This window comes from Bidens hawaiensis, unplaced genomic scaffold, assembly GCF_021521415.1.
Source record: "Bidens hawaiensis isolate Kalapana, Puna unplaced genomic scaffold, B.hawaiensis_p1.1 tig00032093_1, whole genome shotgun sequence".
NCBI classification, from domain to species: domain Eukaryota; kingdom Viridiplantae; phylum Streptophyta; class Magnoliopsida; order Asterales; family Asteraceae; genus Bidens; species Bidens hawaiensis.
Window position 1 is genome coordinate 166492 of NW_027495441.1, and position 72089 is coordinate 238580.

A 72089-nucleotide genomic window follows, 5' to 3' on the forward strand; every position below is an offset into this window, starting at 1 on the left:
ATACATCAATTTGCAAGTGCTTTTCGTCATGATGTGCAAACTTTGGATGAAGATTAATCCGAGGATGAGGAGCCGCATCAAAGAGGTGCTCGGCGTTGGTTGGCCGATGAGGAGGTCGCCTTGACCAAGGCTTATTTACATTGCTCCGAATCAAAAAAACGCTCTTACCAACAAAAAAAAAGATGCGTTATGGAAACGTATTAAAGAACATTTCTCGCAACTTCCCGGCGCAACCGAACGAAACAAGGATCAAATGATTAGCAAGTGGGGAGATTTGAATCGAAAAATGTCAAAATTTAATGTTTGTTACGTCAAAGAGGTAACTATTTTAGTTTATTTATTTTATAATCTAGTACTTTATTTTTACAATTTGTTATAAATATATTTTTTCTAAATGTTTTGTAGTCCCGAACTCCACAAAGCGGAGCGAGCGAGGTGACTATGATAACGAACGCTTTGCGTGAATATGTCTCAGTTTACAAATGTAAGGATTTTCCCCACTTGGATGCGTGGCAGATTGCGAGACGTCACGCGAAGTGGGTACCGATTCCGTTGGTCGATTTGAACGGACCAACGGCTCCAAGGAAGAAAGGATCTTGTTCAAAAAGATCAAAAACTTCCGAGTCCGGGGACTACACGACGTCTACCGGCGGCTTGTCATGCAACATGCCGAACATGAACTTGAACGAAGAACCCGAAGACAATCCCGACGAAGACATACCCACACCCACACGGCCGAATCGCAAGAAAAGTGGGGAACCGTCAAGACTTGGAAAGGAAGTGTTGGCTGAAAACTTCGCCGAATACAAGTCGGCTAGGATGGGGGAAATAGCCGAGAAGAAGGAGTTTAGGAAAGAGGCTCATATGTTAAAAATGAAACGTGAGGAGACGTATATCAATTATTTGAATGAAAAACAAAAAAACGCCGATCTAACTTTCCTTCTACAACCGCACGACCATCTTGATGAACCCTTTAAATCGCTCCTACTTCAACGAAAACGCGAGATATGCGACAAGTGGGGTTGGGAAGGGCCGTAGGTTTTTTTTTTGTCGGTTTTTTTTTTAATTTAGTTGTCTTTGTTTAATGTAATCTTGTTTTATTTATTAGTTAATGTAAAATATTGTTTTCTTTTTATTTAATTTAGTATTTAGTAAAAAAAACCATCACACACCATCACACCACACCACCACCCCTAGTAAAAAATCATCCCATTTGATGGATTTGGGGTTGGTGATGTGGCACCATCTGATTAGGTGGGATGTGTGATGAGTGATCTCACCACATCCACCCCCCTACTAGAATTCTAGATCTGTCATCTGGTTTAACGGCCATTATTAGATTATTTTTACATATCTTCTTTATTATATGAATGACCGATGTAGTTGGATTTTCTTATACCAGGAGCTCTATAGTGGTTTTCCAAGGAATCAAGCATTAATTTTTAAGGAATCTTAGTTTATTATATAAATGCATTAATCTTGTTCTTAAATTGATGTCCTTAATTACAAGTGTTAGAACGTGTCTCTAGATGACCAATCACATAGAATGAGTTGTTAAGTTCTGATCGATAAACAAACACGAATTAAACAAATAATTCTCGTATATATTAATCGAAAAATATAACTCAAAACTGACTATAATCTCTTAAATCCTAACTCAATTTAACATTTGATGAACCTTACCTCGATTGCATCTAGATGAACCTTAACTCGGTTACATCTCGTGTGTGTCTTTATATGAACCCTAATTCAGTTGCATCTCACATGCTCGATAATGTCAATCCATTACACGGTTTATATAAACTAAGCTAACTTATTAGCAAAGACATTACCAATTATAATTACATTACAATTAGGAAACACAACCAACTATTGGTCCTTCAAGTTCACCAACTTATGACTTGGAGTCCGAAACTACATCCAATAAGTTGTGGTTCCATATGATCAACCAGATCCCACGGAGAATGAGCTAGCTAGGCTCTGGTTTCATATACCATGCATATACATATGGAGAATGATTTGACTTTGAAAAGGTTTATCATCTTCATCTGCTGGCAATTTGAATTTTGGATCAAAGCATAAATATCGATCATACCAAATGGACATCTGCGCGCCTTCATACATTATTCTTTATCTTCTATGACCTGTGTTAAAAGATTACTCGAAGCACCTAAAGCGACACCCGAAATGTACATCAGGGCGGTTCATCTTTCTAGCGAGGTGCTCAAAGATTCTTGATTGCAATTTGTTGTATTATTAACTGGCTTTTCATATAGTTTCTAATTACTACAACATTGCATATATTAAGCAAATTAAGTTTATTCATTGGCAGTATAAAACATGAGTAAAGATCATGATTATGATCTTTGCTTGCAAGAAACTTAATACAACAATACATCAACAAACATAAAAAAGATTGATTAATATGAAACATTTCTTGCAGCCTTGTTTATTTATATGGCGGTTTGCAGACGTTAAACATCGCATAGAAGTTCACAAGTGCCTCGTCGTTTGGTGTCGCGTTCATAAGCGCTTCATGTGACGATATGTTCTTTTCCCATTTTGCAAGTTCCGGGACTCTAACGTCATCAAAGGTATTGAAATCTGATAGAGTTGGTATAGAATGATCGGTGATCCCATTATTCACAATATCCCATATATATCAATACAAAGAGATCTCCTATTTTAGAGATAATATTCTAGCTGTCAATGCTAATTACATGGCATATAAATTGACTAAATATAATATTCTATTACTCCCCGCAGTCTTAGCCGGAGGGGAACGGAGACTAAGACTGGACCGAAAATCTTCAAATAATGCACGCGGAAGACCCTTTGTGAAGATGTCTGCCTGATATGAGGAGGGAACATGAAGGACCCGGACCTGGCCTCGTTGAACCTGCTCACGAACAAAGTGAATTTCGAGCTCGATATGTTTCGTCCGCTGATGCTGTACCGGGTTTCCGGATAAGTAAATGGCACTGACGTTGTCACAATAAACAATAGTGGCTCGTATGAGTGGTCGATGAAGCTCTAAAAGAAGATTTCATAACCAACATATTTCAGCAACAACATTCGCAACGCCGCGATATTCTGCCTCAGCACTAGAATGAGATATTGTCGGTTGGCGCTTAGACGACCATGAAATTAAGTTGGAGCCATAGTACACACAGTAACCGGATGTGCTTCGACGAGTGTCCAGACAACCCGCCCAGTCGGCATCGGTGTAAGCGAGAAGAGCCAGGTTTGCATGACTGCCTAACGTGAGACCAAGATTTATAGTCCCTTTAATATATCGAATGATCCATTTAAGGGCGTCCCAGTGATCCGTCATAGGAGCATGCATGTACATACATACCTGTTGAACCGCATAACTGATAACTGGCCTGGTGAATGTCAAGTATTGCAATGCTCCAGCCATGCTACGGTAAAGTGTTGGGTTGGCAAACGGCGTGCCAGAACAAATTCCGAGTTTCCCATTTGTGTCAACAGGTGTAGTCGCGGGTTTGCAAGAGTCCATACCGGCTCGATGAATAATATCACGAGCGTAATTTTGTTAGGAAAGAAACAGACTATCACCGGTCCGAGTGACCGAAATACCAAGAAAATAGCTTAGAGGCCCCAAATCTTTCATTGCGAATTCAAATGCCAAAGAAGACATGAGGTGCTGACGAAGACCTATGGATGAGGTGGTGAGAAGGATGTCGTCAACATATAGTAGCAAGTATGTAGAGTCTCGACCGCGATTTAATATGAAGAGAGAGTTATCACACTGACTCTGTTTGAAACCCAAATGTAGGACATAATCCGTGAATCGTTGATACCAAGCACGTGGTGCTTGTTTGAGCCCATACAACGATTTTTTAAGTAAGAAAACGTGATCCGGATAGTCTTTGTGTCGAAATCCCATAGGTTGGTACATGTATACGGTTTCGTTTAACTTGCCATGTAAAAATGCGTTTGTAACATCTAATTGATGAACGGGCCAAGAACGTGATAATGCTATAGATAAAACAGTACGTATCGTTGCCGGTTTAACTACCAGACTAAATGTTTCCCCGCAATCAATGCCAACCTGTTGGGACGACCATCACAAACTAGTCGAGCTTTATACCGCTCTAGGGTGCCATCTGATTTAAACTTATGCTTAAACAACCACATACTACGCACAATATTCATTTGGGAGTGACGTGGAACAAGTTCCCAAGTCTCATTATTAATAAGGGCATTAAATTCATCGGTCATGGCATTCCGCCATTCCGGTGTGGACAAGGCAAGGGCAGGATTTTTTGGAATAGGTATAATGGCGTTAGCCGAAAGGTTAAAAATTTTCTTGGGCTTAAGGATGCCGTCCATGCCTCGAGTTCGCATGGTACGGGTATTAGATTGTTGGAGAGGTGGTTGATGGAGTTGTTGAGGTTGTGTAGGATATGTGGTGTTTGATGAGGTGGGTACAATGGATGTGGTGTGAAGAGTCGGTGGGGATTTTTGGGTGTGGGTTGGAGTATTTAAGATAAGGGGCTGTGGGAAAGTATTATTTATAGTATTTGTTGGAGATTGAGTTTGGGTTGTGGAGGTAGTGATGCTAGGAGTATGTGAAGATGGGTCCAAGGGTGGTATTAAGGGTTGGGATGTGGGAGTGGGAGTAGGGTGGCACGGTTCGACATGCGACCATAGGTGTGGGTGAGGTGGGGTGTCAAGGAAGGTATATGATGGTGTAGGTGGGGGAGAGTTTGCAAAAGGGAAAAGAGTTTCGTCAAAGACGACATGGAGAGAGATCGTTATTTGATGTGAGATAAGGTCTAGGCATTTGTACCCGCGATGGTGAGTGGGGTATCCAAGAAAAACACATGGGTTAGGAGCGAGGAGTTAGTTTGTGGGTAAGAGTTGAGGGGCGAAGTGGATAACAAAGAGAGCCGAAAACTCGGAGGTGGTCATAGGTAGGATACCGTTTGTATAGGAGCTCGGTGGGTGTTTTAAAATTGTGTGTTTTAATAGGTAAAATATTGAGCAAATATGTGGCCATCTCGAGGGCATGATGCCAAAAGGTGGGAGAAAGGGAAGCATGGGCAAGAAGGGTTCGTATGATATTATTAATGGAACGGATTTTACGTTCCGCCTTTCCATTTTGAGATGATGTATGGGGACATGATAACCGAAATATCATACCATGTTGGTTGCAAAATTGTTTGAAGGATTCATTGATATATTCGGTTTTGTTATCACATTGAAAGGTTTTTATTTGTTTTTCGAATTGAGTTTCCATTTGTTTTGAAAAGGTAGAAAAGATAGAGAAAACTTGAGATTTTTTAGCAAGAGGATAGGTCCACAAGAAATTTGTTAAGTCATCCAAAATAATATGTAATAACGGTGTCTCCCGGTACTTACCACAGGAGATGTCCAAAGGTTGCTATGAATTATATCAAAAGGTAAAAAAGTGCATGTATTAGAAGGCATAAAAGGTAATTTTACACTTTTTCCAAGAACACAAGACTGACAAAGCTTTTTATTCGATTTATTAAACGAGATAACATTGGAATGTTTTAAAGATGCTAACAAATTCGGGCCAGGATGACCGAGCCGTTGATGCCAAAGTTGATTGGAGATAGCAGCAAAAGTTGAAGGTGAAGTAAACTGAGTAGACTCCGGTGGAAGAAGCGGATAAAGATCACCGCTGCTGTTGCATCGAAGGATAGGGATCCGGGTCTTGAAATCCTTCACAAGAAAAACAAATGGATCAAATTCAATGGAGACCCAATTATCAATGGTAAAACGCCGAACAGAAATAAGGTTTTTAATTAGTTTAGGAGCATATAAGACATTGTTTAATTTTAGGGGAGGGTATGGTGGTGGTAGGTTTTGATTGCCTTGTCCATGGACCGGAATGGTTGTTCCATTTCCGACAATAATATTATTAAAAATGCCATTATTGAAATGAGGTTGAAAATTACCCGGGTTGTTGGTCATATGCGAGGTTGCACCGGTGTCCATGTGCCATTGATCAGGTGGATTGAGCGACATGGTGTAGAGGGATTGCTCAATATTAGTATAGGCAGTATGATATGATTGAGCAGGTCTTGGGCCGAGCAGTCCCGCCCTGGGCTGGTTGGGCCTGGGTGCCGTTGGGTAAGGACATGGAGGGGAAGCCCAAGAGTGTTGAGATGATGCTAATGGATTATGTTGGACAGCCCACTGTGAATGAGGTGGGTTCCATTGTTGAAAATTATTTTGAGGTCCTGATTGTGTATAGCCGTGGGTGGGGTGACCAGACCCATAAGTTGGGGACCCAAAATTACCATTGTACACTTGACCAACTCTTCCACGTCCCCACGTGTGCCGACCACGACCACGACTAAGACCCCGATCTGCTGAAGTGTCCGACCTGCTGTATTCTGATCTGCCATATTCCGAGGGTGGATTTTGATCGCTTCTACCGGTTGTAGCATGAAGGGCGATGCCGGCAGCCTTAGCGGCAGCGGCGGCACAATGAGTTTTCTGTGTTTCTTCCTGAATGACACTAGAACGAGCCCTGTAAAATGACAGTAGTGGCTCGGTTTGCTGAAGTACCATGGCTATCCCTTCATATTGTTCATTTAGGCCTGTAATAAGTTGAATTACAAGGTCGTCGTCCGTCACCGGGGCACCAACATTTGCAAGTTGATCGGAAAGAAGTTTAAGCTCTTGACAATATGCATGCATGTTGGAGAAGTTGTCAAGTCTTGTGTTTGCAAGTTTGGTTTTTAGATGTATGGCTCGTGACGCTTTGTTGTCATGAAATATGTCACCGAGGGTTGTCCACGCATCATAAGCCGTTGTATTGATTTTGATGATGGTGTTTAATAGATCACGGGAGATGGTGCCATATATCCATTGAAGGACTATGGCATCGAGTCTTTCCCATGACTTGGTTGAGGGTGGAGGGTCGGTGGGTTTCGGAGCGTCTGGTTTGGGTGGTTCTTTAGATGAAGAAGCAGCGGGTGGTGGTTGTTTATGGAAGAGGTGTTCATGGACAATGAATGCTTTACAATGGACTTTGAAAAGTTCCGACCAAGTTGTATATTGGCCGGATTCAAGTTCAAGGGCGATAAGGATGAAAGTCTTGATGTTTGACACCGTAACTGCGGGATGAATTTTGCTTTCCATGGTGAGAGAATTGAAGAAGATGAGGGAGATCGTAGGTGAGGGGTGGGCGGCTAGGGTTTCCTGACTATGATACCATGATAGAGTTGGTATAGAATGATCGATGATCCCATTATTCACAATATCCCATATATATCAATACAAAGAGATCTCCTATTTTGGAGATAATATTCTAGCTATCAATGCGAATTACATGGCATATAAATTGACTAAATATAATATTGTATTAAAATCATTAAGTACATCAACATGTTTTGTCCATCTGATGAAACATCCAAGAACATCCAGATAACCTACTTCATCTCCTCCAAAATAAGGTTTCCATTGCTAGACTTGATGAAAACTTCTTCCAACAATTGTGTTGCTTCTTTCATTTGTTCTTTTATTGCTTCTTTTCCCGCCGTCCTTGTTGTTTGCCTCATTTCTTCATACAAAGGTATAAACTGTCAATCATGTTTTAAGACTTTAGTATATATTACTTATACCAGGATTTGATCAAATACAAATGAAATTAACGTGCTAAACGTGATAATCAAGTAGAGTAATTATATATACAAGTAGAGTAATTAATGCAATTACTCTACTTGTATATATAATTACTCTACTTGATTATCACATTTAGCACGTTAATTTCATTTGTACGTTAACCTTCTCCTACTTATACCAACCACACACATACACACATACATATATATATATATATATATATATATATATATATATATATATATATATATATATATATATATATAGAAACATGATCAAATACATTTTATTCTTAAGATGAAAACAGTGAGAACCAATTTGTTGTTATTATTAGGTTTATTTTTATAGGTGTTTGTTGTTATTTTTTTGTTTGTATTTGCTAGTTTTCGATTATGAGACGTTAAAAGTATTTGCTGATTTATATTTTGTTGTTATTATTAGATTTTTTCTTTTGCTGTTATAAGTATTTGTTGGTATTTGTTGTTGTTATTTTGTTCTTGATTTTGATTATTTTGTTGTATTTTTTAGATTTTTTTCTTTGTTATTATAAATCATTGTTTATGTAGATTGGTATTGTAGTTGGTATTGTTTCTTACGTTCTCATTTTTTTATAAATTAATATTATTTCCTACGTTCTCATTTTAAGATTAAAATGCACATTAACCTTCCCATATATATATATATATGTGTGTGTGTGTAGCATGCACATATATTATTTACATTTGATTAACATTTGATGTACCTTGCTATCATTATAATTGGCCCAAAAGAGACAATTAGCCCGGTCAAAAGAGACTGATGGGAGGAGCTGGATTAAATCGGGTCGGATTTCGTCAAGATATTCGAGTATGATTTGAGATTCACATAGGGGTGGTTTATCTGCATGAAAAAGGACGGGGACCTTTTCATGAACCGGGTTCGAAGTTAACAAGAGGTCGCTTTTAGGAGCAAGTTTTTCTTCAATGTACTCATACTTGATGGACTTGAGGTTGAGGGCGAACTGAACCCGGTTTGAAAATGGACTCGCAGCAGCTCCCAGAAGCTTTATTTCGTTCTCTTTGCCCATTGAGAGTTGATAAATTAAAACTTGGAGATGATGAATATTGCTCGGAGACTCCAGTATTATATATAGACATAATAATAATAATAATAAATAATTGGTTAGTACTTAGTAGTTATGTCCCTAATCTTTAGATGTATGACAAACCACCCAATAGGTTTTGATTGTCACCCAAATGCATAGAAATTAAGCATGGTGTTGTAGGGAAATTTGTTGAATTTCATGGTAGGTAAACTTGGTTGTAGACTTGTAGTTGAACAAATATGAACATAGAATATTAGTGGTCGTTCGTACAACTTTAACATAACAAACGATCGAACACAAACAACTAAATAAACATGGCTTTCTTGTTTGTGTTTGTTCATTAAGATATGAACGTGCTCGTGTTCGTTTACATATGTTCGTTAACAATATAAACGAACAGGTCGGGAACGCAAACGGATGAACATAATTGAAAATAGATGAATAACAATATGTTGGGCCTAAAAGGTTAGTAAAACTAAACAAAATTGTAATGGGCATAAAAAAACTTAAATGAATATATTAACTTAAACTAAAGAACACAAACAAATTTAAATAAACGAATGTTGATGAAGATAAATGAACGAATGAGACACGTATTCATGTTTTTTTCATTTAACTGAATGAATAAAATTTCTTTTCATGTCCGTTTATTAAATAAACAAAGTTCCAGCCTAACATTTCATGGTTCATTGAACGTTTAGTTCGTCTACGGTTCAATAAACAAACTCAACCCAATCTGTTTTGACTCAAACCCAAACTCGTTACTTGACCAGCTCGTTTTCAATCTTCATGTTGGTATGATAGAAGCATACTTACGAGGAAACAAAATGTATATCGACTACAATGAGGTAAGGTACTGTTTTATTATTATTATTATTATTATTATTATTATTATTATTTACTATTTATTGCCACTTGACAAATTTGTTTTTATTATAATATTCAACTATATATACCACGTACTTTTATCTCAGCGACATGCAACAAGAAAGAGTCTAGTCATCTTATTTGGAGTAAAACCTTTCAGAGGTGGAACCTTGTATTTCAGGGCCAAAGAGGCGGGTCTCACATAACGGATTAATATCTGTAGTGTTTTCCATCCATGTTAACCTAGGAATATTATACGGTGCTTTCGGATATCTGAGACAAGATGGTGATTCGGGTATCCGAACGAAGATATGGAAAAAAACAACTTGTTTTAACATTAAAATTACAAGTCACCAAACATTCAATCCAACAACCTAAACACAATAGATTTTCCAATCTAGCAATCTGTGATACAATCTAACATATATACCTATCGGCTTATCAAGGTGGAACTGTGATGATTTGGTGCAGACGGAAAAGGACAGCGGCGCCGGAGGACAAAGGTGGTGACTGGTGTCGGAGGTGGTGACTGGTGATGGTGATGGACAGTGCAGCGGAGGACGGAGGTGTGTGGTGGTGACGGTGATTGGAGAGTGGAATGTAGGGTTAGTGTGAATGGATGGTATGAGGTAGGGTTAGAGTGAAAGGTGTGGTGGAGATGGTGATTGGAATTGGACATGGATGGTAATCTGGTACAAAGTATATTTATTAAAATTAAAATGATATTAAATTTATTATTTCGGGTGGTTCGGATATCCGAACTATCCAAAAAATCATAAAATTATTATCCGAATCCGAATTTTTGGATATCCAAAATAATTCTGATATCCAAATTGGGATACTTTTAAACACCCCTAGTTTACCCCATCTTCATCAGTCACTGCTTTGTTTTGGTAGACCTCATGCCCGAGTCCCTTTGAAAGAAATAAAAACAGATTGACAATCTTGTCTTGATAATAAAGTGGGATTCAAGATTTCAAGGTGAGTTTACTTTCTAAACTTTATGCATAAAAATCTTGTTACTATTGGCATGCTAATTTAAAAACCTCAATTTCAGGGATTTGCTGTACCAAAAGATGCACAAGCCAAAGTTGCAAAATTTGATTTTCATGGACAACCAGCAAAGCTTAGGCATGAAAGTGTTGTGGTTGCTGCTATCACAAGCTACACGAATCTAACATGCCTAGTGTTATGCTTGGAGCTGGTCTTTTAGCAAAAAAAAGCATGTGAACTGGGCCTACGGGTTAGTCAATATGTGTGTGTGTGTCAGTGTGTGTATAGACCAGCTAAACAAACATGAACGGAGAGTGTTGGTGTTTGTTTGTTTAATTTAACATAACAAATGAACGAACATGATTACATGAACACTTAAACGAATGGATCTTCTTGTTAATGTTTGTTTATCAAGAAAATGATTCGTGTTTGTCTATGTTCGTTCCTTAATATGCTAAACGAACAGTTCACACAAACGTAAATGAGCTCAATGCACATAGTCAAACACAATGATCTTTAAATCCAACATTTAAAGTCGAATGAATATATAATACCTGAAATAAGAAAAAAAAATGATACTTGGAGAAGAAAAAAATAAAGGATAATTGGAATGAAGACAAAATAGCAACACCTGTTCTTTATATTTGTATGATTTTTCAGTGGATGTCATTTAACGTTAAAAATGTCAGAAAACATCTTTTACGTTTAAAAAACTTTGCAAAGCCCTTCCTATCCTCTAACAAAGTTAGATTTCTTCAATTAAGCATGGGTACACATGAGGGTGCATTAGTCATTACAAGCCATCGTGTCTCTAGCCCCTTAAACCCTTTTGATGTGGGCATCTTTGGGGCAGCTTGAAGGGGCTTCGAAGCCCCAAACATCGTCGAGGGATGGCTTGGGGGCGGTACGGTGAAGTTGAGCAACATGGGGAGAATGTGTGGGGCCATGTGTTTTTCCTCTCTCTCTCTCTCTCTCTCTCTCTCATAAACACAAACATGCATGCATGCATACATACATACACGGTAAATGAGCTTTAAAAAACAATGAAACGTTATAAAGAGGGGTTTCAAAGCCCCCGTTTCCTATGTGGCAATGACGTGGAGGGAACTGTCTTACAAACATTACCCAAATTTTCTCAACCTCACCATCTCATGGACCCACCAGTTAACCACCATGACCTTCGGAAACATCTCAAATCCAGCCACCAAGAAATTTGCCGCTCACTAACGTGTGTGAATATATATATATATATATATATATATATATATATATATATATATATATATATATATATATATATATATATATATATATATATATATATATGAGTCAAGTTATTATGCAAATTGGGACAAAAATGAGAATGATTTATAGTCACACAAAAAAGCTTTTAAAAAATAATTATGAAAAATTAATAAAAAAATCATAACTCAAAATTTAATTAAAAAATGAAAAATGTAATAACGCAAAAATGTTTCCACCGTCTTCCTCGTTCTAAAAAAATTCGAAAAAGACACAATGTTGAGGAAAAAACATCATTGTATTTTGTGTTTATTTTCGTCATTGATTGTGTTTTTTTCCTTGACATTGGGTTTTTTTTCTTGATGTTGTGCTATGTTACTCAACATCAAACTAGATTCTATGGTACACGAACCGGATTCTATGGTACACGTACCAGTTCGTATCGAAATGAACCTACGACGTATCGAATACACCCCCACTAACGAATTGCGTTACCGTACCGGAGCGAACCGCAATCCATGTGATTATGGTTAAAAGTGCAAACGCCTTCGCTATTTTGAATATTAAAATTGAATTTCTATCGGGTATGCCTTTACCTCTTAAAAGGGATAGCAACTGATCTTAGTTAAAAGCCTCATATTAGATACTTAAAACTACAGCATCATATCGAAATTTTAATTTTATACGGTTATATTCTAAAAACTTAACTATAGAAAACAACTGTATTTTTGTAAAATTCCAAAATAAGGTTTGAAAATGTTTAGATACAAAACTACGAGAAATACCACAACATGCTGGAATAGCTCAGTTGGTTGCTGTTAACCACAAGGTCGGAGGTTCAAGCCTGAACCTCCCTTCTAGCGATTTTATCAATTTAAAATGCAAAAGTATTCACAGTAAGTGTTTTTTTTTTCAATTACTACACATGGTTTAACTAGGATTTTTGCGAAGTTAGTTTTGATTCAAATTTTATCATAATTCGGCTTATTATTTGATTTGAGGCAACTTGAATTCAAATCCGTTTTTGCTACCACCCCAAGTCGATCAAAACTGATGAAAGAATTGCAGTGAAATTCGATTCTTTTGCCTATTAATTAGTATATACGTACTTATGCAACGGAAAATGTCAATATAAATATCATATCTAATCCTTATACATTTTATAATATCCTACTTAGAAGTTAGAAGTTGTTAGACAGAATTACAAATTTTGTCATTTAAAAAAGGCCAAATTACGGTTCGTGTTTTTAGTTGCCTTGCAGGTGGTGTATTTTAAACTTTTTTTTCTACACGTTATTTCCTTTACGCTAACTGAGTTAGAAAAACTCAGTTAAATACCCTCACTTGAGGCGCATGTGAGGGTATTTTTATCTTTTCGTCTATACCTGCAAAACAAAACCCCTTATTTGTTTAATTTAAACATTAAACAATCTCTCTCTCTCTCTCTCTTTCTCTAACACACCACCACCACCACCTGACAACTACCCGATAGCCAACAAATTTGACAACATCTTCATCTCTCTACAAGAAAGCACCACCAAGGCCTTGGTACCGTCTTCGTCGTTTGTGACGACCACCACCGGGATAAATACCATATCAGACCCCATCTGTATATGCTCTCTCTCTCTCTGGCCAACAAATCTGTTAAGAAAGAAGGTGTCGGCGGTGTGGTGTTGCGATGTTCCGAGGCGAAACTTAGATCTGGTGTTTCAATCGACAAACCCTAGATCCGGGCCGCTATATCCATCGTATGAACATTCCCACCCATAGATCCACTTGCCTCAAAGTAGTTGTGGGTTTGGTGGGTATGGTGAGGTTGAAGTAGTAGACGGAGAAGATGAAGTGGTTGCCGGAATTTGGTGACGATAAGAAGCCGACGGCGAAGATGGAGTTGTTGGATTTTATGAACTGGGTATCAATTGGTTGAGTTTTGTTGCTGTTTTGAGATTAATTTTGTGCTTGTTTGTTTGTAGAAGAACAATTGTTTGGACTAATTGTTTCTGGGTTTTTGATTTTATGAAATGGGTATTTGATCGTTTTGAGTTTTTACTGTTGTTTTGAGATTTATTTTGTGTTAATTTTGTGCTTGTTTGTGGTGGTGGTGGGTTGAATGGAATCTGTAACGAGGTGGCCGGAATTTATGGTGGCCGGAATTTATGGTGATGGTGGTGGCCGGAATTTATAGTGATGGTGGTGGCTTAGAGAGAAATAAGAGAGAAAGAAGGGGAATGTATTATATGTATTTTCTTTTCTTTTTTTAAATTTAAGGATACATTAAAATTACAATTATGCCCATCACATGTCTGGCACATGTCATACTTAACTGAGTTTTTCTAACCCAATTAGCATAAATGACATAACGTGTAGAAAAAAAAGTTTAAAGTAAAAAAAAGGACACGAACCGTAATTTGGCTTTTTTTAAAGGACAAAATTTGTAATTCTGTCTTTCATATATCTTTCAAAAAAAATTATAAAACAAAATCAACTACTAGTGCAGTGGTGTCAGGCCACCGAAAACTTGAAGTCTCCGGATAAGCAGAGGGGCGATGAACAGCCTTGGGGTAGAGCGCCATAATTGGGGTTTATTCAATACTGTGCAAACAAATGTTCTAAATTGTAATAATTTAAACTTGGGGACTGAAATTATAACCTGGTTAAACCATATGAACTATCAATATAATTACTTATAATGAAAAATCACAATTTTGTTTAAAAACCTCATGTGTAGGGACTTTTATATGCAAAATATTGCTTAGGGACTTTTTGAGTAAAATAAGAAAGTACATTGGTTTTTATGGGGTAGAGGTAAGGCTGTCTACATCTTACCCTCCTCAGACCCTACTATAGCTTTGCTATTGGTGGGATATACTGAGTACGATGATGATTGGTTTTTATAACATTTGCCCTTTCTTTTAATGGAACATGACATAAAATTCTTTGTTTATTAATTTAATAAAACGTGATATAAAATGCAACTATAAAATGAATAAAACTATTTTGTACATACTATTATGTTTTATCAAAGAAAAAAAAAGATGATATTAAAAAGTAAAAAGTGTATATGATATTAGGATATTCCCGTTTACAATTTAATCACCACCTATCAATAATACAAACAAGAATTAGATTTATAATAACACTTTTAAAGAGAACACTATAGCAACCATGTTCATTATTGTTTTAATACTTTATCCCTCTAATTACCTTATTTGCATAGCATTCAGCTGTCCTTATGAACATAGGAATGAATTATGAACACACAGTCTAAGATGAACATAGGAATGAATAAACAATCTAAGATAGCTGTATTAGGAAGCAATAGCAATTGCAACATCAAAAGCAAATGAACACAGGAATAACCAAACCTAAATTATTCTGCATCACTTAATAAAAATATATACATCAAATTTTCATCTTCAGAATATCACGATACCTCGAAACTTTCACTGATTATGTGGCGGTTTAATGATCTTTTGCAACACAACAGTTCTCGCCCGCCTAACATCACGACTACAATTATCCGCCTGCATCCCCAAATCATCCACATTTTTCATAAACGAGTTCAACTTTGTTTTAATCTCGTCAATTGCAACTTTCACCATGTCATCGCCTTCGATCACATGATCCGCATTCTTCATCAACTCCTCGATATCCATTTGTAGTTTCTCAACGAGAACCCTGATTGTATCAAGATCCCTAATCGCCACAAACCCTCCCACTTGCATCGAGCTAATAATCTCCTTTTGCCCTTTAATCGCGTTCTCGTAATTTTTCAAAAGCGAGTTAACCCACTTCCCCATTGACCCAAGTGGGATCGCGGTAGCGGCTGCAACAGCAGCTGCCACAGGTGGTGCTGTTATTGCTGCTGCCACCACGGAGCATATCAGCACCGCCGCAAAAGTAGCCACAAATATCACCGACGACACTTTCCTCCATGTTTGAAGATACTTCACTTTCTTATCCAGTTTCATTTTCTTGGCTTGTAACTTTTCAAGCATTATCGTTTGTTGTTTATAAACCGAATGGAAGATTTTAAAAAACTCTTCAGTAAACGGATAGCCCGCGTCCTTAAAACTCTTCAAATCCTCCAAAGTTTTTTCATATCTATTTTCCTCCACACCATCTTCTTCATCAAAATGTTGTAAAGCTACAAGAATCAACAATTGGCTATCGCGTACGCGTTTTAAACATTTATCCAACGTGGCGCAGAAATCTAGCGTTTGGAGGCTGTTCTCGAAATACTCCTCAACCAATTCAAACAGTTCTTGATTCTTCCATATATCTTTCTTGCAATGCAAGATTACTTTCACGACTTCTTGATTCATTTCAAGCAGACATTCAGTAACTTCTTTCAATGTATCGAATGATAACGCGCGCACTTCAACTCCAACTGCCAAAGTGTTGATCACGTTGTTGGCTCGCGCTTGCAGTGTTGCATCAAACGATTGTAAATCAGCATCGGATCTACAGGCGGCTTCATAGGCGTTGAGTTCGGTTATGATTTGTTGGGTATCTTTCAAAGGAATTGAAGGTGAACCGGAGGTAGTAGCAGCAGATCTCTTGCTAACGTGCGCTCCCATTTCTTGCTAACATGCGCTTCCTAATAAAAATAAAAAAAATAATAATAATAAAAATCAGCCAGACAATTCAACAAACCTGCAAATGTCACAACCCAGAACAGAAATCTATGGTTGATCATCCAATTAAAGCATAAAAAAAATATAAAATTTCAGGCTTTTCAGCTAAACATTTGAACAAACAGTTGGTGTGCAACAACAATACATGAAAAATACCTAAAAATGTCAGAAACCCAGATCGGAAACACACGAATTATCCAATCGGAGATTTGAATTACGACCTAACCCAAAACAGAAATCGAGAATTGATTACCAATTAAGCAAGAAAAATAAAAGATTTCAGCTAGACATTAGAGCAAACAGTTGGTGTGCAACAATCATACCTGCAAATGTAGCAACCCAGAACGAAAACTGACGATGACCCAGTTAAAGATTCAAGATTTTGAGCAAACCCAGTTGGGGATTTGACGAGATATGAGAAAAAGAAAGATTATGGTGGGCACCGATGATTGACGAAAGCAAAATTAATAACTTAACTTTATTGGGAAATGAGAGAGAGGATGAAACGGTTTAAGATGATGAAAGAAAGAGTATGTGTTTAGCTTGCACGCATGAACCGAAATCGGATGGAAAACGCGGAAAGCAATGTGTTTTTGTTTACAAGTTTCTCTCTCTATATCCACAAACAACCGCCATTGAATTGAATTAAGCAGATGAGAAGAAAGAAGGTAGTAAACAAGTGTTAAACAAGGGGTTAAATTAGCAGAAACTTAAGCTGAAAGTCAGGTGTTAAAGTAAACAAGTGAGAGAAATGAATGAATATGTTGTCTTTCAAACTACTCTTTAATAAAATCTTTGCTATTTTTAGGTTTCTAGAGAAACAAGAAGTTGTATAAATATAGTTTATTTAATTAAGCCTTTAATTCCATATAACTTTAATTATTAAACCACTTAATCCGGTGTATCATGTTGATTAAATGTTAATTATTACATGTATAAAAGTATAGAAAAAGGGGGTGATTTATAAGTGTGTAGGTTGTTTAAAAGTAGTGCAAGATGTGTGATATGTGTTCAATTATCATAAAAAAATTGTGAAAAGAGAGATGAATGTGAACATAATATCAACAAATTATTACAAAATGCATGAAAAATGGGTAAAAATAAAATTAAAAAGTCGAGAGATTTTACCGACAAAAGAAGCTTATGAGCGAGAGGAGGAGATTTTCAAGATGATAGGCGAAGATGGGCACCGAGTAAAGAGATCTTTAAGTATTTTTATTTTTAAGTAATAATGGAGGTTTGAGAGAGAAATGAAAATAAGTTGAAGATAGGATGGAATATTTAACAGAGTGAGAATTTTTAAATTAAAATACAAAAGTGGCGAATAGTCGAGGAAAAAATGTATCTATACTTTTAAAAGGCAAAGAATCTTTTGAGTTTATGTTACATGAAATTTTCATTGAATTCAGTAATAATGACAATTTACGAGCTTGTGAATCATGATATACAAGTATATGATGTTTGCTTTTGAATGTTACTTTGTAAAAGTTAGAAGAATAAAAAAGAAACAAATGTACTAAAATATTCCAAAAGTATTTTTTTGACAAACTCATGGGTATATCAAATACATGCGGGCATATATGCCTGATACTCATTGGATCGGGTAGGGGGAATGGGACTTGTATTACTAGTACTTGTGCAATTTATATCCAATACTATTGACACACATGTTTGTAATGGTGTGTCTAACTTTGACAAGAGTTTTTATTCACTTGTATACAATAGTGTATATAACTTTTTATGCTTGATCAAGTGTTGTAACTAGTTTTGACTCGTACACATATAGTTGCAACATTATATTGGTCATGGGTTTTGTGATCTTCTAAGGGGGTTGGGTGACTAAGACCCTAGTTTACTTTCATATCAAACTCATTTTATACCACATTCTCCACCATTTCATTTATTTATATTATTAAAGTACAAAAGAGATGCACTCTTCCCTTTATTTATATTATTAAAGTACAAAACCTACGTATACATGTGTGTGTATATATATAGATAAAGTGTGTGAGAGAGAGACTTAAATGAGCCACGTGAACACCTCATTTGCACCCTGTCACGCGCGATTAGGGAGCGGCATGGTTTTTAAATGGTCTCATTAGAGATGTTAGCACCCTCTATTGTGCCGCCTGGTGTGCTTATAGTTACCTATGTGTTCTATTTCGTTCTCAGTAATCTATTTCAATACACTGGTGTATTCAACTTTACAAGTTCTATTACAACACTTATATAGCTGGTAATAACTAATATTACAACTTTTATTATTTATTTATTTATTGAAATTTTTATTAGGTAATATAATCAAAGGTATTTCTTCTATCATCAATATAAGAGGAAAAGGTTACATATCTGATATAAATTTTCTAAGTAATTTTTGATTCCTCGTATAAACTTACCATGAGGGGTTATTTTGAAACATGTGATGAAAACATCTCATGTAGTAATCTGGTACATGAGGACTGAGAACACAACACATGGGATGAGATCTCAAGCGTAGTTGCCGCCTTAATGGTTTTCAAATAAAAGGTCTCCACGTCACGTCAAACAACTATTTCTCCTTTAATAATTAACTTTTAGCAAATTTACACGTTATGACAAATTTTAATTTTAGAGTTTTTTTTCGTTTTTTTAGCGGCTCTTGTCTCATCCTCTAAATTCGTTCAAATAGTTATTTCAATCCAACTTTATAAAACGACACTTTCAATTTTTCACCATAACTTTGTGGAGCCAATATCAATGATAAAAGTGATAAAAAGCAAAAAGTTAATTAAAATTAAAATTTAGAGTTAATTATAAAACGACCCTAATTAATCACTTTTAGGATTTTTCACCATAACTTTAAGAAACCCAATTTTGCAAAAGTTCTTTTTGATGTTGAAAATACGTATAACCTCATATGGTTATTACTTTTACTTGATTTGCATCTTAATTAGTTAATTGAATTAAACGAGAAGTGAGACCCTAATTAATCAGTCTTCGTCGAATCACTTTTAGGATTTTTCGAGTTATTAAAATTGGATTTCTTAAATTTGAAAAGTTTATTAGTGAGTTCAAATTCAACTAGGGGTGAACAAAAGCTTTTGTGACACTGTAATCATGACTTAAAGAACCATAATAATAATAATAATAATAATAATAATAATAATAATAATAATAATAATAATAATAATGAGGTGGCATATATAAAATTATTGAACTAAGTCAGTAACTTTTTCCTAAATTATTAGCTTGTATTAAAAATTTTAAAATCCTAAATATGCTCAAACATATAAATAACTACATATATTAAAAAGGTAAAGAAATATCTAAATACATAGGTCAAACGGCCAATTCGTTGTACACATTCGGTTCCAAATTTTAAACCAAGCTAGGCTGTTAAAGCGCCAAATTGTAAAAAACTGGACCGTTTGGATATCAACCGACAAGCGACTTTCTTCGGTTTGGGCGGCTCTTGTTGGTTTCAACGATTTTTGATCGCTTTTAGGCAAAATGAACGGGTTGAAACATTTCAGTTTAGGTTCGCTCGAAGACCAAACATCTTTTGCCTAAAATGTCCGGTTACTTTTGCAACAATTCGTAAATCAAATATGATTATAGAAGTAAGAAGTTATATCATCCATATACTAATCTTATTATTTGAATAAAGTGCATTTGGAGGTTTTATGCACTAAATATACACTTTAGGCAACTTTGAAACCATTTGACCAGTTCCGTCGTAGTATTTTAAATTTTTAATTACACACGATAATAATTGACCCACTCATAAATAATTTCAACCAAAATATATATTATGAATGCATTATGGGTATGGTCAATGGTGTTTGAAGTGTTTAACATCAATAAACCGGTTGTTATTTGATGTGATTTTCATCAATTGTCGACAATGGAAAACAATTTCAACCATCAAAAGTAGGGAATTGTAAACTAATTAACAATTAAAACAATTTATATATCAGACCTAAAACTATTCAACCATCAAAACAATTTCAAACTAATAAAACCTGCAAATTGATGGATCTAAAGAAGAGAATTGTAAAATTACCTCACAGTACGCGTCAATGGAACAGTCTGAATCAATAGCAACGGTGGAGATAGACGATAGCAGCGGTGGAGATGAAATGTCTCATAGGTTTAATTAGATAAGATGAAGGCAGTGAAGTAATGGCAGATTGACAGCGAATGCATCACGACGCCTGATAAACCTAGGGTTTTTTTATTTTATTTGGAAGGGGTGTGTGTTTGAATGAAAACAAATGGATTGAATAATATTTGGATCCAGATAACATTAGTTGGACGGGTTGATTAGAAATAATACCACTTAGTGAAAATGAATTAAAAAAGTAAGGAGTGGTGAGAGGTTGACAAGTGGCAAAATAAAGTAGTCTTTTATTAGAATAGTAAGATTATTAATGCATATAGAGTGATCAAGGTGGAGATTTTCTTTTTAACAAAATACAACGATTCATTTATAGGGAAACAACCTATTGAAACTCTAGTGTTAAATTGGAAATCTCATAAAAAAATAAACCATATAACAATAAATAAAGAAGACTAGCTATCTAGCTATAGATAAATTCTTCATTAAAGTAGCTTCCTTTGATAGAAGAACGGGTTGCCAAAGATAATATGTCTCTTTGGGCTCCTCATCATATCTTCCAGTCTTCCACTCGTCACCACCATATTTTGTTAGAAGCTACATAAATTATATAGTACACGGAACTTGAAAATAAATGAAATTTGGAATATTCCGCTTTATCTATATATCAACCATTTGGTTACTTCACACCATTTTGCGGATTAAATAACTAAACATCATGTTAAACAAAATAATGACCGACTCGTGTTATGTTTTAGCATTAACATGTTAAACTGGTCAAGTAAAATGTTGAATGGATATAACTGATTGATTGTATCATACAAAACTACAGCATTATTGATTTTATTAACAAATAATATTAGATTAAAAAATGAGTACTCATATTTGACTTGCTGATCAAATATGAAATAAAAATACAAACTATGGATTAACTCTTCAGGGTCCTAGAGGTTTGTAAATAAAATGTAATTTTTGTGCATAAATCCTAGGGGGGTGGGCAAAAACCAAGCCATAACCGAAAGCCGAACCATTAACTAAGAAAATTAACTGAAATTAACCATAATTGAACAAAACTGACTGTTATGGTTAAATGAGTATGATTAATTGACCATTAAGTTAGAGTTTTGGTTATGGTTACTGTGTAACCGTTAACCGAATTTAACCAAAACGAACCGAACCTTGTATGTTGATGTTTTTCTAGATATTATGTCTCTATTTCAATATTCTATACCTATATATACAACTTCGAACATTTAAATTTATGTTGCAACTATTTTATTATAAGATAGCTTGAAACATCATAACAAAGCTTGGAACCGGCATATTTCAGCTTCGAAACTTCATAATTGAGCTTGGAACACCATCACCAAACTAATGTCAACTAGAACAAAGGCAAAAAAAATATAAAAAATACACTTGATAATTAATCGAAACCATCCTATGGTTTTAATAGACCATTCAGTTATGATTAAGCCCCCATAACTTAACCGACTTTGCACACCCCTGATACAACCTCATAACTTATCATTCGATAATAGGAGAAGCTCTTGCTACAAATATCGTGGAAGTAATCTATGAGGACTCTTTCTTGTGGATGAAGTGTAGATCAAAATTCGTTCATCCAGATTGAGTCAAATGGTGTAATGATATTTTCTTTGCTGTAATCTCGTAATTATTTATTTCCAAGAATTCTTAATTTCGGGGCTCCGGTGAGTAAAAAAACCTCGAAAATCATGTTTTCAATAATATAATAAATAATTTGACAGTTTTATCATTTAAATTGTATTTCAAAGTGTAACATGGACCAAAACAAATATATAATAACAATAGTATACAAGTTACTAAGACTAAACGCTATGGGGCTTGGTTGGCTGAGGTGGCAAGGGGCGATGGGCGGGGAACACCGTCGTGGGGCGCGGTTGTTCCTTGGGCGCCGTGGATTCCATCGTTCAAACGGCCGGCGCGTTTGGTGTGGTTTTGGTGCCCCACCCCCCAACGTTCATGTTGAACGGCTAGTTTTATAAATATATATATATATATAATTATTTTATTTATAAATACTAACTCATTTTATCATTCTATACACAAACAAATACCAAATACTATCAAATTTCAAAACAAAATACTCTCAACTCTCTACCATGAATCCTTTCTCAAATTTCACCGGCTCGAGCTCAAACCCGAACCCAAACCAAAACACGAGCTCGAGCTCAAACCCTAACCAAAACCCGAACACCAACCCAAACCCGTGGGATCCGTCTCAAAGGTGGTGGGCTAGTTTACTCGCAAACAATGACCCTACCAACCCTTACTTTGCCAACCAACATGTACCCGCAATGCCTCCAAACGATATGTTTTATCGAATGCCAATGCCGTTTATGCCTCCGCCACCCCAAACCCAAACACCCCAAACACCCGAAACCCAAGTTCTAGAAACCCAAATTCCCGAAACCCAAGTCGACGAACCCCAAGTTCGTCGCAAGCGAAGCCATAAAAAGAAGGTCGTTGCCGATCAAACACCAACCGAATTGTACGACAGGAAGAAGTGGGAAGACGATGAGGAAGCGGCGTTGACGCAAGCGTGGATCGACTCATCCGAAGACTCGGTGTTAGGTGACGGTAAACGCAGCGCGATTTTTTGGAGAGAAAATACGTGGTAAATTTTTTGAGATAATGGGTCAAGGTCGCTACCGCGGGGATGATTCCGTCTCCAACAAATGGAAGACAATGGTTTTAAAAATGAACCACTTCTCCACAATTCACACTCGCCTTAAGAACAACAGAGGAAGCGGCACGAACGACGCCGACCTTCTTAAGGATATGTTGACACAATACCATCGCCTTCATGGTAACGAATTCAGCATGGGTATGTTTGAAATTTGGCAGAAATGCACGAGCTCGCCAAAGTGGCATCCGATCCCGACATCTACACCGCGACCGTCCAAACGGTCAAAAACAACGTCTACTTCGGCCGATCAATCGCCGTCTCAAGCCGCGTCGGATACTCGTTCTCAATTTAACTTAAACGAGATTGATCCCGATTTTCAATTTGATGAACAAGATGAGTTTCCACGTCCGGTAGGAAGAGAAAGGGCCAAGGCGGCGGCTAGAGGTGGGGGGTCTTCGTCTAGAACGACATCCTCGATGAGTTCCGACGTGAGCGCGCGGTTTGACAACTTGGAGCTTGCACTTAAAGGGTTTCGCGAGGAAAAAAAACACTCGAAAGAGGAACTCAAGATAATACACGAAGAAAGAAAAGCGATGCATGCGGAATACAAAGCCATGCATGAAGAAAGAAAGAAGGCTAAATCGGAACGGCAACGAGAGAAGGACTTCAAGCTCCTTGCAAAGGATCTATCGCATCTAGATTCGGCCACGCGGGCGTTTTTGGAGAAAAAGAAAGAAAGGATAATGGCAAAATACGCAAACGAGGACTCGGACGCCGAAAATTAGTTGTATTTTTTTTCTATTTGTATGTTTTTTTTATTTATTTTAGTTTAATTAAGTTTGATTTTTATTATTTAGTTTGTTATATTAAGTTTGTTAGTTTTATTAAATTAAAAAAGAAAAAAAAATTAAGGGGCTTCAAAACCCCGTCACCATTGAGGGGCATCTTTGGGGTGGGGTTTTGAAGCCCCCAGTGCACACGTGGTGCTGGGGAGGAGCTTCGAAGCCCCTCACCATAGTGACCAGTCTAAATGGCCTATATAAAAAACAAAGCAAAGTTTTATTCTATTAAAAGAAAAAAGAACTCATGGGTATTTATAGATGACATTTGGTTTAATGAACTAACACTCTTTCATTGCATCAATGAGTTATTTTGTAGGCTTTTCTTTTAAAATATGTTGCACAATGCATGATGCATCTAGATGTATGCTTCTAACCCCTCCTCAAAGTTACGAGCAAAAGACTCCATCTCAGTAGCCGAAAGGCAAACTCCAATCTCCAGATCTTCATCCTTTACAGGCATTCATGGATATCTATTCACTATAGTCAATTGAAACTGTTTCTAGCTTCTTGGGCTTACCCCACCCAAAATCCATGTCATAAAACTTAAGCTTTGGTGTTCCAGCCACCCAGATCATTATCTTTGGAATCCCATTCGGAAACAAGTCTTTGAGTGCTCTAATTTCTTTAATGTCTTCATTCATAGTGGTTAAAGTTTTATGTAGATTTTCTCCTATCACTTTTGCAGCCGTCACGAACCCTTCTTTTCCAGTTAACTTTGTGCTGTTTTCCGTAGCCATACTACCTCCCACACAGTTTCCAAAGTAAGCTGCCGGGATCGTTGGATTCCTTCGCGCCCTACAATCGATAGCGAAACCAAATAGTAGTAACTCATCCATATCCTTTTTTGCTCGGCAACTCCAGATATAAGCACATGCTACTGTAAAAGATGATACATGTTCTAATGTTGGTACTCGTGTTGAAACCAAGTTTTTCAACCTATTGAGTATAGTCCGAGGCAATATAAAGGTTGCTCGAACTTTTTCAGTTGGTCGACATAGTTTACGTGGTTTATACTCTTCGTTAAAGTTTAACTTTAGATAACCTTCATCTAGTTTCGCGTTTGTGATCAGCCTATCATAAATCGGCAAAGTTCCATTAGATAGAAATGACTCATCTGCCCCAGATTGAGCAATCGATGTCCACGCCTTCATGAAATAAAACCTGGTACTGGCATCGCCAAGGCAATGATGATTTGTCATTCCTATAGAGATTCCTGAGTCTGGAAAGAGTGTCACTTGAATAGAGAACACTGGGATCTTTGTGGAATTTGAGGTTTTAGCCGGCTCACCTAGTAGAGGAATAAGGTCATAAAATTGTCCACAATCTCTAGGATGGTTTCCGGTTAGTTCGTTGAAATCAAGGTTGGATGCTGCGAAGGTAACCTCAACAGCATCGCCTTCAACGTAACAGATTTCGGGCTTTTGGGAAGAAGGAGGGTATATGATCAAGTTACCGGTGAAAGGAAAAAAATGTTGGAGGGTGATTGATAAACGAGCGTTTGAGTTTTGGAATAATAGTTTCAATGAATTGAGTTTGTGTGATGGGGAGCTCATAAAAGAATACATAGTGGACAGGAGGTTGCTTTAGCCAGAAGAAATCGTAGTAAGTTAGTGGCAATGATCTTTCGCCTACGGTAGTCGCAGGGGGCGCTACCAGGGCATGTTCGAGAACTCTCAAGGATCCCATTTGTTGCTGCCAATGCACCAAAGATAAGGGTGCTTATAAATGTTCAAGTAATTTGGTATCTCTTTCCATATATTATTTCTTTCTTAATTTCAAATTTAAAAATCTAATTATTTATAAATCATATAAGGCTTCAATGTGACGTTTCTTCATATGTAGTTGTAGTCCAAGCTTTTGAATTGTAGTCTTTAACCCTTTGTAGTAAATAATATGCTATTAAGAAAACTACAAATTTATTGCATTAGGCCGGCTTTGAATTTTTGTCCCTTTTAATCTAATTAATTGATAATGTTTCAAAAAATATTAAATTTTCAATAGTGGCATCCGAAAAGTATTGATAATAACGGATTAATGATTTATTAAATCATCACGTGAATTGCCATGAATCCATGATCATGAAGTATTGCCGAATACAGTGAAGTTTTCTATTCCAGATGATATATAGAGTAAATTACATTGATGGTTTGCTGTGATTTGGCCAGAATTTATCAGTTGATATATAATTCCAACCATATTGTTTAATATTCGATTAATAGTTTCATTGGATTGAGTTTGTGTGATGGAGTGTTAGACAGTAACATCCCAAGGAACGAACAATCGAGTATTCTTCATAATAGATATACGAGCACACACGCAGGAAATTAAATTAATATGAAATAAACATGAGAAACTGAAATTTAAATAAACTGATTTTCTACATAATTTTCAACACAAAATTGATACATAGAATCTACCATACCAATTTGGTTTTATACTCGCGCTCAACCAGGGGCGCAACTTGTATAGTGGCCCAGGGTGGCCTCGCTAGACTTTTCGGCCCAACCATATTTATTAATTACATAAACAAATTGTTTCGACCGAATTAATTAAATAGTTTGATAGTAAATTCATTTATGTTTGGTATGCACTTCAAACAAAGGTTTTGGCCTCAAGGAGGACAAAGTGTGCACAAATTTCTAACACCAAAGTCTTCATCGTTGTGCTTCAAATTGAATTGCTATCTGGTACACCTTTACCTCTTAAACAGTCCAGCAATTGATCTTAGTTAAAAGCCTCATATTAGATACTTAAACTACATCATAATATCCAAATTTTATACGGTTAAATCACTTGAACCTGCCAAGATCACAAGATAATCGTATGCATCTTAATTAATTAAAACAAAAGGCAAAAGGTGAAACCAAACTCTCGACGTAGTTGATGTCCTTTCCATATACAAACCGCAGTCCACAGCTCACAGCTACATATCCTTGCTGTCTTTATCTTATGATTCTAATTATAAATTGTAACCATTTTCCTCTTTGTAAAATAATCAATCAAGCAATAAGAAATATTTTTACCAACAATAACATAATATAAATTAGTGATAATATTTGGTAAACTGATAGCTAATCGAAATCAGAAAAGAAGAACATAAGGGAAATTCATCAAACTCTTAGCTACCTTTCTCATTAACCAATTCATTAACTTATACAACAACTAACTAACAAACAACCTAACTATCAAAATATCACAATAGTCCCTATTTTATCAACTATTACAGAATGACCCTTCAACTATCTGAAATTGTCACAAATGATCCCTGTAATATTTTATATGTAACAAAACTCCCTTCTTTTAAAACATTCTTGACCTCAAGAATGGAAATCTGGAAATCGCAGCTTAAATTCTTCACAGTTGTCCCAAGTGGCTTCAGATAATGGCAAACCCTTCCAGTGAACTAATATTTGAGTAATCATACCATCTTTCTTCTTAGCAAGTTTTCTATCAACAATAGCTTGTGGTTGATACAACATCCGATGATCTTTAGAAGTGGTGTAATCACCCAATTGGAACCAAAAGCTTTCTTTAATAGCGATACATGAAATACAGGGTGGATCTGAGAATCACCAGGTAGATCCAATCTGTAAGCTGCTGTGCCAATTTTTTTAACAATCATGAACGGCCCATAGTACCTAGGATCCAATTTTGAACGCAGTTGCTTCCTGACTGAACTCTGAACATATTGTTGCAGCTTCAGGTAAACAAAGTCCCCTACTTGAAAATGTCTTTCTGTTCTTTTAGCATCTGCATACTGTTTCATCCTATTTCTTGCAACTTGTAAGTTTGTTTTCAATTTTTGAATCATCACTTCCCTGTCTCTATGTAAGGTTTCCACCTCAGCAACTGTTGTGTCATTAGGAATAAAGGGTAAGTGCAAAGGGGGTTTATAGCCATACAAAGCCTCAAAAGGAGTTATTTTTAGGGCAGAGTGATAGGTAGTATTATACCACTACTCGACAAGTGGCAGTCACTTAACCCAATTGTTAGAAACATCCATTATCATACTTCTCAAATATGATTCAAGGCATCTGTTGACCACCTCTGTTTGTCCATCACTTTGAGGGTGATAAGCAGTAGATAGAGCTAGTTGTACCCCTTGCAACCTCATAAACTCTTGCTAGAACTTAAAAAAATTGGGTCTCTATCATAGACAATTGTTGTAGGGTTGCCATGTAACTTGAATATGTTGTCTAAGAAAACTTGAGCCACAGTAGCTGCTGTAAAGGGATGGCATAAGGGAATAAAGTGGCTGTATTTAGTCAGTCTGTCCACCACTACAAAAAATGGTGTCTTTTCCTTGAACTTAAGGCAACCCACTAATAAAATCCATAAATATATCACTGAAAACATGGTTAGGAATGGGTAAGGGTTGTAAGAGGCCTGGAGAGGCTAAAGTCTCATACTTTCCCCTTTGACAAACTGCACATGCCCTCACAAACTCTAACACATCTTTGGAACAACCCTTCCAATAACAAATAGAAGTAAGCATGTTTAAAGTAGGAGTAAAACCCGAGTGTCCCCCAACAGAAGATGAGTGAAATAATTGCAAAAGATCTTTTCTAAGAACCTCATCTTTCCCAATATACAATTTATCTTTCATTGTTAATAACTGTTGTTGCCACTTGTAATGATGAACTGGAATACCTTGGTCCAGTTTATGAATGATGGCTTGTAACTTGGAATCCGAATTCCAAGAAGCTTTAATTCTACTCAGAAACAGTGGATCAATGGAACTGATTCCCATTTCAAATAAGGCCATACCACTCACCCTAGATAGGCCATCCGCAACCACATTATCAACCCCTTTCTTGTATACAATTTCATAGGTATAGCCCATCAACTTAGCCAACCAAGTTTGTTGCAGTGGAGTAGTCACTTTTTGAGATAGTAAGTACTTGAGACTTTTTTTATCTGTTTTGATTACAAACTTCTTAGGTAACAAATAATGGTGCCACTGCTTAACTGCTAGAAGAATGGCTAGCAGTTCCTTTTCATAAACAAACATTAATATATGTTTAGTAGATAATGCTTTGTTGATATATGCAATAGGATGGTTCTCTTGCATTAAGACAGCTCCTAACCCTTTAGAAGAAGCATCTGTCTCTACCACAAACTCTTTCTCAAAATTAGGTAGTGCTAAAACTGGAGCAGTAGTTAGAGCATTTTTAAGTTGATCAAATGAGGACTGAGCTTCTGCTGTCCACTGAAATGAATCTTTCTTTAAAAGATCAGTAACGGGTTTAGCTAAAATTCCAAAAGATCGGATAAATCTTCTGTAATAGCCCGCAAGACCTAAGAACCCCCTTAGGTGCTGTTTGTTTTTCCTCAGAAGCACTTCTCCACCTCTTTTTTCTGCACTGAGAAGAGGGCGCGCAGACGTTGGGCTCTGCAGTGTGTTTGTTTTTTCGAAGACGTTTCATTAAAAAACGTCTGCGCGCCCTCTTCTCCCAGAAGTGTTGGTATTGCTACTTCTCACCTCTTCTAACCCAATTTCTTTCCATCATTCTTCTTATTCCATCAGAACCCCCAAACCCTAATCCCCTCCTCTCTCCACTGCCGCCCAACTCCCCCACCAAACCCCGTCGCTCCACTGCCGCCCTACTCCCCCACCGCTGCAACCCCGTCGCTCCACTGCTTCAGCGCCGCCGCCCCAACGCTGCAACCCTGCCGCCGCCTTTCTACCTCCTCTGGTGCATTCCGACTGTATTCATACAGTAAGGACCAAATAGAAACATATAATAATAATAATAATAATAATAATAATAATAATAATAATAATTGTTTCTTCCAGTGCTGAATTGGAAGAAGTCAACGTCATCTTCTTCTTCGTTGACTTACCGGAACACAGTACCTGATGGAGATTGAATGCTTATTAATTGATTTATAGTTTATGTATTGATTTGTTATTCTTTTGATTCAGATTGAAGTTGTTTAATAATGTTGTTGATCAATTAATATGTATGTTTCACTCATGCCATTGCTAATTTGCTAACAAAAGAGAAATTATTATTATCAGCTTATTTTAGCAGTCTGCAGATGTTAAAAAACAAACAATCTTCTTGTTACAGACTGCAGAGTTTTGATCCACCTCTTCTGCTACAGATGTTGGCAGATGTGGTTTCGCAGTCTTCTGACATTTTACCTCTGAAAAACAAACAGCACCTTAGTTGCTTAAGAGTTTGTGGACAGGGCCACTGTTGTACTGCTATTATCTTGGTAGCATCAGTGGCCACACCTTGGCCCGAGATAACATGCCCCAAATACTCCACACTGGATCCACCAAAAGAACACTTGGACCTTTTAGCATACAAAGAATGATCTCTTAACAAAGTGAGAACCTTTTCTAAGTGTAACAAATGTTAATTGGCATCCGAACTGTAGACCAAAATCTCATCAAAAAAACACTAAGTAAACTTTCTCATAGTTTCTTGAAAAGTAGTGTTCATAAGTGACTGCAATGTTGCAGGTGCATTAGTGAGTCCAAAGGGCATCACCACAAATTCAAACAGCCCTTGGTGAGTTCTGAATGCAGTTTTATGTATGTCTTCTTCTGCCATTCTTACTTGATGGTACCCTGCCCTGAGGTCTAGTTTAGAGAAAATAGTAGCTTTTCCAAGCTCATCGAGTAACTCTTCAATGAGTGGAATGGGATATCTATTTTTAATGGTAGCCTCATTTAGCCTTCTATAGTCCACATAGAACCGCCAAGTCCCATCTTTCTTTTTAACCAAAACCACAGGAGAGGCAAATGCACTTTGACTACCCCTTACCACTCCTGACTCTACCAAATCCTTAGTCAGTGATTCAATGACATTTTTTTTTTGTATTGCAGGGTATCTATAGGCCCTTAAATTGATGGTGGTGTTCTCATCTTTCAAAGTAATTCTGTGGTCACATGATCTGGTAGGAGGTAGGGTAGTAGGAATTGAAAAGACATCAGAAAACTTATCAAGTAGAGATAAAAGAGCAAGACTGTTACTTACAGCAGATACAGTAGGTTCATGTTGGAACTGGCCATTATGAGATGTTTGTAGGCTATAAAGTTGGGCACTAGCTAAGCTAGCAGACTGTTTCAGCATATTAGAAAGTTTCTTAGAAGAACATCTAGTCATAGAATTAGAATCTATACCCTTCAACTCAAACAATAACCCTCCTACCTTAAACTTCATCACCAATTCCTTAAAATTCCACGTAATATCATTCAAAGTTTGTAACCATTGCACTCCCAACACCATATCATAATTGGTCAATGGAATTAACATTACATCTGATGTAAACCAATTACTTTGCATGACCCATCTAAAATTTTCACACAATTAAGTGCATGACATCTTATTGCCATCAGCAATAGTAATGTTCATTGCAGGAACTTGGACTGTTGGACATTTGAGTTTAAGTGTAAGTTCCAAATCTAAGAAATTGTGTGTTGATCCAGAGTCAACTAAAATATGCAAGATTTTAGTTCCAATGGACCCTTTAACCCTCATGGTGGAATAAGATGACACCCCCATAATTGCATTTAATGAGATTTGTGGAGTCACCGCAGGAGGTTCATACACTATTTCCTCCAATTCTTCATTTTCTTGGTCATCAGCACTTAATTCTATCACAAACATTTGTTTACTTTTGCAAACATGTCCAGGTGCAAATTTTTCATTACACCCAAAACATTCACCCCTAGACCTCTTTTCTTCATACTCTTTAGGTGTTAATTTCTTATAATTTTTGTTATTATGGGTTGGAGTAGGTAGTAGAGATACCTTGTTAGTGCTAGGATTGTGGAATCCTTTAGATGCACTAAAATTGTTTGTAACAGTAGGCTTAGAATATCTAATCTGGCTTGCTGGATTAATAGCTTGATTAGACTCATCTTGCATTCTAGCTAGTAAATATGCCTCAGGTAAACTCCTAGGCCTCAATACTCTAACCGGGTACCCAATCTCTGGCTTCACAGCCCTCAAGAAAATACTAATGGCATATTCTTCACTGATTGAAACTCTAGTTAACCATAGATCAAATTCTTGACATAAGTCTTGTAGTGACCCAGTTTGTTTCAGTGATACTAAGGCTCCTATGGCATCATATTTGAGTGGATCTGCAAATCTTGTAGATAATGAACTTACATAATCAGTCCACGTCATGTTTCTTATTAACCCTCCCCTAGATCTAACAAAGGATTGGTGCCATTGTAATGTTGGTCCATCAAGATTAATAACAGCAAATCTGATTTTTATTTTTTCTGGAGTTTCATCTACCTCAAAATAGTGATCTGCTTTGCAAAGCCAACCTTCCAGATTATCACCATTAAACTTAGGAAATTCAAGTTTGGTTAAGCGGTTTTGAGTTCTGTAATAACCATTGGAGTCTTGATCCTCTTGTCTATCAAGATCACCATCAGTTCTTTGGAAAAATTCTTGTTGTGTCCTTGAAGTGCTCGGTCCACCGTTGTTGTGATTAGGTTGTAAGTTCTTTAATAATGGCAGAATCTCAGCCAATTATGCCGTGTTATTCTCCACCATTGCCTTCAAATCGAATAAGGATGACTCATGATCCATGAGAGTTCTTTCGATCTCCTGGATCTTCGTGGATTCTTGACTACGAGTATTAGTCATGATTGAACTGAATTGCTTGAATCGCCAACCAATTCAAGGATTGAAATGAAAAAGAACAGAAAAATTGACCGAACAAATGGTCAATTTCAGAATGTTAGAAAGAAATTGAGAAGAAATTGATTGACAACAATCAATTCCGGTAAATGAAATTGAAAGTTATTCCGATGATTGATCGGAAAAGTGAACGGAATTTGAATACTGATCGGAAATTGAACGGAGAAGTGATAGGAATCTGAATGATTTGGTCACCGGAGCGTGTTTCGAGAGGACTGAACTGCGTTGATACCACTGATAGCTAATCGAAATCAGAAAAGAAGAACAGAAGGGAAATTCATCAAACTCATAGCTACCTTTCTCATTAACTAATTCAATTACTTATACAACAACTAACTAACAAACAACCTAACTATCAAAATATCACAATAGTCCCTATTGTTATCAACCATTACAGAATGACCCTTCAACTATCAACTATCTGAAATTGTCACAAATGACCCCTGTAATCTTTTATATGTAACATAAACTAAACAATGACCAACTCGGGTTACATTTTAGTACTAAAATTACATGGGTAAAAATGATTCAGTGTATCATTCAAAATTTTTTTCAGTGCGTAAAATCCACATGATTTGGTTAGCAAAGTTATATTAAAGGCAAAAAAATTGACTTGCCAATCATATATACAACACAAATACAAACTTTGGTCAAAGTCATCAGGATCATTTGTGTAAATAAAATGTAAATTTTATGCATAAAAGCTAGGGGTGAGCAAAAATCAAACCATAACCGAAAACCATATCGTTAATCGAAATTATGAGATAAATAGTTTGACATCTTTACTAATTGGTTTGCATTTCCAAAGCCAGAAACCTATCAAAACAAAAATATATTAATAATAATAATAATAATAATAATAATAATAATAATAATAATAATAATAATAATAAACAAGTTACTAAAGTTACCAATATAAAAAAAGAAGTAAAGTTTTTTTCTATTAAAAAACCACCACTCGTGAGAATTGAACATAATAACATTTGGTTTTATCAACTAGCACTCTTTTATAGAATGCATGATGCATCTAGATGTATGCTTCTAACCCCTCCTCAAAGTTGTGAACAAAAGACTCCATCTCAGTAGCCGAAAGGCAGACACCAATCTCCAGATCTTCATCATTTACTCTGCAGGCATTCATGGATATCGATTCGTTGTAATCAATCGAAACCGTTTCCAGCTTTTTGGGCTTACCCCACCCAAAATCCATGTCATAAAACTTAAGCTTTGGTGTTCCAGCCACCCAAATTATTATCTTTGGAATCCCATTCGGAAACAAGTCTTTGAATGCTCTAATTTCTTTAATGTCTTCATTCATACTGGTTAAAGTTTTATGTAGATTTTCTCCCATCACTTTTGCAGCCGTCACGAACCCTTCTTTTCCCGTTAACTTTATGCTGTTTTCCATAGCCATGCTTGCTCCCACACAGTTTCCGAAGTAAGCTGCAGGGATCGTTGGATTCATTCGCGCTCTACAATCGATGGGGAAACCAAATAGTAGTAACTCATCCATATCCTTTTTTGCTCGGCAACTCCAGATATACGCACATGCTATTGTAAAAGATGATACATGTTCTAATGTTGGTACTTGTGTTGAAACTAAATTTTTCAACCTATTGAGTACAGTCCGAGGCAATATAAAGGTTCCTCGAACTTTTTCAGTTGGTCGACATAGTTTAGGTGGTTGCTCTTCTTCGTTAAAGTTTTCTACATTCGCTAACTTTAGATAACCTTCATCTAGTTTCGGGTTTTTGATCAGCCTATCATAAATCGGCAAAGTTCCATAGGTTAGAAACGACTCATCTGTCCCAAATTGAGCAATCGATGTCCACGCCTTCATGAAATAAAACCTGGTACTGGCATCGCCAAGACAATGGTGGTTTGTCATTCCGATAGAGATTCCAGGAAAGAGTGTCACTTGAACGGAGAACACGGGGATCTTTGTGGAATTTGAGGTTCTAACCGGCTCACCTAGTAGAGGAATAAGGTCATAAAATTGTCCACAATCTCTAGGATGGTTTCCGGTTAGTTCGTTGAAATCAAGGTTGGATTCTGCGAACGTAACCTCAACAGAATCGCCTTCATCATATCAGATTTCGGGCTTTTGGGCGGAAGTAGGGAATACGATCAAGTTACCGGTGAAAGGAAAAAAATGTTGGAGGGTGATTGATAACGAGTGTTTGAGTTTTGGAATAATAGTTTCAGTTAATTGAGTTTGTGTGATATTGGAGAGCTCATAAAAGAATACATAGTTAACAGGAGGTTGCTTTAGCCAGAAAAAATATCATAGTAGGTTAGTGGTAACGATCTTTCGCCTACGGTAGTCGCAGGGGGCGCTACCCGGGCGTGTTCCAGAACTCTCAAGGATCCCATTTGTTCTGCCAATGCCTCAAAGATAAGAAGGGTACTTATAAATGTTCAAGTAATTTGGTATCTCTTTCCATATATAGTTGCAGTTCAAGCTTTTGAATTGTAGCCTTTACACTGTGTTCCCGAGTTTCATTTAACAAGAGAAAGGAAAGAAAGGACATTAAAATAGAAAGGAAAGGAAAATTTATGATTTTCTTTCGTGTTCCTGAGTTTAATGAAAAAAAAAAGAAAGGAAAGGAAATTAGACATTTTATGTGTTCCTGAGATGGGAGCAAAGGAAAAGAAAGTTACATTTTTACTATTATACCCTTTTAGTAAAATCAAAATAAAAACACATCTAATAACATTTCAACTTGCCAAAAAGATAAAAGACTACGTTTCACAACATTTATCCTTGTATTCATCAAAATCGTTGTATTACTACTATAACTAAATTGTGTTATTAATTTTTATGTGTATTTTGTTATTTTACTTGTCTACACTCTACACACTTACAACACATGTTCCATTATCAAAATAAAAAGCTTCAGTTATGTACAACTCACTAAGCACTCCACAATGTAGTTGTATTATCCTTATATACGACAACCAAAGCAACAAGCCAGCTCACAAGCATAAACGAGTCCAAGCCTGAACCCGAGCTTTACTTGTCGAGCGCAAACCGGCTTTCAAGCTTAAACAAGTCCGAGCCCGAACCCGAGCTTTACTTGTAGAGCGCAAGCCGGCTTGCGAGCTTAAACGAGTCTATCATTTTTATATAAATACTTATGAAATTGAGCCGGAGTCGAACTCGAGCTTGAAAAACTACTCACGAGCCTAGCTCGAGCTTTAGAAATAAAGATCGAAACATGCCGAGCTCGAGCTTTGTGTATGTTAAATGAGCCGAGCAAGCCTAGTCGACCTCGGGCTCGGCTCGTATCATTTGCAACCCTAACCAGGACTTTGCAACGGGACTGGCCCGTTTGCAATATTTCTGCACTACCACTTGCCGGTTGTTGTTCACTTTCAGAATAGACATAAAAAGGATTGTTAGTGATTGCTTAAGAAAAACAGGTCGAAGCAATTCACTGTCATACCCAATTACCCGTTATGTGCAGCTCATGGCAAAAATAACTTCCATATCATTTCTATTGTGGTACATTGACCAATCATGTTGCTAATACACTTTAATAAGAACTTAGTTTAGGCTTCAAAAACACTCCAGGCAACCACCGCCATTATGTTTATGCTTTAACGCCTTGTTCTTGAGTTTTTTAACCAAGGAAAGAAAAGGAGAGGGACGGATAAGAAAAAAAAGAGAAGGGAAGGAAATTTTTTTAATTAGGTGTGTTCTTGAGTTGGAAGGAAATTGGAGGAAAAGAAATGATAACTTATTGGAAAAAACTTATCCTTAGTAATCATCCTATTTTTGGGAGGATGACTTATTGGAAAAATACGTCAATTTAATCCCTCCTAACTCCTCATACTCCTTTTCTTTCCATCCTAAAAAAAACTCAAGAACACCCATCTTTTAACTATCCTTAGTTTTCCTTTCCTTTCCTTTCCTTACTTTAAAAAAACTCAAGAACAGGGCGTAATAGTTTTTCATACATTTATCCTTTTTATTATTCACATATAGACATAAACCTTTCTTTGAATTTTTATTATACCTTATGAACTAAGAAGCTGTACATGAACCTTGGAATTCATAATTAACAAATAACAAACTATTTGACATTAACAAAGAGCATTCAAAACCTGTGCATCTAACTTTCTTTTACTACATAATTAATTCAAGAGAAACATATTAATCCTTCCTTAGATGGTTATTAAACCCTAAATATGCAAAATAAAAAAAACAAAGTGTTTGAAATTAAATTAGGAATACATACCTGATAAGATTGAAATTAAATTAAGAAGGATTGAAAAGAGCAGGGGCGTCGAGGGTTCTATATGACAAGCTGGAACAGTTATGGTGAGGGTAAGATTGTAATTCTAATTATATTGAGTTTGATCAACTTTTCTCTCTCTGATTCTTCCCAATTTGGAAGGAATAGAAATACCATCAATTTTCATTCTATTCTATTCTTTTCTTTTCCTTTCTCTCCATTTTCCTCTCAAAAAAACTCTGGAACACACTTAAATCTTGATTCCTTCCACTTTCTTTTCTTTTCTCTCCAAAATTTGACTCAGGAACATAATATTAACCCTTTGTAATAAATAATATGCTATTAAGAAAACTACAAATTTATTGCGATAGGCCGGTTTTGTCATTAATTTTTGTCCCTTTTTTCTTTTGAAAATTTAACTTTTATAAAACAACCGGACAAACAACCTCCACAAGCCAGAGGATAGCCACCAACCAAATAAAAGCACAACTACATAAAAGAAAATTTACACCAATTTAACCAATCAATTTTGTCTTTTTTAGATCTCTTGTTATACCATAGGATACCTAGAGATTTGATCTCCCCAATTATCGACTCGTTCTTGATGTCTTTCTTTTCAAAAATTCTTTCACTTTGCGCTTTCCAAATACTCCAACAAGCAACTATCACGATCCCGTGGGACACCTCCTTCTCCTTTCCCTGTAACCCCACTGACTTAGACAATTCTAGAACATCTCTAACTTAGAACCTAAAAAAGGGTGGAATTTTGCACCAACGTCTAACGTGATCCCACACAATCGGCGTCATCGAGCACCCAGTTGTTAAATGGTCTATAGTGTCCAACCCAATATCACAAAAGGGACATAATCTAAATCTTCTCACACCTTGAATTATCCTTTCGACTAAAGCCTCTCAAGTTGGAACTCGATTCAACTCCGCCCTTCAAGCATGGATATTACATTTATCTGGGATCCACTTACTTCATTTCATGATATAATTATTGCTTAAATCTCTGTCCTTCTCTATAAATTTTTTAACCTAATTAATTGTTGATGTTTCAAAAAAAATATTATATATATATTAATTGTGAGATTTCTGTTATCTCACAAAATCCTATACTTTCCATGCGTAATATACAAGTACTTTTAGATACCTGCTCTGACACGTGTTGTCTCTATCTTCACCCATCTTTCTCGTGTTCAACATTTTAGTTTTATTCATCCCTCTTTCTTTCTTTTCTATTCCCTTTCCAGAGACCACCGAACATTTACATGTCGACTGTGGAACCGAGAGTGAAAGGGCGGCTTCTTGGGAGACAAACAAACACACCGACGTTGTCTATGGCGGTAGTGGAATATGCGGTGCCTTCTGTTATTCAGTGTTTCTTGCTTTGACTCAATCGATGACGGTCACAATCTGACTGGGTGTTGCTTTGTCGTTGCCCGATAGTCTATGGCGGCCACTGAATGACATTGCATAAAGGTTATGATGATGAGGTTTGCCTCCATTTTTTGTATATTGAAGGCGATGATGATACTTTTGAACTTATCTGAGCCTCCTTAGCCACGATTTGTTAATTCGATTTCAATCTGTATTACTTATTCGGGGGTTTGTCTCTGTGAAAACGACAAGTTAAAGACTGCGCGTGGCCTGGAAGTGGTTCAGGCGCGAGCGATGCGGGAGGAGAATAAGAGGCTTGCTGCCATTGCTGCAAAGAAGGAGAAGGCCTTTAAGGACCTTGATGTCGAAGTCCAGGCCAGGCATGAGGCCCGTTCCAAGGCTACCCAAGCTGTTAACGAACAGCTTAGGTTGGCCAAGGAAACTGCGCTTAATGCGACCGAGAGGGCCACCAAAGCTGAAGCCATTGCTGAGCCTCTGTGCGCCGAGAATGAGGAGCTTAAAGCTAAACTAGAGAAGCTTCAGCAGGCTCATGATGCTTTGGCCTTAGAAGACGCCAAGAAGCTCCAAGAGCTCCTGGATCAGAGGGGTATGCTTGATCGCACTGAGCGTAAGCTTAAGGGCGTTGAAGAGGCTGCGGCTAAGGATGTGTTGCTTGCCAACCTCAACAAAAATGAAGCCGAACGCGCCCGCGATCAAGCTCAAGCTGCCCTTCAGGAGGCTCTGGCAAATAAGGAGTGGCTTCTGCGAGAAGCGTTGCCTCAGGTACGCATAGCTTCATAATTTTTTTACGCTTTTCTTTATACTTAGAAAAGGTTTTGATATATATATTTTTTTTGTAGGTTGTGCATCGGATCTTCGCGAACACATCTTATGACGATGCCATGAGTGCAGCCCTCAACGCTTCTCATGAGGATGGGGAAAAGGATGGTTTCCTGCTTGGTCTAGGGTTTGTTGAGAAGGGCATCCCGCCTTCCAACTTCCCTCTACACGACGTGGACACTGAAGCTGCCTACGACCAAGCAGTGAACCAGTATGCTGCCTTCCCGCATCCGGTGGTGGAGAAGGTGAACGAGATTGCTGCTGCTGATGACGGGCTAGCTGTTCTCAAGGCTTTCCTTGAACCGCCGCAACCAACTGATGGTGCGGGTTCAAGCGGGTTTGGAGGGAGTGGTCCTGAAGCGTGAACCTTGAGATCCCTTCCAACCGTTAGGATAGATTTATATTTTTGTAGGCGGGTAGATACCTAGCCATTCTTGTAATGTTTGAATTTTTATGAAATATAAATGTTTTGTTAACGCCTTGCCTTGTAAACATTATATGTTATGCTCATGCATATTTCAGTTTAACTTAGCAATTTCCTAAGTGTTTTGAATAAGTTAACCTTTTGACGCGTGATTGATAATAGGCTAATGTTCAGTTTTAGCTATCATGATTGTGCGGGTAGGACCGTCACTTTCACTTAGCATGATGACCAAACTTCACCTATATCTGATCGGCGTGAAGGTTTTCCTCATTTTTCCCTTAGAAATTTTCTACCGTTTTGTGTTTATGCGGGTTTTGCCGCTTTCCACACGCAACGACTTACTTCCTCCCTCACTTATTTATGCGGTGAATACCGGCATATCAGTGTGGTCAGTTCATAAGTATAAGGGTAAGGCTATCAACACAATGTGATAAGGAGAATCATTTCCATTAGAAGTGGCTCTAGGCCTTTTCTTTACAAGTTTGGAATTGATCTACATGTAACATCTGCGTAATTGAGCTCCATTCCATGTTCTTGGGATGGGGGTGCCATCGAGCCTTTCGAGCTGGTATGCGCCCTTTCCCAAAGCTTCTTTAATAATGTATGGCCCTTCCCAGACCGGGGCCAGCTTTCCTGGGCGCTCTTGGTTCGAAGCCTCGTTGTTACGCAGTATGTAGTCTCCGACATTGAAGTTGCAGAGTTTTACCCGCGTGTTGTAGTACTTCTGCATTTGTCGCTTGTAGTTCTCTTCACGCGCTGCGGCTAAGTCTCTGCGTTCCTCGGTTAGCATAAGGTCTAACCGTCTTTCCGCATCATTGTCTTCTGGTTGAGTTATGACTCTTGGTGAGGGTAGACCAATCTCGAGTGGAACCATGGCTTCAGTGCCATAGGTAAGGCTGAACGGGGTTTCGCCCGTGCTTGCCTTTTTTAGCGTTCTGTTTGCCCAAAGGACATGTGGAACTTCGTCCACCCAGCCGGATCTATGCTCCAAGAGTCTTTTCTTTATGCCGTCGACGATGCTCTTGTTTGCTCTTTCCACCTCACCATTACCCTGCGGGTGTGCCACTGAGGTAAAGGAGTGGGTGATTTGAAGTTCTTTCAGCCACTTTTGTAGCTTCTGGTAAGCAAAGTTGGTGCCGTTATCGCTCACCAAATTCTGTGGAAGTCCAAAACGACAAATAATAAATTCCCAAATAAGTTTTTTGATATGTTTTGCGGTTGTTTGGGCTAAGGGTTTTGCTTCTATCCACTTGGTGAAGTAGTCGATGGCTACCACTAGGAACTGGACGTTCCCAGCTGCTGTTGGAAATGGGCCTGTCACATCGATGGCCCACTTCTGAAATGGCCATGAAGAAGTGACTGGAACAAGTTCATTCTTTGGGCGATGCGTGTTGGGTGCATAGAGCTGGCAAGATCTACATTTTCTGATGTAGGCTAGCGCATCCGTATGCATCCCTGGCCAAAAGTATCCCGCGTTATTTAGCTTAGCTACAACTGCGCGTGGACCTGCGTGTACTCCACAGATGCCTTCGTGTACTTCCCTTAAGAGGTAGTCGGCATCTTGGTCGTCCACGCATCTGAGGAGTGGGCCAAGAAAGTTACGCCTGTAAAGTGTCATCAAGTTGATAGTTCAGTGATTTACAGCGTATCTTTCTTGCATGCGTCTTCGACTCTGGTAATATACCCGCTGCAAGGTAATTTATGATTGGTGTCATCCATGTTTCCGTGCCGGTTTGGATGACACAAATTTCCTTGTGTGGGACTGATGGTGCTCCAAGAAGTTCAACGCGGATGTCCTTTCCCAAGTGGGTGAAGGCTAACGATGCAAGCTTGCTTAACGCATCCGCAGATTTGTTTTCGCTTCGCTTGATGTGCATGACTTTACAATCGTTGAAATCGCGCATAAGGGTTTTTGCTTGTGCGAGGTACAGGGCCATTGTGTCTTTCACAGCCGTGTACGTCCCGTTTATTTGGTTGGCTACTAACATGGAATCCACGTGGGCTTCCAAGTTTTTCACTCCCATCTTACGCGCAATTCTCAACCCGACCAAGAATGCTTCGTACTCTGCTTCGTTATTCGTACTTGGAAAATCCAGTCGAATAGCGTAAGTGTACTCTTGGCCCGCTGGGTTAGTTAGTTTCAACCCTGCGCCTGAACCCTCGTTGTTGGCTGCTCCATCAGTATAGAGTCGCCAGACATCCTCAATGTCCTGTGCTGGAGAGGGTCGAGCCTCTTCCTGGCACTCTTTTACCCGCGAAGCGGGGACTTTTGCAATAAAGTCGGCCAAGACCTGGCCTTTTATGGCTGGTCTTGGCTTGTACTTTATTGAGTATTCTCCCAATTCTATTGCCCATTTGGCTAGGCGTCCTGACAACTCGGGTTTGCCTAGAACGTTTGCAAGTTTGAAGTTGGTGAGAATGGTGATTGGGTGACCCTGGAAATATCGTCTTAGCCTGCGTGAAGCCTGTACAAGCGCCAAGACTAATTTTTCCAAGGTAGAGTACCGGGTTTCTACGTCTGTTAAGACGCGGCTAACATAGTAGATGGGCATCTGGATGCCTTTTCGTTCTACTAGTAGGACTGCCTCGGTTGCTCTGTCTGTGGCGGAGAGGTATAGGATTAACTCCTCCCCCGCTTCTGGTGCTGTGAGCGTTGGGAGTTCGATCAAGCGTGACCGAATCTCTTGAAAGGCTGCTTCCGCTTCTGGTGTCCAGCGGAAGTGCGTTTTCTTTAAACAATTTCTCAATGTTGACACGAATGGGAACGACCTATCCGCATGGTTCACCAAAAAGCGGTTAAGTGCGACTAGTCGTCCATTCAGTGTCTGAGCTTGTTTGATGGTAGTAGGTGATTCCATTTTGATAATGGCTTCGACCTTTTCAGGGTTCGCTCTGAAGCCATCTTTGGTAACGATGACTCCTAAGAACTTCCCTTCTTCCATCCTAAAAGAACACTTGCTTAGGTTGAGCTTCATGTTTATCTTTCTGAGCGTGTTGAAAGTTTCCTCGATGTCTTTCAACATCGCTTCTGGCTCAAGGCTTTTGATGACCAAGTCATCCATGTAAACTTCCAAGTTTCTCCCAATTTGAGCATGAAACTCTTTGTCCATCAGGCGTTGGTATGTGGACCCGGCATTCTTAAGTCCGAATGGCATCATTTGATAACAAAACGTGCCATCGGGCGTCCGAAATGCGGTTTTGTCCTGATCGTCAACGGCCATGTGGATTTGATGGTATCCCTTATACGCATCAAGGAAGCATTTAAGGCGAAACGGTGCTAACGAATCTACCTTAAGGATAATTTCAGGTAACGGGTAACAATCCTTGGGGCATGCTTTGTTTAGGTCTTTAAAATCTATGCACATGCGCCATTGTTTGTTAGATTTCGGTACCATGACGGGATTTGCAACCCATGTTTGATATTTACTAACGCGTACGATGCCTGCGTCAAGGAGTTCCTTGACTTGGGTTCTACACGCGTTAGCCTGTTCCGCACCCATTACTCGACGCTTTTGTATGACCGGCGTAAAAGCCGGGTCACATTTGAGCTTATGCTCCGCCTTACTTCGGGGTACACCAGTCATGTCAGCTGGTGTCTAGGCGAAGATGTCAGCGTTTTTTTGCAATAAGCGTTTGAGTAAGGTTCGTGTGGGATCAGTAACTGTTGGGCCAATGGTGACGGCCTGGTCAGGGTATTTGCCATTGAAGGCCCATTCTTCTGGCTCGGTAATGGTTGGTTTAGCCATCTTTGGTTTGGGTTTAGATGAGACAGATGCGATGCATACCTGGGGAATACCCGTGATCATCGCGTCGCCCTTAGCTGTTGGCCACCCCTTCATGCCGTGGACTGAAGACACCATGGCATTAAATCTTGCCATCCCATCTCTCCCGAAGAGAATGTCGTATGTGTGGTGTGGCTTCCTCATTACGACGAAGTCCACGTCTTCTGTGCGGGAGTGTTTCCCGTCCGTGAGAGTGATGGGGAAAGATAGGATACCCAAGGGGGTGTTTGTGCTGCCATCGAACCCTTCCATCGAGGCGTAGACCGTTTCCAGGAGTTCTTTGTCTTTGTCGTCTAGCTTGTCGAAGAACTGCCTGTACATGACTGTTGACGAAGCGCCGTTATCAGCAAGAGTGCGGGAAGTGATGTAGTGCCCCAGCTGGCTTTTGATGACTATAGGGCCTTCTTTGTTGGGCCCTCCTGGCACACGCGGGAAGCGCACTTCAGCTTCCTTCCACGCACATGGTTCTGTCGTTCGTCGTTTTCTTCCTCTGACGTTGCCATGAACCATGTGGATGCTGATGTCGACGGGCTTTCATCCGTTGCCCTTGTACCGATTGTCATTTCTCCCTCCGTTCTTGATTGACGCCACGAGGTGTGTAAGTTTTCCATCTTTGACGAATGTTTCGACAATATCCTTCAAAGACGTACACTCCTCTGTGGTGTGGCCTTTTGTCCCGTGGAAGTCACAGGACTTGCTCTGATCAAGGTTGTGACGCTGCCGGATTATTGGAGCCTTTGGCCACGGGAGTTTCTCGGTGGTAAATATCTCGGTGACGCTTTTGGTGAGTGGCGTCCATCTTGGATTCCGGTTTGAAGAGTGCGTGTTGTCCCTTCCGCCTAAGAGAGGGCGAGAGCTGGATGAGGTGTCAAAGTTTATCCTTGACTGCCAAATACCAAGCTTCCTCTTCTTATTTTGTCGGGCGGTACGGACGTTATTTTCTCTTGTCCTCTGCGTGTAGAGGTTTGTGCTCTGGGGAAGATTTCTACCCAGTTGCTTCTCCGTCTCGGCAAAGCATTTAGCTGCCGTCATGATGGCATCCCACGTGGATGGCATGCCATCTTTACCCGCCAAAGTGCGGATAAGCTTTGGGTACTCGGCGCCCTGGATGAAAGCGGCGCGAACAAGATCTTCACTTATGGTGCCCAGACTCAGCTTCTTTGAGTTGAAGCGAGTGATGAAGTCTAGCAAAGATTCATCCTCTTCTCTAACGCAGTTGAGGATCGTCCACTGCTCTTCAGTTTATTTTTTTTGTTGACTGAAGTGCTGGCTGAACTTGTGCTGGAAGTCCGCCCAATCATAGATGTGGTGGACCGGTAGACGGTCAAACCATGCTTTGGCTGCCCCGACGAGCGTCATTTGGAACATGTAACACCACGTGGGTTCCGTCCAATTACTGACGGTTTCCACCGCTATGAATCTGTTCAAGTGATCGTCTGGGTCGGATACGCCATCGTAAGTGCCTATGTTGGGCATCTGTTTGGCACTCTTTGGAGCAATTGCTTCCGCGATGTCTCTTGCGAACTTGGACGTTCCCGCATTTGCAACAGTCGGTCTGAAAGTTTTGGAGAAGTCGCGTGGGTTTCCCCCTGCGCTCTTTGGCTTGAAAGTTTCTCCAAAATTTCTTTTCGAGCGGAAGTCTACTTCCTTACGCTTCCCTTTCGCCTTATGACGAGGGTTTGCGTCACTGTCAGAATCTTCCCAATCATCATCCGAATACTCGCAATCATTGCTCACGTTAAGCTGTTGAGTGCTTCCGAATTCGTCATTGGCCTGTTGGAGTGAACGCAAACGTTCATCCAACTCAGCTTGGAATTCCTTCTGACGTGTTTCCGCCCAAGCTTTAACTTGATCCAGTGTTTGGCGGGGAAGTCTCGTCTGTTGCTTCTCTGCCTGGGTATCAATGAATCCCAGGGGAGGATTGTTTACTGCACTTGCCCCGGCTTGGGTAACCGGGGTAGTGTTCGTAAAAATCGTATATTCACCGGTGTTCCCCCCAGTAGCTGGGGTTGTGGTTACCGGAGTTTCTTGGTTACTCGGTGGCCTCGGCATTGGAGTAACCTTAACCATCTTTCCAGAAGTTTGAAAAACTGAGAATTAGTTCTAGCTTAATGCACGGATGGCGCCAATGAAGAAACACTAAGTGACCCTGGCAGATTACGGATAATCTTAGGGTTAAGTAGATGTTTCCCACGAGGGTTAGCTCCGGCAAAGATGGTTATTCTTCTTGACCTGCAAAACAGACACCGTGAGCTCGTCACTGAGAAGGGGGGGGGGGTTCCTCCTTGTGACCACCCTCCGGCGTGAGAATCAGACTAGATTGCTCTGAATATAAGTGTATATTGAGAGAAATAGCTAGAGAAGATAAGATAAGATGATACCGTTCCAAGGTGTTGGAGTATTTATAGCCGAAGGTAGGTTTCCAAGCAGGTACGGCCAGCTGTATAATATTCATTTCCCACCAACTACGGGCTATGTACGTGCCACGATGGGAGTTGGTGGGTAGGCAGCGGCTGATAGTGACGTGGCCGGCTGTATACTATTCCTTTTCCACCAACTACGGGCTATGTACGTGCCACGATGGGAGTTGGTGGGTAGGCAGCGGCTGATAGTGACATTTTGTACTAGAGCGTGCTCCTCCTCGTACTATTGTCGGTGAGCTGTCACCCTGTGATTGGTTCATGGGCTGCTTTGGTCAGATCTTGTCTATTTTGTCCATACCTTGGCAGGTATAGTACAAAAGATCTTCCAGAAGCGTACGGACTGGCTCTTTTGGGCGGGAATATTCCCGCCTTGCTCATTCCTTCTTCAGGTGACATTGCTGAAGTATAAGAGTTAGTGCCTTATGTGTGTAGCCTTACCGTTAGTGCGGGTAGCCTTCCTTCTTGGCTTGTACCCATAGCTGCGGGAACAGGCAGGGTACTGTACCAAGGGAGGCTTTCCTGCGGGAACAGCTGGCTTACTGCGTATAAGGTCCTCATCTCTGAGCATGGTGGGTCCTGCGGGACCAGTTAGTCTTTGCGCAGACGTACCTCTTCAAGGCGTGTCTTGCGGGTCCAACTGGGCTTTGCGGGGACCTACCTCTTCATAACCCTATTACAATTTTTAGGGGTTTAGGTCATTTATGGCTTTTTTGGTTTACTGTTTATGGGCGCTTTCTTTTAATTCGATTACAGTTTTTAGGGATTTTCAATTTGGGATAGAAGTTAACTTTTGGCACTTTGTACTTAGATTGTTGTTATATAAAACACAAATTATATGAAGAAACCCATTGTTCATGTTCCTCCTTTTATATTGTTTTGCTTTGCTTATTTCTTGGTTACATGTTAGCAGCCTCATTTTTGGTGTTCATAGATGTGAAACTAAGGGTTGATCATCCTTCACGTTTATAAATGAATTATAGAATTTATTTGGACAATCAAATTGTAACTCTTGATGTTAGATTGCAATACCTGTATCAGTTTATCTGAATTTGCAGCAATTATGCATTTTGCCTCTTATCTCCACCGAGGGATAGTTTGGTAGAATACTTATTAGAGCTTTCAACTAAGTTATATAGTTTATTCATGGATTATGTCTATTTTGGTGCAGAGGGCTGGTAGTTGAACGTGGATGTGCTAACTACTTTTATCATCATAAAGGAACATATCTCACCACTGTGATATGGTTTTATATTGAACTTCAGAATGTATACTGGCAAGATTTAATAAAATTACTTTGTGGTTTTTATAGTGATAAACTTCACCTTCTTCTCTATATTCAAGGTGAGGATTTCAATTTCTAAACTCTTGGTTTCAAAATTATTATTCAAGCGAGTTTGTATGAATGTATATATGGAAAGTGAGGTGGTCTTTGTGGACTTGCGAATTCAGTTTCCAACTATTGATATACCCGGCACAAATCTGACGTACGCGTCGTTAACAAAATGTGCTCTCGCTGCAACGCGCGGCGGAAACATTTCTAGATTATGTTCAATTACAAAATGCTATAAACTTCATACTGTTAAAAATTTTTAAACAAAAGTTTTTAGGATGTTTAAATTCACCATGAATATATTTTCAAGTCATCTTCTTTTTCATAAATTCAATGTTTTAATTCTTAAACGCAAGTTTTCCAACCAGATAGCGACTATCAGATCGGTTTGAGGATTTGATGATTGGCCATGCTTTAGCACAATCAGGTATGGTTCTTAGCTTGCTTTTCTTCTATGTACATTGTTTTTTTCCTTGATTTTATATTCATTAGATTGTTGAGGTAGTATCAACTAAACAAGAGTTCAATATGATTGTTGTTTTGTGTTTGGAAATCTATATTGAGAGTTTTGTTCATATTTTTTTTGTTGCAGGATCGGCCAGGTGCCCATCACGGTCGAGAAAACCGATTGCCCATCATGGTCGAGAAAACCGAGTGCCAATCACGGAAAGTGGGAGGTATACAAGTGCTTTGTATAAGTGTATTATAAAAGATGGAATACATAAAGATAGTACGTTAATGAAGAAAAAAAACCCGCTGCGAAGCGCGGGGGTAAATAACTAGTTAAATATTATTTCAATAGTGACGTCCGAAAAGTTTTTGTTAGTTATAACAGAAAGTGAATTGCCATGATCATAAAGTAATTGCCGAAGATAGTAAATTACTAAATCACATTAAAGGTTGCTGCGATTTGGTCAAAATTGTCAGTTGATGTATAATTCCAACCATCGAGTTTAATATTCGAATAATAGTTTCATTGGATTGAGTTTGTGTGATGGAGAGTTACACATTAAGGGGAAGGTTAACGTACAAATGAAATTAACATGCTAAATGTGATAATCAAGTAGAGTAATTATATATACATGTAGAGTAATTATGTAATTACATCATAGAGTAATTATAATAGAGTAATTACATAATTACTCTACTTGATTCTCACGTTTAGTACGTTAATTTTATTTGTATTTGATCCAAACCCTAGACAGTAATATCCCAAGCATCGAACAATTGAGTATTCTTCATAATCGGGATACAGGCACAAACGCAAGAATCAAATTAATATGAAATAAACACAAGAAACCGAAATTTAAATAAACTGATTTTGTACATTATTTTCAACACAAAATTGATACACAGAATCTACCATACTAATCTAATTTTATACTCGCTCAACCAGGGGTGCAACTTGTATAGTGGCTAAGGGTGGCCTCGCTAGACTTTTCGGCCCAACAATATTATTATATAATTCAATTAAGAAGTTTGGTGCCGTAAAGTCCCTATTGGGCCACTTTGCGGCACCTTATTGGTCCTTCTTGGTTTGTTTTATTTCGGTCGGATTGAATGCTTATTTGTTTTTTTGGTTTGTTTGTTTTGTTTTGTTTTAGTTCTAGAACTGTAACGAACGTGATGGAAATCGACCGTATTTGAGTAGACTCTACGCGTTTTGTTTTAGTTCTAGTATCGTAACAAACGTGACGAAAACCGGGCGAATGTCGGTTTTGTTTTGTTTTAGTTCCGGTACCGTAAAGAACGTGACAGAAACCAACGGAATTTGCGTAGACTCACCGCCTCAACGCTCGGGATCGACAACAGTCTGGTTTTATCAACGCCCGAGTTTTACCAGCCAACACAACCCCATTAGTCCACCTCAAATGTTATTATTTTTTGTATTTATTTTGGTTTTAATTTCGATACAATGACACACATAAACGAGACCGACCGAATACGCAGACTTACTGCCTCAACACTTGCGACCAACAACGTTTGAGTTTACCGACATGCCCTGGCGCAACACGCCGGGTAAAACACTAGTTAATTACATAAACTAATTGTTTTGACCGAATTAACCAAATAGTTCGATAATAAGTTCATTTATGTTTGGTATGCACTTCAAACACTGTTTTTTGGCCTCAAGGAGGACAAAGTCTGCTAGGGGTGGCAATTTTGTCCCAAAACATATTAAATGGGTTAATTTGGGCTGCTTTGCAAAATATATGGGTTGGTTTGGCCTTTTGGGTCAGCTATTTTAACTAAAAGGGTAAAATTGGGTCGACAAATTTAAAAAAATGGGTTGATGACTTTATGTGGGTTATTCTTATAAGGAAATTTGGCAGGTTCAAGTTGGATAGGTTTCAACACAAAATGGGTTTTGGGTTGGAACGAGACCGGTTCAGATTTTGGCTCGGAACAGGTTTCTAGCCGACACAAGTTTTTGCACAGGATGGGTTCGGTTCGGTTTTAGTTTCGTTTTCGTCGATTTTTTCGGTTTCAGCTCATTTCTTGAGGTTTTTTTTTGGGAACGAGGACAACGGATAAAACAATGACAACACAAACTTTCAACGACAACAATCGAATAACTGCTACTGCCGACGGATCACACGAGAAGAGGTGAAGGATGCACTTAGGAGGATGGGAAGGTCTAAGGCGGTTGGCCCAGACAACATACCCATCGAGGTGTGGAAGTGTCTGGGGGAGGAAGGAGTCATGTGGTTAACTACTCTGTTCAATAGTATTCTCAAATCAGGTAAGATGCCAGACCAGTGGAGGAGCAGCGTTGTAGTTCCTATCTATAAGAACAAAGGAGACGCCCAATGTTGTGGTAACTACCGAGGAATCAAACTACTAAGTCATACTATGAAGCTATGGGAAAGAGTGATTGAGGTTAGACTTAGACGAGAAACTCAGGTTACGGTCAACCAATTTGGCTTCATGCCGGGGCGTTCCACCACAGAGGCAATACACCTTATAAGAAGATTAATGGAAAAGTATAGGTAGAAGAAGCGTGATCTACATATGGTGTTTATTGACCTAGAAAAGGCCTACGACAGTGTGCCACGACAGGTGCTCTGGGAGTGTTTGGAGGGTAGAAGAGTGCCCAGGAAATACATAGAGATAATTATGGATATGTATTCCAGAAGTGAAACAAGTGTCCATGCGCCAGTGGGGGATACTGATTTCTTTCCTGTAGAGGTAGGTCTTCACCAGGGGTCAGCGTTGAGCCCGTTTCTTTTTGCAGTAGTCTTGGATGAGTTGTCAAAGTCGATTCAGGGGACTCTCCCGTGGTGCATGATGTTCGCAGACGATATTGTGTTACTTGCTGAGAAAAAACAAGATCTAAACATGAGGCTTGAGGAGTGGCGAACAACCTTAGAGACAAAAGGTTTAAAGATTAGCTGATCTAAGACGGAGTACCTCCACTGTGATTTTGGTGGGATAAACGACAATGAAGACGCACAGATCACAATTGAAGGGCAGGTGGTCCCGCAGGTAACGAAGTTCAAGTATTTAGGATCATTTGTACAGAGCGATGGGGAATTAGACAGTGATGTGACCCACCGAGTTCAGGTAGGATGGTGTAGATGGAAAGCAGCCACAGGTATATTGTGCGACAAGAGTTTCCCGATTAAACTAAAGGGAAAATTCTATAGGGTGGCAGTTAGACCTGCAATGCTATATGGAACAGATTGTTGGGCCATCAAGAAGGCACAAGTGCGGAAGATGGAGATAGCAGAAATGAGAATGCTACGTTGGATGTGTGGGCACACAAGGCTAGACCGAATAAGAAACGTTGTGTTTCGCGAGAGATTAGGGGTGGCGAACATAGCAGACAAGATAAGAGAGTGGAGATTGAGATGGTTTGGACATGTAAAGAGAAGACAGACGACGAATCCTGTTAGATCCGTAGAAAACATTACTATAGAGGGGAGGAGGGGTAGAGGACGACCGAAATTGACTTGGGATGAGAGGATTAGGCATGATTTGATAGACCTAAACCTCTCCGAGGACATGGTTGAGGATAGGAATTCGTGGAGAAGTAGAATTAAAGTTAAGGATTTTTAGAGAGAATTGAATACCTTAGAGCTTAGACTTAACTTATTTAGGTCACATACCATAATGGTATTTCCCTTACATATATTATTATCATTATTATAATTATTATTAACTTTTATATAGCTGTTAAACTGTGATCTTATTATTAATATTATTATAATTAGTAGTAGTTTTTATATAACTGTTAAACTTTGATTTCCTTTATTTTGCTTCATACACATGTACTTAGAGCCGATGGTCTCTCTGGAAGCCACCTCTTTATTCCTTTGGATAGAGGTACGGTGTGCCTACATCCCACCCTCCCCAGACCCTACTTATAGCTTTGCTGTCGGTGGGATTTTACTGGGCATGATTGATTGATTGATTGATTGATTTACTTTTCTTAAGTATTATTTATATTTTGAATTATGTTTTTTTAGAGGTTTCTTTTATTTTAATAGAAACCCCTCAAGAAATAAATCCAAATAAAAAATAACTAAAAAAACATAAATCGAAATATAAATCAAATTCAAAAAAAAAAAACTAAAACGTTTCCATCGTTATCCTCGATAAAAAAAAACTGAAACCCGTTCCGACCCAAACCAAAACAACCCTTTTTTTACTTGACCCGTTCTGACCCTAACTCATTCCGACCCCAACTCATTTCAACCCATGACCCGTTTTGACCCATTACTCGTTCGACCCAACCCAACCCATTTGCCATCCCTACACAAATTTCTAACACCAAAGTCTTCATCATTGTGCTTCAAATTGAATTGCTATCTGGCACGCTTTTACCTCTTAAAACAGTCCAACAATTGATCTGAGTTAGAAGCCTCATATTAGATAAACTAGAGCATCATATCATAATTTTATACGGTTAAATCACTTGAACCTGCCAAAGTACAAGATAATCGTAAAAACACCAAACTATAGAAATCCCAACAGCACAGGAAAAAAAAAGTATACATCTTAATCAATTAAAACAAAAGGCTAAAGGTGAAACCAAACTCTCCATGGACCGAGGGTGCTATCTTGAAATCACGACGTTGATGGCAGAGAATCCTGCATGAATCGTTTGATGTGTCATAGGTAACAAGTGTCATATTCCTAGTCTTGAAAGGAAATTTGCCGTTGCCCAAAATACTAACAAGGCGGAACTCCTTGAAACGACAAGTGTATTCCAAAGGGATTGTGAACGAGCGGGCTAGCTATCAACCACGAGCCTTGTTCTTTCTTCACCCACAAATCAAATCTAGTGTCATCATTGGAGTTGAGCATGCAAAGGCATCCGTCTATGGATCCTAGACTTCACTTGTTTGTGTAGATCATCGGGTAGTTTCATCCTCGAAAATACCATCTCCTTAATTAACATTGAGGGCCAAGACGCCGAAAACACCATCATCCATGGATTTGGATGACGAAATTGCCCAATACAAAAGCCGGCTAGAAACGTACCAGCGCGATCACCCGAAAAGTGAAAATCTCTTATGAGGCATGTTGTCACCCACTCCAGGAACCGGTTTTAAGATCAAAGACGTCCTATGTAGAGCGGTCTGAATGGCTGAAAACATCAAATATAACAATCTTTAACTCATCTATAAATCTGTTGTTGGCAATTGCAAGAATCTGGCAAACAGAAGAGTTTCTTTGACACTCACAATAGTTCAATGGTCTATATATTATTAGGGGAAAAATAATGCAGTGCTGTTAGCCGTGTAACCTTGCACGCGAAACCAATCAAGAATACGTAGTTTTGGTTAAAACCTCCTCATCTATGTTGAATTCTTTCCATGTTTACGATAATTCCATGTCAACTCTTTGTTCAGGATGTTTGTTTAAAGAGATTTTCGTCCCAAAAATCCAAAGCCTCCTTATAATTCGACTATTATGGTTTTACGTAGTAAAAAGTTTTGCAGGTATTTTAATTTGCGATTCCTGTGCTCGTATTGGATCATTCGTGTTTCATTTATCTATTATTTAAGTAGTATATAAAATCTCATTGATATTAATACAGAAACTTAAATCCATAAAAATATATAAAACAATCAAGAAATCTCAAGCCACTTATGTAAGAGTTTACAACAATTGATATTAGTACTGAATTAAAATTCAAACGCGAAATATAAAATAATTAAAGAAATTGCAAGCCCCTGACGCTACGAACAAGATCCGAAAAGGTTAAAAACTTAAGGTTTGTTCTTTGGTGGAATTTAGGGAGAAAGTGCAGCTAAACGTTATTCAAAAGATTAGTAAATTAATATTTTTTCAAGAATTGAAAGGATTTTAAATTAATGAAGATGTTTTAATCTAAACTACTACGTAGTTTTGATTGGTTTTGCGTGTAAGGTTACACAACTAACAACACCGTATTCACTTTCCCTATATAATTGTATATGGAAATGATGTTCCAGTTTTGTATAAGATCAGCTCAACATCATTTCGATATACAAACCGCATCTACAGCTCACAATTACAGATCCTTGCTGTCTTTCTGTATTTATCTTATGATTCTAATTATAAATTGTAACCATTTTCTTCTTTGTAAAGTAATCAATCAAGCAATAAGAAATTCTTTACCAACAATAACATATAAATTTGTGATAATATTTGGTAAACTAAATAATGACCAACTCGGGTTACATTTTAGTACTAAAATTACATGGGTAAAACTTCAGTGTATCATTGTAAAATCCACATGATTTGGTTAGCAAACTTACATTAAACGCAAAACAATTGACTCACCAATCATATATAAAACAAAAGTTCAACTTTGGGTAAACTCTTCAGGGTCATGTGTGTAAATAAAATGTAATTTTTATGCATAAAAGTTAGGGATGAGCAAAAATCAAACCATAGCCGAAAACCAAATCGATAATCGAAATGTGATAATTAGTTTGACATCTTTACCAATTGGTTTGCATTTCCAAAGCCTAAAATGGACCAAAGTAAAAATAAATTAATAATAATAAACAAGTTACCAAAGCCTAAAACAGACCAAAGAACACCACTCATGAGAATTGAACATATAACATCTGGTTTAATCGACACTCTTTTATAGAATGCATGCATCTAGATGTATGTTTCTAAACCCTCCTCAAAGTTACGAACAAAAGACTCCATCTCAGTAGCCGGAAGGCAAACGCCGATCTCCAGATCTTCATCCTTTACTCTGCAGGCGTTCATGGATATTGATTCATTATAATCAATCGAAACTGTTTCGAGCTTCTTGGGCTTACCCCACCCAAAATCCATGTCATAAAACTTAAGCTTTGGTGTTCCAGCCACCCAGATCATTATCTTTGGAATCCCATTCGGAAACAAGTCTTCAAATGATTTGATTTCATTCATGTCTTCATTCATATTGGTTAAAGTTTTATGTAGATTTTCTCCTATCACTTTTGCAGCCGTCACGAACCCTTCTTTTCCAGTTAACTTTGTGCTGTTTTCCGTAGCCATACTCGCTGCCAAACAGTTACCGAAATAAGCTGCTGGGATCATTGGATTCATTCTCGCCCTACTGTTAATGACGAAACCAAATAGTAGTAACTCATCAGTACCCTTTGTTGCTCTGCAACTCCATATATAAGCACATGCTACCGTAAAAGATGATACATATTTTAATGTTGGTACTTGTGTTGAAACCAAGTATTTTAACCTATTGAGTATAGTCCGAGGCAATATAAAGGTTGCTCGAACTTTTTCAGTCGGTCGACGTAGTTTAGGTGGTTGATACTCTTCGTTAAACTTTTCAACATTCACTAACTTTAGATGACCTTCATCTAGTTTCGGGTTTTTGACCAGTCTATCATAAACCGGCAAAGTTCCATAAGATAGAAATAACTCATCTGTCCCAGATTGAGCAATCGATGTCCACGCCTTCATGAAATAAAACCTGGTACTGGCATCGCCGAGACAATGGTGATTTGTCATTCCGATAGAGATTCCCGAGTCTGGAAAGAGTGTCACTTGAACGGAGAAGACTGAGATTTTTGTGGAATTTGAGGTTCTAACCGGCTCACCTAGTAGAGGAATAAGGTCATAAAATTTTCCACAATCTCTAGGATGGTTTCCGGTTAGTTCGTTGAAATCAAGGTTGGATTCTGCGAACGTGACGTCAACAGAATCGCCTTCAGCATAACAGATTTCGGGCTTTTGGGTAGAAGTAGGGAATATGATCAAGTTACCGGTGAAAGGAAAAAAATGTTGGAGGGTGATTGATAACGAGTGTTTGAGTTTCGGAATAATAGTTTCAATGAACTGAGTTTGTGTGATGGGGAGCTTATAAAAGAATGCATAGTGAACAGGAGGTTGCCTTAGCCAGCCGAAATCGTAGTAGGTTAGTGGTAACGAACGGTCGCCTATGGTGGTCGCTGGGGGCGATACCCGAGCCTGTTCGAGAACTCTCAACATGGGAGAGTATCCCATTTGTTGCTGCTGTTTCTAAACTGTCCCAAAGGCAAGGCTGCTTATATTTAGTTTGGTAACTCTTTCTAATAAATAGGACTATGATACATTAGTATATACAATTGATTTACTATGATTATATAATATCTCCTGTGAATTGTAAAGATATTATATCCTAATTTAGTCATTACTATGTAATTATATATTGTGGTAAATAATGAGAAGGGGGCAAGGATTCTGTGATTATCATTCTCTAAACTTTCAATATATAATGTTTTTCTTTTTTAATTTCAAGTTAAATAATCTAATTATGTTTAAATCACATTAAACATGAATGTGGTGTTATATTTGTCATCCTTTAACACTTTGCAGTCCCTTTAAATCTAATTATTATTTAATGTTGTTTCAAAAAATGTATATATTTCAATAGTGACGTCCGAAAAGTATTAATAATAACGATTAATTATTTATTAAATCATCAGTAGAGAAAGTGAAATATTGCCATGATCATGAAGTTGCCGAAGATAATGAAGAATATAAATAGCTATTATTAATGACAATTTGTGATTATATATAGTCTCATGCGAAAAATGGTAATATATTATAATCTGTTTTATATTTCCAGTTGATATTTAATTACTAAAATAAACGTTATTTCACATGTCATTCAACTAGGATACCAACTAAAATTATTATCATTTATAAAATTACTAACAAAGTTACAAATATAATCTTATAAGTTGTATTAAATGAGGTTTTTATTATTTATGAATTATAAACTTTTTTTCATCATTATATATGTTATTATGTATATTATTAAATTTAACTTTTTGCTGCATTTTTTACCACCCATGTATTACACGGGGCTATATCCTAGTATAGAATAAATTGCATTGGTGTTTGCTGTGATTTGGCCAAAATTATCAGTTGATAAATTGTTCCAACCATCAAGTTTAATATACGAATAATAGTTTCAATGAATTTAGACAGTGATATCTCAAGGATATAATGATCGAGTATTCTCCATGGACTAGACCACGCGCACCCTGCCACTAGTAAAATGAAGATGGGTGGTGCAGTGTTAAAACGAGTGCCACATCAACACCCTTGGCTACTACACGCGGGTATATGGCCTTATATAACATTGTATTGGTGTCTTGTATTTCTCTAGCTCGTTGCAAAAAAAAAAGTCACATAAACGCCTTTATAATAGCTTGTTATTGTATCAAAACAAAATTAGCAAATAATCAGTTTAAATAATCAATCCAAATTCCCAAACAACCTACATCATTAAAAATCAATGTGTGGTTAAGCTTGCATCACTATGTTTCACTTAACTTGCAGGAACAGTTACATAACCATCATCATCGTCATCACTATAAATATCATCAACATCGTCAATAGACGCGGTGCTCTCAACTTGTTCACTTAGGCCTGAAACCGTCCTTCCCTCTGGAGGTGGGACTGGCGGGTTGGGTTGACTGCTATCATTTAGCAAATGCTTTGCTGATTTAACAATTTGTAAAAAAAAAAGTAAAATTTCACCGGCTTATGAATGTTTACAAGAAGCAAATTAGTTGGAATTCAAAAACTAAAGGGTAAAAAAATTCCCGCTTAATACCTGATATTAGAATCTTCATCACAATTGCTTTCACGAACCGAACTTCTCCTTCATGAGCACTAACAAATTTACCCTGAAATAACCGACTTTTAGCAACCTGATGACATATATTTAAAAGTTTGAGAAAATGATCTCATTTTTTTTTGAAAAATTTATTTTTAAAGGGGCACTTTCATATATGCCTCTGAGAACTTGCATAAAATTATATTTAACAAAAAGTATATATGAAATACTTAAAATTTTATACTTAGCCATTTTAGTAAATACAATATACAATATGACTATTATACCCTCTTTTTCTTCTTACACCCCAAACACTCATATTCTAATGCAAGTCTTACGGAAGGGGTATAACTGTCATAAATTGGAAAACGGGTATATGCGATACAAAAATTTTCCGTTGGATAAGATGATAATTTGCCAAGTTTTGAGAGGAAAAATGAAAGCATTATATGACACGATAATGGCATGTGGCATAAACATATAAACTAAAATGACAAGTACGATGCGACGCCCGCAATTTTATTACCGTTTCGTTGTACAAAATCGCGACAATTTGATCAAGTTTAGCTTGATGCTTCAAAAGGAAAGGACGTAAATGATTCATGTATAACTGTTTAGCACCCTGTAAAACAACAAAAGACGTGAACATGATTACGAACCAAAACATTATTTCTTAATTTAATGTAAATAAAAATTGTTTACATTGGTAGTTGGAAGTTGAAGCCAAACAAGATAAGCAAACTTCATGTGATGGTAAAGTGGAAACCTGAAAAACAATTAGTTACATATATTCCAAACTGAGAACGTAAATATTTAACTATTATGTCATTTTTAACAACCAATTTTAAACTAGACACAAAATATAAACCAACATATATTACGCGTTATGGCAACCAACTTCGTTTTAAAATGCTGATATGGCATTGGTTGATATCATTGCTAGCCGCCACATTAAATGCCAGATATGCGAAAAATGTTTAATGTGAAAAAACATTTATTTACAAGTTAAAGAAAAAGGATATGTTTTTTTTAATATACATGAAGTAATGAAACTAATAATTAAATGTCACATCGAGATTCAAGCGACATGGCATATACATATACACCAAAATGACATATATGATGCCACATCATCAATATTTGAGAAATCAGCAAACAAAATGACCTGCTACAATTGGTAACTAATGCAATATTGTTTCTATCTTGCGCCTAATTTAAAGTTGGTTGCTAAAATCAGAAACAAGGAGTAACATTTGTTTTTATTTTGTGCAGTTTGGACAAACCATATTGGGTTGAACATAATACCATGATATAATTTTGTCTGCAAATATTTCTGCAACGCTAAATGTCCCATATGCTGCACACAAAAATTTCATTATTAGAGGAAAAGAAATAGTCAAAAGCAAGATATGAGTCATATGTCTATTGTCACACACATGATTTCCTGTTTGTTGATTAAAACATTTTGGATTTCACCAATCATGGAAGAAAAGTTAGGTTCAGTTAGACCAAAACTACAATATAAACCAATAATATTTACTAACATCAGAATCAGATCATATCAGAAAGATAATGAAATATCTGATAGATGAAGATTTAAGTAAAACTAACTAACCTGCCCAGTATAAAAGCAACTTTTGTTGCTCGGCTCTATTATTTGTCTCAATTGCTTTAAAAGTAGAGTAAACAGGTAAAATAACTCCTACTGAACAGCTGTAGAATAAAAATAAAAGATGTTACATTACTAGAAACAGATTATAATTATATACTTTCTTTCATATCAAAGAACATAAAAGTCGAATCAATTTTATTTATTTAGGGCTACTAGTAGAATTCAGAGATAAATAATCAAAATTCCAACAAGAGTATATGAATTGCTTATTTAAACAACATATGCGTTATTGCATACACTTACAAGCAGAAGGAGAAGCAGATAATCGGTTAATAAAAAATACTTATTTCACCCTAAGGGTAAACTTGTAATTCTGAAACCATGAAGAATAAAGAGTTTGAATAATCGATCTCAAACTGGAACTGTTTATTAAAAGATTTTATTTTACCCTCCCTATATATGTGAATAAACATTTTTCTGCATCCAAATGCTCAAAAGTGCTTCATGTGGTTTTACAAAATGCAATAAGCAGATACATTGCTTTAAATAAAAAATCCCAAAACGCCCTGTTTTTTTAATGAGAATGCATACCATGCTGTTTTTAGGACAATATTGGAACCAAGTGGGCAAAGAAGCAACCGCAGACCAACCTACATATTAGTAAATTATAACTATGAGTGGTTGCATAAACATGAAAAGTATAACACATTCCCGAATACATAAACCATTCACATTGTAACATACCACGTTTCTTCGAACCAAGAATTTGTACTTATATTATTTTATCTACTATAGGTTTCCTTTCTTAAAACTCATTGTTAAGATAAATGCATTTGTAGTTATAACAACACAAATATAATATATCTCTAAGAGGTGTTAGTAATTGCTTTTTAAATAAGTTTATTTCAACCTGCTTACTCAAGTACACATATTTAGATAAGCCATCCCAAACACCACCCAATAAATAGATAAGCAATACCAAACACCCCCTTCCCCTTAACAACCCATTTGACGATCAAAAGTCAAACGCGTTGGTATGTTGTATAGAACAACGAAATCCAAGATATAATGTTCGATTAATCAGCTATATATAACCAAAGACATACAATGCAGATAGGTAAACCTAATCAAATCATATCTTCTAACTATAATAATTATATAACCAAACATGTTTAAACGGTATAGTTCCAATTCCGGTGAATTCCGCGAACCAGACGGGCCTAAATGCTTTATAAGTTTTTGATGAAAAGCATGTTTCAATTCATCAATTTTGAAGTAATAATAAAGAATTATTTTTTTATAACAAATCAAATCAAGGATTATTAATCATTATAAATTGCGAAATCAACATTGAAAACAGATGAAACCCTAATCTGGAGAGTTAAAAATCGATTACCTCGCTCGGGATATTTGATCCTAAGATCGACATCGTGTGGAAACCGAAAACCTGCGATCAGATTCTGGGATCAAAACACACGGATTGTTTGAGGTGAAGACCGTTGTTTTCGGTTTTATGTTGGAGCCCTATTAATTTATTATTCGACAATCTAACTTATAAGAAAGAACATAGTAACGTTCTAGTCCTTTAACTTTAAGTTTATCATATTTACTTCAAGGCTCTTACATAAATAACGACCAATTTAGATCACTGACATGTCACTAACACGTCTTAACTAGATACCTTGCAATTTAAAAGAATAGGGTGATATATACCATCAAAGTTAATTTATTATTCGTCAAGATACAACAAAATAACCCATATGTGATGGTGTATGCATAAACTTAGATGTCTTAAAATATTCCAACAGACACTACATTTATTAAAGCATAACAATTTGATGATCACCTTATTGAGATGAACCCAAAACAAATCATCGCGTTGGAATTTAACATTACTGCGTCTCTTGTCTTCCTTTTATTTAACTTGTTGCTCATTCGGCTTAATGAATTTGACTTGGATTGCTTCACATAAGGCTTTGATTTTAGTGGCTCTTTTGTCAACTTTCTTGCTAAAACTTATTGGTGGTGTTCAACAGCATCACCATAAAGACATATTGGTGTTATTGGATTATTGTGTACTTGTGTCCATAAACGACCTCAAAAGGGCTAAGGCATGCAGTTTTATGATGGACCCGATATTAAGCGAACTCAACATGAGGCGAAACTTCGTCCCATTGATGAACCGTTAAAACTTACATTTCAATTTTATAATCCAAAACTATTTATATTTTTAATTTCTAGCTTGGTTTGTTATGCATATGGGCCTTAATCTTTGTTTATTTTTCAAATGGGCTATATCCTCCTTGGGGCCAGCTTGGATATGAGCTAATCATGTTGGACGCTTGCTATCTCCATTCTATTCTCCAGTAAAAATCAAGCCCAAATTTTTTTGTCTTTAAAGATGGAAAGAAAACATTTATCGACCCACTAGTCCACTACAACTGGAGATGTTCAATCATCTTATGGTTTATATGTAATCAATTCATACTTTTTGACACGAATACTCGTAGTTGCTAAGGCCCTTAATAAACCGTCAATGGTGCTATTAGTTACTTCAGTTTAACCGTCAGTTTTGGGTGACTAGAAGGGTTGAATTGGAAATGAAGTCCAAACTGACATCCTCCCATGGGACTTGAAATGAAGTCCAAACCTATGTAATACACAATACTCACCAATTAAAAAAAAAGGAAATTATATAACCGAAATATCAAGGCCAAACTTTGATTTAGATTCTCTATTAATTCTAGCTTATTGCATCGAATAAATAAAGTATTCTGAGAAAACGTGACGTTATGAGCTTTTTGGCTTTTCAATCTTTCGTTTGGACACAAGATCAGGTCAATATTTAGAGGAATAAAAGACCGTTTAGTGCGCATAAACAAATGACAACACGTGTAAGGATAAACTTATTATTTTATAAATAACACATCTATCTTATTCAACGCACCTTATTCTATCGTAGAAATGAAAGAGAAAGATAAACGATAAAGATAAATACGATTCCTCAAAAACAGTTTTATTGATTTAGCACCTTTTGGACTTCATTATGAAATCTACCAATCACATAACATACGAGAAAGAGAGAATAGATTCGAACACCTAAATCATCAACATGTTGAACATGCTATTGGCATATACCACAAATAAATCACTTTGGGGGGGGGGGGGGGGGTTTAAACACGATATATTTGATATTGAAAACGTCCACTTAGCTAATTTTAGATCGGGTCTTGGGTTCCTGTTTAAATATACCAACCTTTCAAAAAAAAAAAAAACAATTGAAAATTTCAAATTTCAAATTTACGAAGAGAACTGTACAAATATGAAATACTCATAAAAATTGTGAATCAAGCATTCTAATTTCAAAAAGTATCTCATTACCCGTGAAAATAAAATACATGCGTGAAATTTATTCATGAATTTAATCACTATATAGACAAAACTTGTTATACATATGCCTAAAAATAAATATTACATTATTTATGATTCTCTCTCACAAAACAGCCACCTACTAGTCTACATATCACACACATACAAGCATATTATACAATCAATACTACATAGCACATCACTATCATCTACCGATCTACGGTGACGGTATCCACACAATGTTATCAGCGGGGAGAAAATGACACACCGGCGAGCTGCCAGGTTGGCCTCCAAGCACACGAAACGCCACGTGATCACTGTCCCATTTAGAAGTGTCCATGTGACAGACCGCGACAGCATCGATTATATTTCCATTTTCACCCCCTAAAGAAATCTCAAAAACCCTATTGTACCCCTTTTGACCATGACAATAGTAAACTGTATAAGGATAAGCCATGGTATGACAAGCCACCATATTAGAGACATTAATCTCCAAAGGCTCTTTTAAAAATGTATACCTTTGCAAAAGGGTACCTGACAAGTTGTGTAAATTGGCGGTCAACGCTTTTAGGTTGACCATACCAAGTATGCCACGTGTCGAGTCCAGCATGGACTCTAATGAGCTAGCACAAAACCGGGTCTCACCCGGTGTCGCCTCTAGCTCACACTGCTTGAGTGTTTGTTCCATGGCTAGGGCTTGTGGTGAACCTTCGGTTAATGATATGAGTTCGAGAAGATACGGGAGTTTCGAAGACGAAAATGGTATCAAATTGTATTGTTCTCGCGTTAATAACCGAGGAGTTGTTGTTGGATCGCTTACCGCGAAATAAATAGGCATTTTTTTGCCCGAATATAAATCGTGTACGTGGAAGAACACGTTTAGAGCCGGATCCAATTCATAAAGATCGTTTTTCGGGTAAATACTTATATGATTTTCTTCCGCGTGATCGGTCTTTTGGTTCTTGTCCATGATTTCACGACCACAGCAAAACTGTCATAGATCAAAAGGTTCAATTTAAAGATCAAGATTATTATTATTTATTAAACATGAAAACAATTTTAGAAAGAAGCATACTTGTATGAGCAATAGAGCATAGAAGATGAAGGTGCAACAAGAAGATGAAGCCATGTCTGTTTTTAGAAGAGATGCAAAGATGAAAAGTGTACAATTGTGGGAATTATAGGAGAGGGATAAGCATAAATCGATGATTTTTAATTTCATAACATATTTATATATGTATTATTATTTCCAATTTACGAATATTTAGTAATAAAATATAATAAAAGATATATTGCCCTTTGAAAGTCAAACGCTTTCAGATTTATTATTTCACAAGTTAGAAATGATTATTCATAAATATATAAAAAATAATCATAATGACCAACTTGATTTACTTATATATTCTTGCCAGCTTTTCTTGAACTACAAATAAGTAGCCGACGAAATTAATCTTGACAAAGTTGTGAGGATCATAGTGTTTTTTTTTCCCAGAGTTATCAATAATTCGTTTGAAATATACAAAAAGTTTTCGAATTCCAGTTTACCATGCATGTATTACACACTTCACAATTACAAGAACCACCTAGTCTACATATTAATTATGACGTGCTTATGGGTCTAAGAGTATTCACAACAGATTCTTTATATTAATGTGAGTGAGTTTTCTATATTGTAAAGAGTAGTTGTAAGTGGTTATGAAATGAGAAAAAAAAAAAAATGTTACTATTCAATGCTCATGACTCATGAGTAAGAGAAATATTGTTCATTTTCTATCACTTTTTAATATTTTTGAAAGTGGTTAATAAATAATAAACAAAAATGTGATGATAAAAACGGCCTCAAATTTTATCCGCTTTGTGCCCTTAAAATTCTTGAGACGACCATGATTAAAAGCTTTGTAAATAAACTTTCTTGGCATAACCTTTTCTCGTATCAGCATGTATTTTTACTGGATTTACGTTTTTTACCGACTAAATTTTTGCACTTTTATATGATTTGAACCTGTGACCTTCTATTGCATTTTATTTTTTAATTAAATGTATAATTAACTGGAATTTAAATGATATTTTAGATATCAAGCATCACAATGAAATAATCAGTAATTTAAGAATAATAAAATTGTATACAATGCAAGAGTTGTGAATGGAAGTTGACTTTCTTGATAACTGAGAATGGTTTGATGGCCGACAATTGAATTTTATAAAGAAAAATCACGTAGGTATTCTCATGAACATCCTTGGATATGGTACCATCTCGGAAGGGTGTCATGTGTTCGTCTAGTTACTACATAGAGGAAATGTTTTGGTTTTGGTTGGGTTTTCACGATGAAGAGGGTTACGAGAGTGGAAGAATTAAGAGGGTAGCGATGAGGAAGTGTCGATTATCCTCATTCGGTGGTGAGGATGAATCAGTGATGTTGAGTGGCGAGTGGCCTAACCAAAGCATCAGTTAGCTTTTTTGGTTATAGTTTGGGTTTTCACTTTTTGACTCACACTAAGAGTACATTGTTAATATGTCACTATAAAACATTAAATTGTTACGAGAACAAAAACAACATTTAATCGTTTAGTTTTACAATCATTGGTTTAGTTTCAAAACTTTTATGTATATAAAAGAATCAAACTAATTTTTAATAATATGTATACATACATATGTAGATAATAACCTACACACACTTATGCTATATATATATAAATGAAAAATAAAACTAATTTATTTATATTGCTTTTACTTACTAAATGAGAAAAAAGAAACAACATTACATTGATAACATTTTCTTTTACTTTTAGGCAAATTAGTTTAATAATCTCAAATTAATACAGTTGGCTGATAATAATTTCAACTTAAAAAATAGTTGTCACGAGTCACAACTTTCACTCAATTTATTTTCATTGGACATCTGTTAAAAAAAACTTAACGACTTTAAGTTTTTTCCAAATTTCAAATTGATATTTTAAGGTTTTCGATCGGAATGAGGATACGAATCGATTGATGTAAAACTTTCCTCGAAATGGTGCACCAAACAGCTTGATTTTTGTTAATTAAAAGTTTACACACCGGAATTTGAGCATCATTAGTCGTTTGGACCACCGTTTTGAGATAAGTTTTACATCAATTGACTCGTATTTTCATTCGAACGAAATTCCTAAAACATAAATTTGAAATTTGGAAAAAAAACTTAACGTCATTAAGTTATTTTTAACGTGGGTCAATGAAAACAAACATTGTGAAAGTTGTGATTGGTGACAATTATATTCTAAGTTGGGATTATTATCGACCAACTGCATTAAGTTGTGATTATTAAAATTCAATTTGGAAAAAACTTAACGTCGTTTAGTTTTTATTTTTATTTTTTATATATATATATATGTATACAATAGCCGTGTTATATACGTGTGTGACCAAAACATGATACGGTCCACCCATGGAAAAGAAATACTAAATGTCAACTAGTGTCATATTTTTAAATTATTTGAATATCAAAATTAGTAGGATATCCTTTTTTTTCTTCTTCATATTCAGCTTGTTTTTATTATTAAAAATCTAAAATTCATCATAAAGGACTCTCTACATCCGTTGGACCCCATTAGTTAACTAGAGGCTATTACCAAATACCAATACAGCACGTTCTAAATCGGGTCATAGGATCCGCGTATATATAAAATATCAGTCGTAGAATATGCTTATCTGCATGTCTATGATATGGGTTATTGGCATCAAAGAATGACATGTGACAGAAAAAATACTTTCTTATTAGGTAAAAAGTTGTACGCATCTCTGCGTCTATGTGCTGTTGGAAAAATTTATTAATGAAAATGAGTTTTTCAATAACTTTGGACATGAATAATATATTTATATATGTGTTATATAAATATTGATTTGAGTGTCCAAAACAGAGCTTAGATGAATGAATATCAATGCTCGAAGTTGTATGGTTTGAATAACCAAAGAAGAGAAAATTGGATTTATTTTTGACATCGTGTCCCACGTAGGAGCGCATGAGTGTCGCGCCTGCATAACGGACTGTTGCGAACAGTTGTTTGGACCTGGTCAAATAGTTTGTTTCAACTCATGTCATGAATAAATATGATGGTTTTGATTCACCACTTAAATCTAATTAAAAGTATTTAACCATGTTAATTACAATAATTAATTTCAAGTTTATTACAAGATTAATTATCTTGTTTATGACTAAATTAATTTTATTGTTTATGACATATTAATTTTGGTTAAGTATTTCTCATTTTGTGTAAGTATATAATGAACTTGTTGGTTTATGTTGCAGATAGACTTAAAAATATTTTGGAGTCACTTACACACACTCATGACAAAATTTAGAGAGGAGCACTCTCTATATTTATGTCAAACAACTTCAACAAATTTTCCTACATCTTGATAAACACCAATATAGCCGGTGACTTCCTCGGGTTCGTGGCCATCTCCGGCAGTACACATACTATTCCGGTTGTTGTACCCTAGGAAACAGACGCGCTTTATAGTAGGCACGGAATCTGTTTTAAGGGCCCCGTGTCTAACACGATCCTCAACCAAAACCGTTACCCAATTTCAATAAACGAATTGTTGTTTTGAAGAAACATTTGTTGAAGACTCAAGTGATGAAGACTCGTGACATGGATACTAGAAGAAAGCTTATGGAAGCACTCCTAGTAAGATATGGTGACGTGAGGTCGAAGACTCACTCAAAAATAAACCGATTACAACTATTAGCTAGCGGTAAGCGGGTATCGAACACAGGGAGTTTGTGAAATTGTGTTACGAAGTAGTTATGAAATTTATCTATATTAAACTAAATGCAAAAATTAAATTCAAATAGTTGGTTGTTTGATTTTGATTAACGAAAATAACTAAAACAATTAAACGAGTTTTAAACAATAAGAGAAAGAATGCTCTCTCCCGATTTCAGGTTTCCAATGTTAATCACGTTAACGCTTATTTGTGGGATGAACTACACGAAGATAGTTTGTGAAAATGCAGTTGGTTTTGATAAAAGAGGACTAAGTACTTGGGTTGTAAAAACACAAGGTTATCACTCGATAATCAGTTTAGTATAATTAACCCTAATTCTCTTCTACTAAATCCCGATTGCCTATGGAACCAAGAACAGATAGTCAATAACACGAATTCAAATCATACTAACAATTACAACACAAACTTACAATCACCATAGCAATATATTCATAAGATCAAAAGATTATCTCACAAATAACATAAGCAAATAACAAGTAATCCAATTGAAAACCTTACAATTCGGGAGAGAACATAAAGATGATTAGCCACACATGGTTTGATTCATCATCACATCAATTGAGTTATAAGAATAAATCCCAAACATCAACTAATGATTAAGATCACCAAAAACTTGTTCTTGAACTCCAAAATTCGTCTCTAAGGTTGTTTAAATGCCAAGATAATGAAAAGCCAGCCCAAAAATGAGTAATAAACTAAAAAAATTCGGCAGTTACGATCTGTGATGCCGGTTAATTTGTATATATTTTAGTTAGTTTATTGTTTAGTTTTAACTGTTTATTATAGAACTATCGATACTTCATACGTTTGTTATTGGATTTCAGGTCACAGGCGTTAAAATACTCAATATGGACCTGTTGTAGCACGGAATGAAGACCCGGGATGTCCAGCACGCGAAACGAGAAGTTAAATGATTTTTGCTGGCGAGGAGACCCATCGCGATACACGATGGGCTCGCTTGAAGACCCATAGCGTATCGCTATGGGGTGTTAATTATGCTTTGACTTTCTGGTCCGTCGCGATACGCGATGGACCATTGAAGACCCCATCGCGTATCGCGATGGGAGGTGCAGTCGGGAATTTTGGTTTATATCTTATTTTTCATCTTAGAAAACTCTAACTCCGTTTTGACGAAGCAAAGGCGATTCCAGCTGTCCATAGAGGCGATTTTGACCATCATAGCTTGTGCCAAGACCTTCCGCATGATCCATATCCTCCGTATCAAGATTTGATGATGTCTAGGCTCGGCTAATCTCCTGGAATCGCACCCGGGATGTATAGTTTGTAACCTTTTACAGTTTTTCTCATGTGATTAAGAACACTTGTGTATTATTATTGATGATTGATATATGATTATTGATGTTTAGTGTAACACCCCGGCTAAAGCGGAATACGCCCGAGTGTGACGTACAGATTGCCCAAAACACATGTGACACTATTAAGCGACAATATTATCATTAATTAATTTATACATCAAGTACACAAGTTTGTAATAAGAAATACAAGGAAAATACAAGAACAATTAACAACTTGTCAATTTATTAATATAACCTAAGTTCTAGTGTCTTCTCCGTTTCATCCTCTAATAATTGTACCTGTAGCATATATATAAAATAAAGTCAACTAAATGAATAGTTGGTGAGTTCACACAAGTTTTTGATATACGTACATAAAAATCATACAATTCCATGAACAAGTGTAAATTTTGGTTAAGTATTTCTCATTTTGTGTAAGTATATAATGAACTTGTTGGTTCATGTTGTAGATAGACTTAAAAATATTTTGGAGTCACTTACACACACTCATGACAAAATTTAGAGAGGAGCACTCTCTATATTTATGTCAAACAACTTCAACAAATTTTCCAACATCTTGATAAACACTAATATAGCCGGTGACTTCCTCGGGTTCGTGGCCATCTCCGGCAGTACACATATTGTTCCGGTTGTTGTATCCTGGGAAACAAACGCGCTTGAGAGTAGACACGAAATCTGTTTTAAGGGCCCCGTGTCTAACACGATCCTCAACCAAAACCGTTACCCAATTTCAATAAACGAATTGTTGTTTTGAAGAAACATTTGTTGAAGACTCAAGTGATGAAGACTCGTGACATGGATACTAGAAGAAAGCTTATGGAAGCACTCCTAGTAAGATATGGTGACGTGAGGTCGAAGACTCACTCAAAAATAAACCGATTACAACTATTAGCTAGCGGTAAGCGGGTATCGAACACAGGGAGTTTGTGAAATTGTGTTACGAAGTAGTTATGAAATTTATCTATATTAAACTAAATGCAAAAATTAAATTCAAATAGTTGGTTGTTTGATTTTGATTAACGAAAATAACTAAAACAATTAAACGAGTTTTAAACAATAAGAGAAAGAATGCTCTCTCCCGATTTCAGGTTTCCAATGTTAATCACGTTAACGCTTATTTGTGGGATGAACTACACGAAGATAGTTTGTGAAAATGCAGTTGGTTTTGATAAAAGAGGACTAAGTACTTGGGTTGTAAAAACACAAGGTTATCACTCGATAATCAGTTTAGTATAATTAACCCTAATTCTCTTCTACTAAATCCCGATTGCCTATGGAACCAAGAACAGATAGTCAATAACACGAATTCAAATCATACTAACAATTACAACACAAACTTACAATCACCATAGCAATATATTCATAAGATCAAAAGATTATCTCACAAATAACATAAGCAAATAACAAGTAATCCAATTGAAAACCTTACAATTCGGGAGAGAACATAAAGATGATTAGCCACACATGGTTTGATTCATCATCACATCAATTGAGTTATAAGAATAAATCCCAAACATCAACTAATGATTAAGATCACCAAAAACTTGTTCTTGAACTCCAAAATTCGTCTCTAAGGTTGTTTAAATGCCAAGATAATGAAAAGCCAGCCCAAAAATGAGTAATAAACTAAAAAAATTCGGCAGTTACGATCTGTGATGCCGGTTAATTTGTATATATTTTAGTTAGTTTATTGTTTAGTTTTAACTGTTTATTATAGAACTATCGATACTTCATACGTTTGTTATTGGATTTCAGGTCACAGGCGTTAAAATACTCAATATGGACCTGTTGTAGCACGGAATGAAGACCCGGGATGTCCAGCACGCGAAACGAGAAGTTAAATGATTTTTGCTGGCGAGGAGACCCATCGCGATACACGATGGGCTCGCTTGAAGACCCATAGCGTATCGCTATGGGGTGTTAATTATGCTTTGACTTTCTGGTCCGTCGCGATACGCGATGGTCCATTGAAGACCCCATCGCGTATCGCGATGGGAGGTGCAGTCGGGAATTTTGGTTTATATCTTATTTTTCATCTTAGAAAGCTCTAACTCCGTTTTGACGAAGCAAAGGCGATTCCAGCTGTCCATAGAGGCGATTTTGACCATCATAGCTTGTGCCAAGACCTTCTGCATGATCCATATCCTCCGTATCAAGATTTGATGATGTCTAGGCTCGGCTAATCTCCTGGAATCGCACCCGGGATGTATAGTTTGTAACCTTTTACAGTTTTTCTCATGTGATTAAGAACACTTGTGTATTATTATTGATGATTGATATATGATTATTGATGTTTAGTGTAACACCCCGGCTAAAGCGGAATACGCCCGAGTGTGACGTACAGATTGCCCAAAACACATGTGACACTATTAAGCGACAATATTATCATTAATTAATTTATACATCAAGTACACAAGTTTGTAATAAGAAATACAAGGAAAATACAAGAACAATTAACAACTTGTCAATTTATTAATATAACCTAAGTTCTAGTGTCTTCTCCGTTTCATCCTCTAATAATTGTACCTGTAGCATATATATAAAATAAAGTCAACTAAATGAATAGTTGGTGAGTTCACACAAGTTTTTGATATACGTACATAAAAATCATACAATTCCATGAACAAGTGTAAATTTTGGTTAAGTATTTCTCATTTTGTGTAAGTATATAATGAACTTGTTGGTTCATGTTGTAGATAGACTTAAAAATATTTTGGAGTCACTTACACACACTCATGACAAAATTTAGAGAGGAGCACTCTCTATATTTATGTCAAACAACTTCAACAAATTTTCCAACATCTTGATAAACACTAATATAGCCGGTGACTTCCTCGGGTTCGTGGCCATCTCCGGCAGTACACATATTGTTCCGGTTGTTGTATCCTGGGAAACAAACGCGCTTGAGAGTAGACACGAAATCTGTTTTAAGGGCCCCGTGTCTAACACGATCCTCAACCAAAACCGTTACCCAATTTCAATAAACGAATTGTTGTTTTGAAGAAACATTTGTTGAAGACTCAAGTGATGAAGACTCGTGACATGGATACTAGAAGAAAGCCCATGGAAGCACTCCTAGTAAGATATGGATTGAATCATTTCAGTATATAAATTTGCATTTTATATTCTTTTTATGTACTTTTGTAAACGGTATTGTACTAAGTGAATTTCCCACGATTAACGAGAGTATCGTTATTATATTTTTATTATTATCTTAACTCAAAGTGAACAATTTTTCCTACATGTGCTCCATACTATTGAATTATACGTGCGCGGGTATAGGTGATGCGTGACACATTTTGTTCAATATTTCATTAACCTCTGAATCCAAATATGTCTTAGACAAATCACACCACTTATGTGAGGTGATGGCCGTTTTAGACACGTGCAATGCAAAGGGGGTAGAGACACGATGGGCCAAATATAAATATTCCATTCTCATCCTTAATTCAACTTTCATTTGTTAATTTTTCTTTAAATAAACTTTATACATGACAAGTTAATATATATATATATTTTTTCTTGTGGATTAATATATTCCTTGTGGATATGGAATATTTGACGATAGAATCATGCTAATCAACAACCCAACAGTTGAAGACACCTTTGAGGGACTACATGAAAACTTTGTGCCAGCAAAAGTAAAACTTCACATCATCCCCACTTTTTTTTTCCAATTAAATTGCCGTCAAATTTAGTCCCCAGAAAGACGAATTTCCAAAAGTTAAAGATCAGTCATGGTTTTCAAAATGCTGGTTAAAAATTGTTAACAATAAAGTAGGAATATGGCTTCCCTTCAAAGATACCAATACTTGTGCTT

The 72089-nt window shown here is 37.1% G+C and overlaps 2 protein-coding genes and 5 pseudogenes across 3 annotated transcripts; all 7 read right to left on the reverse strand.

Moving 5' to 3' along the window:
• Positions 1-2449: 2449 nt before the first annotated feature.
• On the reverse strand, positions 2450-8722 carry LOC143582986 (glutathione S-transferase U17 pseudogene; annotated as a pseudogene).
• Positions 8723-15089: 6367 nt separating this feature from the next.
• LOC143582976 (UPF0496 protein At4g34320 pseudogene) lies at positions 15090-17275 on the reverse strand (annotated as a pseudogene). The gene is made up of 2 exons (XR_013144073.1): positions 16773-17275; positions 15090-16412 (listed from the first exon to the last, which is right to left on the reverse strand). The product of XR_013144073.1 is annotated as a UPF0496 protein At4g34320 pseudogene (transcript).
• Positions 17276-24410: 7135 nt separating this feature from the next.
• On the reverse strand, positions 24411-25775 carry LOC143582977 (malonyl-coenzyme A:anthocyanin 3-O-glucoside-6''-O-malonyltransferase pseudogene; annotated as a pseudogene).
• A 7979-nt stretch (positions 25776-33754) lies between these two features.
• LOC143582978 (malonyl-coenzyme A:anthocyanin 3-O-glucoside-6''-O-malonyltransferase pseudogene) lies at positions 33755-35100 on the reverse strand (annotated as a pseudogene).
• A 19145-nt stretch (positions 35101-54245) lies between these two features.
• On the reverse strand, positions 54246-55632 carry LOC143582979 (malonyl-coenzyme A:anthocyanin 3-O-glucoside-6''-O-malonyltransferase pseudogene; annotated as a pseudogene).
• A 1148-nt stretch (positions 55633-56780) lies between these two features.
• On the reverse strand, positions 56781-60325 carry LOC143582980 (HVA22-like protein k). Its single transcript, XM_077065417.1, has 8 exons — positions 60213-60325; positions 59408-59466; positions 58820-58917; positions 58510-58561; positions 57907-57970; positions 57731-57826; positions 57202-57274; positions 56781-57086 (listed from the first exon to the last, which is right to left on the reverse strand). The coding sequence occupies exons 1-8, from the start codon at positions 60243-60245 to the stop codon at positions 56914-56916; spliced, it is 648 nt and encodes a 215-aa protein (XP_076921532.1). The 5' UTR covers positions 60246-60325; the 3' UTR covers positions 56781-56913.
• A 1858-nt stretch (positions 60326-62183) lies between these two features.
• On the reverse strand, positions 62184-63379 carry LOC143582981 (BURP domain protein USPL1-like). Its single transcript, XM_077065418.1, has 2 exons — positions 63261-63379; positions 62184-63176 (listed from the first exon to the last, which is right to left on the reverse strand). The coding sequence occupies exons 1-2, from the start codon at positions 63312-63314 to the stop codon at positions 62403-62405; spliced, it is 828 nt and encodes a 275-aa protein (XP_076921533.1). The 5' UTR covers positions 63315-63379; the 3' UTR covers positions 62184-62402.
• Positions 63380-72089: the final 8710 nt, after the last annotated feature.

What these genes read in the sequence shown, in the direction of transcription:
- LOC143582981 (XM_077065418.1), bottom strand. Translation starts at nt 63,314, where the DNA reads ATGGCTTCATCTTCTTGTTGCACCTTCATCTTCTATGCTCTATTGCTC. An exon ending in ATGCTCTATTGCTCATACAA is followed by an intron (nt 63,177 to 63,260) that starts GTATGCTTCTTT and finishes GATCTATGACAG; the next exon opens with TTTTGCTGTGGTCGTGAAAT.
- LOC143582980 (XM_077065417.1), bottom strand. Translation starts at nt 60,245, where the DNA reads ATGTCGATCTTAGGATCAAATATCCCGAGCGAG. An exon ending in GTTGCTTTTATACTGGGCAG is followed by an intron (nt 58,562 to 58,819) that starts GTTAGTTAGTTT and finishes TTTTGTGTGCAG; the next exon opens with CATATGGGACATTTAGCGTT. An exon ending in CGATTTTGTACAACGAAACG is followed by an intron (nt 57,275 to 57,730) that starts GTAATAAAATTG and finishes CGGTTATTTCAG; the next exon opens with GGTAAATTTGTTAGTGCTCA.